This window comes from Periplaneta americana, chromosome 2, assembly GCF_040183065.1.
Source record: "Periplaneta americana isolate PAMFEO1 chromosome 2, P.americana_PAMFEO1_priV1, whole genome shotgun sequence".
Lineage (NCBI taxonomy): Eukaryota > Metazoa > Arthropoda > Insecta > Blattodea > Blattidae > Periplaneta > Periplaneta americana.
In genome coordinates, this window is record NC_091118.1 from 89,900,396 (window position 1) to 89,972,484 (window position 72,089).

At 34.6% G+C, this 72,089-nt stretch overlaps 1 protein-coding gene across 1 annotated transcript; it reads right to left on the reverse strand.

Annotated features, from left to right (window-relative positions):
* Positions 1 to 28,796: 28,796 nt before the first annotated feature.
* On the reverse strand, positions 28,797 to 56,762 carry LOC138694412 (endocuticle structural glycoprotein SgAbd-4-like). The gene is made up of 3 exons (XM_069818106.1): positions 56,604 to 56,762; positions 34,465 to 34,604; positions 28,797 to 30,066 (listed from the first exon to the last, which is right to left on the reverse strand). The coding sequence occupies exons 1-3, from the start codon at positions 56,613 to 56,615 to the stop codon at positions 29,694 to 29,696; spliced, it is 525 nt and encodes a 174-aa protein (XP_069674207.1). The 5' UTR covers positions 56,616 to 56,762; the 3' UTR covers positions 28,797 to 29,693.
* Positions 56,763 to 72,089: the final 15,327 nt, after the last annotated feature.

A 72,089-nucleotide genomic window follows, 5' to 3' on the forward strand; every position in this document is an offset into this window, starting at 1 on the left:
CAAGCTTTGGAAATTTCTTCCACGTAGGAAGCAGGCAGTGGTTTGATACAGATAGTAATCTGAATGCGCAATGTCAGGGCTGTATGTCGGGAATGGTAGCAGTTCGATTCTTCCAAATTTTTGTTTTTGCTTTTTTTTTTGTTTTGCTTTGTTTTTTGTTGTTGTTTTTTTTTTTTTGCAAGGTTGTTCCAGCGGTATGGGTGTCGCATTGTCCTGTTGTAAGATAATTCTATTTCAGTTAACTAATGCCAGGTACCTCTCACTCAAAACTAAATCGTTCTGAACAGAAGATTCGCATCGACTGTACAGCTGTCAAAAGAAAAAGTGGTCGCTCTCCTGAAACAAAGTTCCCTTCGAGTATCTTCGCTACAATTCGGAGACAGGCGATGTTACATGTTGTTGGACCACGTTGCCTGATATATACAGTTATAATTGAAGTATTCTGTGTGTTATTCGATAGCATAATGGTAGCGTTCCGGCCTCTTATTCATGAGGTCCTGCGTTCGACTACAACCTCGTGCTTTTTATGTTCTTTTTTGTTCTGTTTTTGAGAGAGACAAACTATACATAATGGCTCCTTTCTCTTTTACGATTATTTTAGTAATTAACATCAGGTTCATTAATATATTATCCCATGACTTTATCATTATGATATTGTAGCTGCAAATGGAAAGAAAAAAGATTTTATTCTCAATAAAAATATCTTTCGTGGCATAAACAAAACAAATTTACTGGCGTCGGCCTTAAAACATTCAAACAATTAAGCGTTCAAAAAACAAAACAAAAAGCCACAATTCAATATTTAGTCTATCTTCCTCTTATCTCGATCATCTTGCAGTCGAGTGGGCATGGAATCGACTAATCTTTGCAAATAGTGACTGTTCTTAGACACGATATTCCAGGCATTCTGAACATACATACATAAATGTTCTGCCCATGGGCAGGTCTTTCACTGCAAATCCAGCAATATCCAATCTTTCCTACTTTCTGCCTTCCTCTTAGTCTCCGCATATGATCCACATTTCCTAATGTCGTTTATTATTTTTTTCAACCAGAGACCCAACCAATTCCTTTTTTTCTTTCTAATCAGTTCCAGCATCATTCTTTCTTCACTCACTTCTTCAAACACAATTTTATTTCTTATTCTATCTGTCCACTTCACACGCACCGTTCTTCTCCACATGCACATTTCAAATGCTTCAATTCGTTGCTCTTCATTTCGTCGTAATGTCCATGTTCCTTCCCCAAACAATGCAACACTCCACACAAAGCACTTGACTAGTCTCTTCCTTAGTTCTTTTTCCAGAGGTCCGCAGAGGATCCTTCTTCTTCTATTAAAAGCTTCCTTTGTTCATGTTTGCAGTTTTTCTTGGGAAGGATAGGCCAAAATGCGGTAACATCCCGTTGCTTTCCGCACACCACTATCTCTTTCGCATCTTATTAGATTCCAGGGGGCCCAAGCGTGGAGATGAGGAGAGTGGATTTGACTAATTGGGCCCTCCGGACTTCATCGAAAGTCACGGCAAGGGTTAAATATTAGTTCTATCAGGATGTTTGACTCTGTCAGAGACCGGGAAATCCCAATTAGCCTTTGCTCCCCGCATCCTGGACTAGCTTCTACGAATCATCAGAAAATCTTAGAGTGTGATTGGGCCAATTTTTCCGAAAATGTTTCCACACTTCTGCCCTCGTAGCTCAGCGGACGAACGTCAGAATTTAGATGTCAACGTCTCAGGTTCAATTCCTCATTACTCCTTTTCATTTTATTGTGGTTCAAGATAGTATAATGTAATAATACAAAAAGAAAAACTAATACCAGTATTATGCAACTGGATTTTTCCAAACCTAATATTAAATGTATGTTATTTATATCGCTAAAGAACGATTACAATATAAATAACTTGAATATTATTTATACAGTATCACTAAAGAACGATAACACAATATAAATGATAAATATCGGTTTGTTTAATTAATATATTATATAATACGTATGCAATTATCTAAATACAATAACCTATTTTACAAAGAAAAATGGTTATTTGTGTTATAATAATTACTTACACAAAATACAGATTATTTATATTGCGAATGAACAATAACAATATAAATAACTAGAAAATTATTTTATAATGCTTATGAAGGAAAACAGAATATAAATGATAACTTGAATATTATTTATATCGCTAAAGAACAATAACAGAATATAAAAAACGTGAATATTATTCATATTGGAATTTCACAGATTTATTACAGATGTATTTAAGAAATTTGCGAAGAATAGTAATTAGTAACAGTGTCCTATTTATTCTTCTTGGAGCCAAATTTGTAACTTTTAAAAGTATGGTGACTGTGTTGAAGTGTATGTGTTGTAACGGATGCTTGATTTGTTATGTATATGAGTCAGTTATGGGATGCTTGATGTCGTCGCAATGTCGTAATTATAGTTTGAGTGTGTTTGTATGACTATTGTGTATTAATTTATGATGTGTGGTACGGAAAGCTGCATATTTGTGTTATAGAAGTGTTACGTATGTGTGTTAATGTTTTTGTATGTTTCAAATTGATAACTGATATTTGCTTTGCAATCGCAATGCCTAATTTACGGATTGTTTATGTTTTGTTTACAACGCGTAAGCTAATTTAATTTTCTTTTCCATTTCTCTTTATGCTTATCTTTTTTGTGTATAAAACTATAGCCCTAACATACATATGTAAATTAGGGCTAACCCCCATTGGAGATACAATAATAATAATTATTATTCATATCGTTATAAAGCGATAACAGAATACATATGATGACTTGAATTTTATTCATATCTCTAAATAACGATAACAAAATATAAATAACGTGATATCCATAAAGAACGATAACTGGATATAAATGATAATTTGAATATCATTTATATCGCTAAAGAACGATTAAAAAATAAAATGAAAACTTGAAGAAGGCGCGAACCCACAACCTTTGAATCATTAAACAAGCACTCTACCGCTGGTCTGCGAGGAGCAGATATGGAACACTTCCATAGTTCCGGAACTGCTTGTACAAGCACATGCATCGTGTAACATCGCCGCGACCCGAAGTGGACTTTGAAAATATTCGCTGTTCACGAGTGCGGCCACTTTTTTTTTTTTTTGACAACTGTACATTCGTTCGGATCAAACTCCTAGTGAAATACTCCTTGAAATTCCACCTGACACTTATATCCCACAAGGGAAGCTGCCATTCTGTAAGGGTTGCCAAAAGACACAGCATACTAAACAAATAAAAATATAAATAAACATTTGTGTTATCAGTATTTATGATTATTATTCTCAAATAGAAGCATAAAGACATTCATAAATATACCTGGATAAACCCTTCCCGGAATTTGAAGTCTATTATAGACTATGTTATAGTTAGACAGCAACGGTTAATTAAAGTACACGATGTTAGAGTACGAAGGAAGTTAGAATGTGGTTCGGATCATCATATTGCGTTTCCAAGAAAAGCTAAAACTACTAATGAAATTCAGACAAATAAAGAAATGAATACCGTTAATGATACCAGATATATGGTACATTTATTACAGGAGGACAGTGTAAGATATTTATATCATGAAAGGATAAACGATAGGCTAAAAGCAGTAGAAGAGGACTGGAATGCTGAAAATCTATATTCTTTTTTAAAACAATGTGTTAAAGGAGTAGCTGAGGAAGTTTTGGGAAGGGAGGAAAAGAGTGGACGAAGGACAGAATGGGTGACTATAGAAGCACTGGAAATTATTAAGGAAAAAAGGAGACTGTACCATCAGTGGTTAAACTCGAAGAGAGAAGAAGATTTAAAAAACTATAGAGAGTGTAAGAAACAAGTAAAGAAGGTTATAATAAAGTGTAAAGAAGAATCATGGGAAAAGGTGTGTGCTGAAATTGATAATTCATTAGGATACAAAAGATCTGCAGAGGCATGGAGAGCTATAAGGAGGATGAGGACAACTAATAATCCATCACCAGCCCTAAATCTTGTCAGTATGGAGCAATGGGAGAAACACTTTGAAAATCTATTAGTTGAGAGAAGAATGGAACAGCAAGTCTCTAGGTTTACTAATAATACATCGTCATATATGGAACCTTTTTTACAGGAAGAAGTGAATCAAGCATTAAAAAAAGCAAAGAATGGTAAAGCCAGTGGTCCCTGTGAAGTAATGACAGAATTGTGGAAATATGGACCCCCGTTACCGAAAAGACTCATTTGTAAATTGTTTAATCAGATTTTGGAAGGTGATGAGATACCAAAGGATTGGTGTATGTCATATATAACACCTATATATAAGAAAGGAAACCGTAAAGATCCTGGAAATTACAGAGGAATTAGTGTCATGTCGTCTATTAGTAGAGTTTTTAGTAGTATTATTACAACCAGGCTTGAACACATTATAGAAGGGAAAATGTCGGAGGATCCAGCAGGCTTCACTAAAGGAAAATCATGTATGGATCACATTTTTAGTCTAAGAAAAATCATATGCAAAGGGCCAAGAAATTCATTTAATATTTGTTGATTTAGAAAAGGCCTATGACTCAGTGCCTATTATCAAACTTTGGGATGCAATGGAGGGTATTGGTATTGATTTACCAATTATTTCTCTCATCCGACGGATGTACCAGCAGTGTCAGGCATCTATTAAAGTGGGGAAGAGATTGTCTATACCATTCAGAACGAATAAAGGACTGAGGCAAGGTTGTAACATGTCTCCTACTCTTTTTAAAATATATATACAACAAATATTAGAACAATGGAATCAGTCTTGTGGAGGAATGGGAATACCAGTTCAAGGTGGCACAATACATTCATTAATATTTGCAGATGATCAAGTGATAATGGCTCAATCTCGTGAGGATGTGAAATATATGATGAGAAAACTCCTGGATTTATTTGAAGCAGGTGGATTGCATGTAAATATGAAAAAAACTGAATATCTTGTAGTAGGTGGAAACGGAAGAGACATCTCCTTACACCAAGGAACTATTAGAGCTGTTCAAAAATTTAAATATTTGGGGTCATATATTGATGATTTAGGGAGTTGTAACTCCGAGATAGTAGATTGGTGCAAGCAAGAAAAGCCATAAGGATGCTGAATGGAGTACTGTGGAGTAGGACGATATTGGATGACACCAAGAAGAGGATTTTGACGGCGGTTGTGGAAAGTATAATGACATATGGCGCAGAGGGGTGGACATTGGTAGAAAGTAAAAAATCTAAGATTTTGGCAGTGGAAATGGATGGAATACGACGTGGTGCCAGAGTTTCCAGATTAGAAAGAAGGCGAAATGAAGAAGTGAGACGGATGATGGATATGGAGGAGACAGTGATGGACAGAATTGAGAGACGAACTCTTCAATGGTATGGACATGTCAGAAGAATGGAGGAAAGTAGGTGGCCTAAAACTCTTTTGGAATGGTCACCTCATGGTGGAAGGAAGCGGGTTAGGCCAAGAACAACCTGGAGAGGACAGATCCATAGATTGATGAGTGACAGGTCCCTGGAAGGAGATGAATGGCTTGACCGGGAAGATTGGCGAATGGGAATACAGGGTAACCGCTAAATAGTGGAGAAACCCTCAAAAGTAAAAGTAAAAGTAAGTAAATAGAAGCTACCCTTGGGAAAGTACGTTTATTCAATAATTATTAGTAATCAGATAGAATATAAAGAAATTTAGGTGTACAGGTGATTACGTAAAATCTGAACAGAATATTCCATTACGTCTATAGCAATAATTTTCAAAATTTTTAAAGGAATTCCAAAAGACTTAAAACATTCAACTGAGAATTTTGGAATTATTCCCCTTGCTCCGAACAACAGTCCAAATACCCAATCTGTCCTTGTATATGATAATAATCCCTAAAGTATTGAATTGTAGGTTCATAAATGGTCTTCTTTTCTTCATGTACTGCTACAGGTCGTTCAACTGCAGTTTCAAAGTACATGGTGGGATCGATGATAATTGCTCTGTCATTTCCTCTATCAATGGCGTTGAACTTGTTCAGCTGTAAATTTACGAAGTTGTAGATATAAACTTCTGTATGATTTTCTAAGCGTCTTAATATGGCGATGTATTGTATCTTTTGAAGCACAAAGTTCTTCTGAAAACCTACGAGTGTATTTTCGTGGATTTTCTTCCAAAAATTGTGTTTATTCTCAACATTCCATGTCTTAGGTCCTACAGGACGTTGTAAATCTTTGATGTCTCTTTTTCATTATTGAAACCCTGAAACTATCGTTGTACTCCACGCTCACTAACGACACCTTCGACCTCGACTTCACATATTCTTCGAGCCATCACTGCAGCTTTATAATATTTTTTTTTTTACTAGTGCTCTAGAAGAACTCTAATCTCAAACTTTATCACTTTCATTTTATCTATCATTATATTAGCGATAGAGTACTGTCACATGCTCACAATCGCAATAATAACCATAGTGTTCCCTAAATTGCATTGTCCAAGAAAATCATTAAAATCTTGCAAAACATTAAACTTAAAAAACGATATTACTTACGAGACGACCTACTACTTACAGGTTTTCGTTCCTACACAATTTGTCAATCGGTTCAAATGCAGCACATGAAATAACAGAGCTATTTCAATAATAGTATGATACTATTTTTGATTCTTAAGCTAAAAATGTAAAAATGGTTAATTCAGAATTGGAATCCAACGAGTTTATTCTTTTTAATTACATGAGTGGACATACTAACTGGAACATTTTGGTACTGATGTCGTTCTAAGTAGAATGTTCGGTTTGTTCAAGAGGAACAGAGTATTATGTCGTTATTGAAAAAGGATCTCGTTTCGTCATTGTCTTTTGGAGACCCTTTGATTAAGATGCAGAGCAAACAGTCGACAATCTCGTGTTTTGTCAGATGAAGGAATTTTAAAGAATGATATCGTGGGTAATTTGACAATACTTTTATTAAAGTACAGTATTTTTTGGAGCAACAGTAACAAATATAAATGATACTCGGGAGGAAATTAAACTCAGAATAAATATGGTAAATGTCTGTTATTATTCGGTTGAGAAACTTTTGTCTTCTAGTCTGCTGTCAAAAAATCTTAAAGTTAGAATTTATAAAACAGTTATATTACCGGTTGTTCTGTATGGTTGTGAAACTTGGACTCTCACTTTGAGAGAGGAACAGAGATTAAGGATGTTTGACAATAAGTTTCTTAGGAAAATATTTAGAGCTAAGAGGGATGAAGTTATAGGAGAATGGTGAAAGTTACACAACGCAGAACTGCACGCATTGTATTCCTCACCTGACATAATTAGGAACATTAAATCCAGACGTTTGAGGTGGGCAGGGCATGTAGCACGTATGGAAGAATCTAGAAATGCATATAGATTATTAGTTGGGAGACCGGAGGGAAAAAGACCTTTGGGGAGGCCGAGACGTAGATGGGAGGATAATTTAAAATGTATTTGAGGGAGGTGGGATATAATGATAGAGACTGGATTAATCTTGAACAGGATAGGGACCAATGGCGGGCCTATGTGAGAGCGGCAATGAACCCGCAGGTTCCTTAAAATCCATTTGTAATTATTATGAAAAAGTGTCTTTTAATGACCCAGTTCTTTCTTCATATAATAGGGTCTGCATGAGCGAACTTCAAAATTCACCGTGTACATCACTTTCTGTTGAATAAAATACATTATATTTATTTGAGAAGATAATTTTGTATAATGGCTTTTGGTTGTAAATATGAAACATTGGAAGGAAAATGTGTTTGAAGTCTACAATTCTTTCATCTTTTACACATACATAGGAAGATAATTAAAATGATGCACATTCGAAAAGGGCCGGAATTTTAAGTCGGGCATATCTTCCCGTAATTTTGGAGACAGGTGGCACATGATAAAAGAATGGAATTGTAAATGCTTTGAATTTTTAGTGTTGTTTAAAATTGTAATTTTGTGAAACGATGTAGTTAGTTTCTAAAACTTTAGAAGGTAAGGAATAATGGTCAGATTTCCAGTTATGAGAAATGGTTTTTTTCAGGCGCTGCTATAAGCTTTACGTCCCTCTTCTTCAAATTGTTACTGTCAGAAAGTCAAAACGTTGCTAGTTTCGGACGAATGATGGTGTGAAAGTGGTAGACTTAAGATTAATAATTACGTAATCATCCAATTACCGTCATGCATTATTCAGCCATACATACTTTGTATTGTTCTTCGTTATTTAAGTATATTCATGAATTGTAATTTCGACCAATGTCCAAGTTAATGTTAATAACCAAGTTTTGGTAATTGATGTTGTAATGAACATTACCTGAGATTGGACACGTTCTTTTTCTTGATCCAGTAGAATTCGAATTCATGGGCAACGTAATCTTTCCAATTCGCAATTATACATACATAGTTCGATTCAGATAAGAAGTTCTGTTAAAATCCCATGATGAAACAAGCTTAATGATTTCAAATTATGTACTATTTGCTTATTCATTTAATTACTTACTCAGTTATATATTTTTATTTATCTACTTTTTCCTATTTATTTATTTTTATTATTTATTTACTTATTTATTCAGGTCTAGTTAAGGCCATCCGACCTTGTCTTACACACCTCCAGAAATATGCACACAAAAACAGAAAAAATTAAACATATAAACATGGTATAATACATAGGACATTAAGAAATGAGAGAAGAAAAGGTAACAAAGTTATGCAAAATTATGGCCGCAGAAGTTCTGTCATACGAAAGCAATATAGGGTCTATGGGCTTACAGAAAATCAGGAGGCTGCATTTGTATCAAACCAGAATTGAAAAGTAAGGCACGGAACTAAACGTTTACTCAGTGATGATTACGAAATGACAGAGAAACGAATTTACCATATAGAATTTTGGAAGACAAAATGCTACTAAAATAGTTCCTGTATTACAAACCAACTGGAAAACGTCTTAGAGCAAGATGGCTGAAATGGAGGCACAAAAGGCTGCGAGTCGGAACCATGAAAAGAAGGAAACTACTATAACTGCTTACGTGATTACATCTAATTGTATTAAGAAACTTTTAAGTAACACTTTATTGGACACGTAATACGCCAGGTTCATGCCATGTTATGTAATAACCGAAATTCGAAGTCAAGTTCTCGGAGGAAGTGGCACATCTCGCGTTGCGTAATGTTAACTCGTGATGCAACAAGGAGTGAAAGTGATCCGGTTAGGCCGACATTAGCGTTGTGAAGGTTATCAACCTCTTCGGAATTCACCTTGAACCGTGTCTACACACAATTCCAATCTGTTCTAATCCAGGTAATTACCTCCGCGTTTACACCAACGCTACAGGAATGCTTAAGTTTCCTGAAAGCTCTATTTGTTGTTATAATAAAATTCAAAAGTGCTATGACATCAAGAAATACAGAACTATAATAGTAAGAATAAAAACATTCGAGATTTATATAAGGGTATAAAGAAATTTAAGAATGGATATCAGGCAGGGGTAGACGTGATGAAGGATGAGAATGGTGACTTGCTTGCAGACCTTCATTCAATCCTGAACAAATGTAAAAACTATTTTGGGCAACTTCTAAATGTAAATAGGCCAAATAGAAATGATCGGGACAATAGTCAAATGAAATTGCTGAGCCATTTATACTCGAACAGACACTTTTTGAAGTAGAAATTGCGAGAGATAAGCTGAAAAAGTATAAGTCTTCAGGTATTGATCAAATTACAGCAGTATTACAAGTAAAACAAGAGAGTGGAAACACATTATCTAGTGAAATTCATAAGCTTGTACTTGTCAATTGGGAAAAGGAAATTTTACTAGAATAATGGAGGGAGTCCATAATTGTAGCCTACCTATCTTTAAGAAGGAGAACAAGACTAACTGTAGTAACTTCCGAGGAGTATCACTTTTATTGAGGTCATAAAAATGTTTGTCCAACATTCTTTTGAGAAGATTAACTCCATACGTTGATTTAATTATTGAAGATCATCAATGTGATTTTAGGCGTAATAGATCGACTATTGATCAGATTTTTTGTATTTGACAGATATTGGAAAAATAGTGCTAGTATAAGGGCACAGTACATCAGTTATATATATATTTCAAAAAAACATATGACTCGGTTAAGAGAAACGTTTTTTGTAATACTCTTATTGAATTTGGTATTCCGAAGAAGCTAGTTCGATTAATTAAAATGTGTCTGACATGCAAACATTCTGATGGGGGCAGATAAAAAAGTTAATTTTTTCTGCCACCATGTTAATAATGTCAAAAGAAGTGGTTACACAAATTTTGGCCACTCGACCGCGATTACGAGAGCCGTAAAAAATAAGTTCGCCAGGTGGCGTTAACAGAAAGAGAACACGATTTCTTCGGACAAATTTATTGAAACAGACTCAGCAATTGTTGAGCTGTTTTCCCATCTGAATTGAGACACCTGTCATAGGTAACATGGGATCGACAGAAAAGTACAGGCGGCTGTCAAACGCTGGTTCCGATCCCAGGCGGCAGACTTCTACGACGCAAGAATACAAAAATTGATCCCATTGTATGACATATGTCTCAATTCCAGTGGGGGATATGTTGACAAATAGCGCAACAATTGCTGTATCTGTTTCAATAAATCTTTCCATGCAATTGTCCTTTTTTTCCTGTAAATGGTCTCAGGGAAAATCACTTTCTGGAAGGCCTCGTAATTGCGGTCGAATGGCCAAAATTTGTATAAGCGCTTCTTTTGATATTATTAGCATGGTGGAAGAAAATTTTTAATTCTTTTATCTGCCCCCATCAGAATGTTTGCTTGTGAGTGAAATATACAACAGAGTCCGTACAGGCCAATTTGTCTGATACTTTTTCAATTCACTGCGGGCTAAAACAAGGAGATGCATTATCACTTTTACTTTTTAACTTTTTTTATAGATATGCCGTTAGGAAAGTCCAGGAAAACAGAGAGGGTTTGGAGTTGAACGGGTTACATCAGCTGGTTGTTTATGCGGATGACGTGAATATGTTAGGAGAAAATCCACAAACTATCAGGGAAAACACGGAATTTTGCTTTAAGCAAGTAATGAGATAGGTTTGAAAGTAAATCCCGAAAAGACGAAATATAAGATTATATCTCGTGACCAGAACATTGTAGGCTACGAAATGTAAAATAAAAATTGGGAATTTATCCTTTGAAGAGATGGAAAAATTCAAATATCTTGGAGCAACAGTAACAAATATAAATTAAACTTGAGAGGAAATGAAACACTGAATATATATGGGAAATTACTTGCGACAATGAATCTCCAGGTTCCTTAAAAGCCATAGGTAAGTAACGGACGAGACACAATTTAGACATCCACCTCACTACTGCATATTTAAAGTGAAATTTCTGTGATGTTAATTGAAGTTAGTAAATACAATGTGAAGCATAATGTTCTTTAGTCTGTTATTTAGACATACCTGAAACTTCAAATTAAAATAATACATTTTTCATAATTTATTCCAGATGTAAGTGCAAGTTTGAACCAATAAATTATTGAGATTTGCAATAAAATAATGAGTCTAGGAAATTGTATATTTAGTATGTAGAACTACATTTGTTTATAGATCTTTTGTTATATTATTAAGTTTTGTACCTGTGAACTATATCAATAAATCAATATGTCAATATGTCATAATTTATTACTGTCTCTTGCATAAGTGAGGGAGAACTGTCGGGACAGTTTGGGTATTGAAGGATCATGAATTAGATAATACCAGATTACTTTTATTTAAACGTTTATGATATATTTTCTGTACTGGAACTCGGTTTTAGCAATATAATTTGTACTTTACTTTAAAAAATCATATATTTTATTTGTAATGGCTAACGTTAACTCGTTATTATTTTCTTAATTTTATCACTGTTCCCAGAATTTTTTGGAAAATTCATAGACATTTCTTCTTATAAACTGAATAAGTTGGTTTTCAGGAAGGCTACTTGGAATTTGGTTAAAGTGTACAAAGGACATATCTTGTTCATTAATTTGGAAACTTTTATACCAGGACTGGTAACAGGAATCATAAACATTAATTTCACTTCATCATCCTTAAAGCAGCCTTAAGATATTCCAACATTTTGATACTTTCTCTGGGTCTTAATTTCTCAAACAAACTGAACCAATAAGAATATAATCTTCTTTTATTTAACTTTTCTTTATCTTTAATAGGTTTTCCACATCTGCTTCGCCATTACTGTCCTCTGAAGAATACTTAATATTAATCATGGGATAAATCATCACTCAACATTACATAGGAAACAGTTATATCTTCTAGCCAAGCAACACACATGAAAACAGTCAATTTATCACATAATTTCGTCCTGACTCGCCGGAGATTAGTTTTGTCCATAGTAAAACTGTAGGACCAAGTCTCCAATGTCCAAGTTATCTTTCTTGTCTTTAAAATGTTTTCCTGCACTCACTTGACAAAGCAATTAATTTTAAGATTTGACAGTTGATCCTGAAGATGAAACACAGAATCCTCAATAAGTTCTTCACTCGGACATTAATTTAGACCTGCCATCTGGATCCACCCTAAGCTATTATTTAAGTCACACTTCTCAGGTACAAAATCAATAATATTTTCTTTGTATTCTTTACACATTCAAACCATACACCTTTCTGAAGCACACTTTCTTTAAGAGCTTTTTACTTCTACACAGAAAGCCAGGAACTACTTTTGCTAGAGCATCAATAGTGAATTGAAAATAAAATGCTAGCGACAAACGTATACATTGTGTAGCATTTCCGAGAATGTCAACATATAGGCCTATATTTTTTGGCATAACGCATAAAATATACTAAGCTTCATATTCTGGATTTTCATTGTTGAACACAGAACATGCTTCCTTTACTGTCATTATCACATGTAGTTTTTAAAACTTCTAACACTTTTCTTAACGTCCTTAATACTTTTGAAATCCACCTTCCCATGTGCCTGGAGACTAATATCATCTCAACAGTAGAATTTTACATACTTCCTTATCAGATAGTTAGTTCTTTCATGACATCATGTTACCTGTACTACACTCATTTGGTAGCGTTTCTTACATTAATTCTTTATTAGAGCTTTGTTTTTAAATTGGACTTTGCAGTAGAACATTTCTTCCACTATTTCTTGCTCTTCCCAAAGACCCAAACATTCAAGGAGTAATTTTCACATTGACGTTTTTGAAATTCGTTTTCTTCCTAGCTCTGTACTTCCTTTTTCTTTCTGTCTCTTTAAGTCTTTTCAGCTTCAGCTTCAGCTTCAGCTTCTTTTTGCTGTTTGCCAAAGCAATCTTCTCTTTGCTGCGGGCTTCTTTCTTCTGCTGATCATCTTTTTTCAAACAATATTGCCGTTCTTCTTTGTTTGCCTTCAGTATCTCTGTATTTTTTCATCCTCATTTTTGCTTTTTTATTCTGTTTCTATTTATCTAAAAACAATAAAAATTCTGTAATTTTTGTATTAACCCCCATAATAAAGTATTTAAAAGTCTTTAATATTTCTTCAGAAAAGTTTTGTGCCCATGTATCGTGTGAATAACGGGAATATGACGTATGGTATGTACGTTGTAACGGACGGGACATTTAAAAAGTGTGAATTTATTGAATTTTGGCAATGTCTAGCAACAAAATATTTTATGTTAGAATTTTGTAGTAAATTCTTTCAGATACTATAACAGTTATAATAACACTCTATTTATTATCAAAATGAAAAACTAACTTCTTTACCCTTTTTTGTAACGGATGTGACATGAAAAATTTCAGCAATAAGAGAATAATTTACGAAATAATTAAAAATTCTAAAACAAATTAATCTTATCAGCTGTTTGCTATACTCCCTTGTTGTCTTCTCTCCAAAAAAAAGCTGAAGTCAGTAATGAATGCTATAATAAATACAGAGCTACAAACTTAATGATACTTAGAATCAAAGATATGGGCCTTACCATCCTTCTCTTCTAGCATGTATAAAATATAAAAAGAAGTGAAGTTGGAGAGGGAAAATTCTTTTACCAATTCGATTTTAAGTTTATTATTTTATATTATTGCATTAAAATGCATTATTATTGAACTATAAAAATACTCTTTGGATAATAATAATAATAATAATAATAATAATAATAATAATAATAATAATAATAATAATAATAATAATAATAATATCATCACTATTAAATTTAGCTTTCCTAGTTTCAGGAATTCATTTATTCAAGGACAGGTCTTTCAGTGCAAACCCAGCTTTCTCCAGTCTTTCCTATTTAATGCCTTCCTCTAAGTCTTCGCATATAATTCATGTGTCATGTTATCTATCATCTGATATCTTCTTCTGACCCGAAAGTTTAATCCGTTCACCATTTCTTTCCTTCCTTCCTTTAGTAGCTAGTATATTTTTAGTCGGTGACCCAACTTACTTCTTTTTCTCTTCCTGATAAGTTTCAGCATCATTCTTTCTTCACCCACTCTTCCTAGCACAGCTTCATTTCTTATTCTGTCTGTCCATTTCACACGCTCCATTCTTCTTCATATCCACATTTCAAATACTTTTAGTTGTTTCTCCTCACTTCATTGTATTGTCTACGTTTCTGTCCATAAGATGGCACACTCCACACAAATCTCTAAGTTCTTTTTCCAGAGGTCCGCAGAAGATGCTCCTTTTTCTATTAAAAGCTTCCTTCGCCATTGCTATCCTCCTTTTGACTTCCTGGCAGCAGCTTATGATATTACTTATAATACACCCCAAGTATTTGAAGCTTTTCACTCGTTAAACTGCTTTATTTCGAATTCACAAGTTTACCTTCTTTAGTTTTCGTCCAATACCCATGACTTTAATCTTGTTTGCATTTATTCTCATCCCACGTATGGTATTGTTTTGCAATTCATTTCTTCAATATTATTTTTTTTTATCTCAACAGTTCTTCAGCATTTAATTTCCTTCTTCATTAACTTGTACTGATGCATTCAAGTACATAAAAACTAACGCACGAAAGACATTTTATATTTAAATATGACTGTACGTTTCAGAAATATGACATCGAAATACTTTATTATTACACATGTCTACAACATGAAAATAATTTTAATCGCCATAGATGAAACTAAACATTTCTAGGTCATTTTTCCATGGTGATTACGGAAATGTCTTCAGTTTTGTCTGTCACATACAGATTTTGAATTACAACTAGCACACAAAATTCATCTTCACATTCAATTTCTTGAAAAATGTCCATTTTATTTTCTGGAGAATTCGGAATTGGTAAGTTATCATCAAGGGAGGCTGATTTCATTGCAGATGCAAGGTGTAGATATACATTTTTATGTTTGTTCTTTGTTGAAAATTCCTTTATATTCACAGAACAAAAATGTCAATATCAAGAAAAAGTGCAAACAGCGATACAGTGTGCAGTGCAAAGGAGGGGCTGCAGCTAAGTGTAAGACTGATATCAGAATGTAGAGTACTTGGGTATAATAAATTAAGAACAAATAAAAAAAATATATACGTGATAGAAAATACTACAAGCAGATATGAACTCAACACACCAATCTCTATCATGTGAATCAATTAGTTTTTTCGGCGAGGATTCATTGTTGACCTGTATTATTAATTTCCATTGGAATATAATTAAAAATAATAACAAGGTGGTGATGTCGGTCAGTGTACATATTGTTCCCTTATTGGTTCAATATCCGGTAATACATCTTCTTTTAACCTACATTTACGAGATATAGGGCAATCGGCAAACAATCGATATACAAATTTATTAGAAAAGGTAGAACATCGAGCTAAGTCTTTCGTGCACTTAAAATTTATTCACTCATGATCAGTTAAGATTCTCATGATTTGTAATTTACATTTTATATTTACTCAGAGACGGAATTTCGGGAATAGAATACATGGAATAAAAACACAAATTTCAATAAGGAGAGGAGAGAACGACGTAAGTAAGACAAAGTGAAAGGAAGGAAGGAAGAAAGAAGGTAAAGGAAAGGAAGTAAATAAGCGATTAAAGTAGATAGAAAATAAACACAGAAAAATAAAAGAAGATGAGAAAAGAGAAAGAATATAAAAAGGAAAGAAGGAAATACATAAGGAAGGAAAGTAAGAAGACAGAGAAGAAAGTAAGAGTATCAGTAAAGAAAGAAATTACGATAAAAGCAAGAAATAATGTATAAGAAAAAAACAAATGGAGAGAAGGGATAGTTCAGCTGATAGCAAGTTTGCCTGCTGATCCGGGGTTGCCCTCGGGCCTGGCTTCGATTTCCGCTTGGACTAATTACCTGGTTGGGTTCTTGCCGAGGTTTCCCCAAACGAAAGGCGAATGCCAGATAATCTGTTGCGAATCCTTGGCCTCATGTCACCAAATAACATTTGGCTATCACCAATTCAATCGACACTAAATAACACAGTAGTTGATACGGTGTTGTTAAATAACCAAATAAAAAGAAAGAATCATTTCAATTAGGAAACAGGAAGAGATATGAAAAGGAAGAACAGGTAGAAGGAATAACATAAAATAAAAGAAATACAAGTTAAACTAAGAGAAACGGAATAAAAACAAAGGCATGACACAGTTTAACTGTCTATGTAGGCTATTCAAGCAACATTCTGTCGAGTATCATCCAACATATAGCTTCGAACTATCAATCTATTATGTGCTGTTCCCACCCTCGAGGACTACATCAATAACGTATCGCTGCGAGTGTTGTTCTATTTGCTCGAAGACATGGCTACATTTATTTACACAGCTTGATGTGAAGTTTATTTAAAGAACGCTTGTTAATATTTCTTGCACATCCAGGTCACAATCGATTTCAGTTGGTGAGGTCAGTCCTTAAGTAAACAAGATTACGTTGTAGTTTCAAGTATATCTTACAGTTTACTTTTCTACAAACAGTAACTAAAGCTAAAATCCTGAATGCAGATAGCGCATCCAATTTTTTTTCCAACAAACGTCTATTAATTAATTCTATCATTCATCCATCCTATCATTTATTTCAAAGTTTAAGTCAAAAGTATCTTTTGATTTTATTCCCTCCTTTACTTATACCTGGTTCTTACTCGAAAATTTTCAAATTTCTAATGCAAAAAGAACAACTCTAAAGAAAGTTTAACACTTAACTACCGATTTCCTACTATTTGAACGACAAAGAAACATAGCTTTTTGCAATATTATTTAAAACACATGGAAATGAACTTCGAAATGAGAGAAGAAAATAACACTTCCGCTTTCTGCATAGTACACAAAAAAATAAGTTATGGAAACCAAAAACTAAGAAACCTGAATTCAGTTATAAATTTTACAGTTTAAGTACAAATAGGCTACGTGTGGGCAATTTGTTTTGCATTAATTCCCAGGGTATATATATTCGTATTTTAGGGCCTGTATCGATTTAACATTTGATCTAAAGGTGGCTAACAAAAGTACAGGTATTGATTTAACATTTGATCTATAGGTGGCTAACAAAAGTACAGGTACAATTGTGGATAGAACAATATAGCGTAGCGCTCAGGTTCCTAATATCTGTTGAGAGTAAAGGAAAAAGGGAAGGAGTGAAAGAGATGAAGTGTATAGGATAAAAAGGACGGGGCTGTAATTATTTAGTTATGTTCCCCATGTACTACCTACATGATTCTGAGGATTCTTTATAATTAGTCCTGAATGAAATGAAATGCTATATTCCTTCATTACATGATATTTGTGGCACACTAATTTTGCGTTTCCCCGATGCGTCCAGTGGTATAAAATTCGGATTTAAAGTCATGAATGAAGATCATTTACATGAAAATATTGAAATATATTTTACAACATAAATATTCGCCCATAATTTTTACATTTCAGAATGTTACTTAATTCTTTTCGAGCGTTGTGAAGGAATGCAACCAAAATGATTCATTGTTCGTGTTGTCGCAGTCACTGTAAATCCTTCACTGTGAAATATATATCCATCTAATTAAATTGTAGACTTAAATTGCTTCGGCATGCTATTAAAAATGGAATGCTGATTTTTAAATTTTTTAATAATGTTCAAATAAAATAAACGTAACTTCTTTCACTTCCTGTCCACCATCGTCATGATGAAAAACATTAGGCCATAATCTCTCTGACGCCATATATTAACTCATCCGTTCGCATATTCGTATCATCGCCAACGTCTCTTCACCCTGTAAGTCTGTAGTTTTAAATATTCTTTGGAATTTTGACTCCAGACATCCGTACCACTTGTGAGATTTCTTTGTTACAGAGCCTAAGTTATTGACATTCTTACCGAGCGACGAGGTAATTTTTTTACGGGAAATTCGTTGAGTTTTTCCGATTAGTTTTGTGCACTAAGCCGGCGACACAAATCTGGTGGCACTTTGCATTGTCAATCTCTGTTAGTGATCTGTTTGATCTGTATTAAGGAAAATGTATTTTTAACCATAGCTAGAGTGAAAGTATATAACAACGCATTTTCCCAGTTGATATAGGGTCATTTTGGGATATCTCGACATTTTGTATATCTGGATACTTTTAAGAAAAGTAGCTATGCGAGCACTGTTTCTAGCTAAAAACGTAGAACTACATGAGATCCCTGTTGACTGTGTTTTTAGTCTCTGTGTAGGCCTAAGTGAATCTCTTGACTTCAACTTGTCATAAGTTCACAGAAGGCAATGAACACAATGAATATGAGTTACACTTTTCTTTTCGATCGTGAAATATAACATACTATCTTTAGTTAATTATTGTATTTTGATTGGATGTGTGTTATTAGAGATACACAATACATTTTACAGGTTTAGTAGGTCTAAAGGCGCCAAAGCGATTAACCTCAAACAATAAAATTGTCTTTGTTTCGAGTGTGCTGTTATCTTTTGAATGAAGGTTTATCTCGAGGAGATTTCGACACTGTGTTTTGGAAAGATTTCAGCATGTGTCGAGTTCTCCCTGATTTCGCTTGTGGTCCTTCTGGGGGAGGGGTTTGCCTCTATCAAAATGTTTGTGTTTTTGGTCTAAGGAGAGTTCACAATTCTTCGTAGAGCTTTTATAGTGCTACTTTGTCCGTCTATCTGCTTTTCTCTCTGTGTGTCTGTCTGCATGTAATGAAACTATTCATCTTCCATTCAACCAATCTTAATTAAATTTTACATTTTAATTTTCATTGATATCGGACAAATAGGAAAAGGCACAACTCTCGATACACACATGAAAATCAATTAGTTCGCCATATCCTTCGCCTTGATTCTAAAGGATATATGAATTAACAATTAACGACGTAAGAGAATTGACTTCCTGATGTACTGCAGGATAACATGTGTAAATACTATCTGGCTCTAGGCGAAAGTTGATGTGAAATTCGCGTTGAAGAAGACATTACCACTGCCTCAAAAACACCACAGACACCATCTACACAAGGACATTTAGGCTTAACTACTTACTGATTGATACTTTCTTTGAAGAAATGCCGCCATTTCAGCTGATATCACTTTCATCTGGTGACAAAAGAGTAAGAACACTGCAAGATTCAGACTAATAACGTCTGAAAACTATGGAAAACAGCTGAAGGTGACTAAACAAAAATAAGTTAGACTTTCCCACAGAAGGAAGCCATTTAATGCTCGGCGTATAGGGAGGGAGCTAGTTCATCAAACAATCTGGACAATTAAAAAAAAAAAAACATTGTGGCGCGTGTAGTGGGTATTACTACGATGATGATGCTAGCGAACTTTGTGTTCAATGTGTTGGAGAATAACAAAATGCTTTCACAAGACATGTGTGGTAAATGGCATAGGTAAAAAAAAATTAATATGTGGCCAATGCGAATAAGAATATTATAAAATATTTAGGTATATTTCAGAAACAAAATTTGTGTTGTAAATATTGCGTTTTAAAGTGTTTCCTATGGTTGTAATACTGTGTCGAAATCTGCCCCATTGTGGGAGAAGTGGACACCTCGGCACCAATTTGCATTTTTTTTTTAATACAGTGATACAAAATGATCACATTGGCACCAGATATATGAAATGTAAGGAAAACATGTCCATACATATTTGGAGAAAAATTAGAATAAAGTTAGACAAATTGGTCTCAAAATTAACATTTTTCCTTAGCGTGTCAAGATGTCCCTAAATGATCATACGAGTATATCTACTGCAGATATACGAGTTGTGTTTACGCTTCGGACAACATTTCTTATCTGGAATGAGCCCTGTTTCTCGCCACTTATTTTATAATTAATTTAACACGCTGCTTCAGTGGTCGTGTAGCCTGTAAAAATTTCTGGAGATACTTTCGTAAACACAACTTGTACAACCTCTTCAGTAAAACGTTTCAACGGTTGAAAAATACGTTGTTGCAATGTGTATCTAACTGTGGTTGAAATTATGTCTTTCGCAATGCAGTTCAGGCATCTCACTAACGGAGACTAGCAATGCATAGTGCCAGAGAAATTGTATCGTCGGCTTAGTCCATATAATTGAGAACGAAAACCCACGTATTTTATCCTACATCGAGTTTAGAGCAAAGTAACCGGGGAAACCCAACGCACTGCCCATCAAAAGGCAACTTGGTGGCTAGGTTAGAATTCCGGCAACTTAGGTTTGACTCGCTCTTTTATATTATTGTGTTACCACTCTGTAGTGTATGTGATATGCAATTCGATTCATTGTCTTAGAAAGAACATTAATTTTCATTTGTGATCGCTGATTTGATCCGTATAATAAAACAAGCACAATAATATGAAAACAGTTTCTTTCTTTACTTTTCAAAAAGTGTTCTCTCGATTGTAAAAATGAAGTTCAGTTACCTTATCAATGGAATGTAAACAAAAAATTATAGATCGCAATACAATTAAAAGTATTAATTTTCTAATAGTTTACTATTAATTTTGATGTTAACGACACACAATTCATTTCTATAAATCATTATAATAGAAACGTTGCTTGTATGGTTAATGAAGTTGTAGAGAGATATACAAAAACAAAACAAACAGAAATTAGGTTGGTACCAAACATGTATAAATAATCATCCTATGTTTTTCTAGGATGACCTATAGACTCTAATTACAGTAAATATTATTTTTATTTGAAATACCGATGTAAAATATAAAATTGTAATAAATATATCCATTATTTTGCTACTGCTTAGTAAATTACTATACTAAAATGTATACTATACACGCGAAAACATATCCTTTGCTACGTGAATATGTAAAATTCTTTTTGTGTTGTGATATATTACAGGATATTTACTTTGATATATTCCATCCTTATTGCTGTAATATTGTCATGGCAACCAAATGGGTATAAGTATATATTTGCCCGGCGCAGTAGTCATCGGTCCGCTATACAGATACTTTCGTACAGCCATATGTTACAGTAGTTTATCGACCGCATTTCAGTCAATTTGAATTTCTATAAACGGCTTGAAGTGACAGAACAGATCGCCGGATACCAACATTTTCCATCTATATATAGTAACAGCGAGACGGGTTGCATACAGAAACATAGCCGATTTGAGCAAGGAAACCTGATTCAAATTGTCAATTTGTATCAGTTCATAAAAATCTATTCTTTATATTGTGCTTGCAGTTGTTTGTGAACATTCTTGAAGAACTTGTGTTGTGAATTCTCGAATGTAAAAGAAAAATTGATAACTTGTCGAAAATTGAATTTTTGTGTAAAATTTAATTTTAAATTGATGTTGGCATGCCAAAAGAATATATACATTATCATAAATAGTTTACCTCGATAAAAATATTACTAGGTACTGTTTCTTAGTTTGAAATTAGAAAACTATAGCAGTATCGTGTTATTTCGAAGTTAAATTTTGTGTCTCTCAAATTTATAACTCAGTCATGACTATCTTACATGCATCTAATATTTACAGTGCTATAAAACCACTATACCGTTTGTCGAAAGTTCTTGGACTTATATCGCTTTCTTATACAACAAAGAATAGCGGAGGAAATGAAACAGAAGAAATAAGCAGAGTTTTGAAGAGATCTGACTTGATATGGACTTCAGTGATGATTTTTGTGATTTTAACTAGTTTCGTTTCCAGAATGGTTTGGAATTTCGTTCTGAATCCACCTGAACATTCATCCAATGTAATTGTCATAACCACATTGTCAAGATTACTTCTGTATGGTGCTTGTTTAATTTCTCTCTTACTTGGAGCCACTGTTAACAGGCGCAAAATAGTGGAGATCATAGCCAAAGTGGCGAAAGTTGATAAAGTGTTACTTAGGGGACTAGACGCAGGAAACATTTACAGGAAAATACGTGTGTTTCTGTTCGTAGAATTATTTGTTTTGATAAGTGTATTGGTAATGATTTGCTACTACGACGTCTATGTTTGGGGTAGCGGATTATCATTTATATTCGAGATAGCTGATGATTTTGCACATCTCATTAACGTTATGGTTGCAGTACAATTAATTAATCTGGTACAACTTTTGAAACATCGTTTCTCAGTTTTGAATGAAATGTTGTCAAAAGTAATGCCTTCAGTAAACACACCCGTGCATTCTGTAACAAAGAAGATAGTGGATGGCTCTTCAGAGAGAGACAATTCAACAAACAACAAGTTGTTTCATAGATCAACTGCCTCGATTATTGAAGAGGTGGTAGAAGTGGAGAACAAAATCTCTGGAACTCAAAAAGTGGGATCAGCATCAAGCATCAGATCGCTTCCAATATCTCCAATGCCAGCAGTCAGTAAGATTCACATAATGAGAGTCATTCATAGTGATCTCTTCGATGCTACTGAGTTAGTTAACGATAACTATGGGTTCTCTCTGCTGATGGAACTAACGTACAACTTCATAGACCTGGTGTCGAGTGTGTACTTCACGATGGATGTGGTGATGAACAGCATACAGAACGTCAATTCTACTTCGGATTCAGTGCATCATATGTTGTCATCTGCTGTATGGGCAATCGTATGCGTAACGAAAATTGTCTCAATCACTGCAACGTGTCACACTACTAGTGTAGAGGCTCAGAGGACGTCAGTGTTAGTCCACAAGTTGCTTCTCGAAGAGTCTCTCCCTTCAGAATTGAAGACAGAACTTCAGCTCTTCGCAGCACAGTTGTCCAACACCAAAGTGAATTTTACAGCCCACGGATTCTTTTCAGTAAACTTTGCCTTGCTGTATGGCATCATTGAGGCTGCTGCTACTTACATTATTATACTACTTCAATTCCGATCATAAAAATACTTCGTTGTGTTCAAGGAGAAACAAGTTTTCAGCAATCGTGATGACAAAATATTTGTGACATTTTCTTTTCTTCTGACCGTTTATGTAAGCCAGAGATGGGATCTGCTTAATATTCAGTACCTACTTCATGTGTCTTGAAATGATTTATTACTATTTGGATATTCGTATGAAAATAATCCTATACACTAACACTACACAAAATGTTGATTTTCTTGAAAATCATACTTCTAACTTTTACTTTCAACATGCAGACTGGAAAATTATAGTGTCAAATAAAGCGCGGTTAATTTTTTATGAAGTAGGCCTATTTAATTTAAAGAAATACCGAAAAGTTATGTCTGTAATCTAAAACGTTTTAAAACCAAATATAAAGAATTTGTATAAACTAATCGGCGAAATTAATGTGAAAGTAGTGGTAAAAGTTGTATGTCACCGATTGATTTCCACACACAGCACACTAGAGATACTTACAACCGAAAATCGTTTTAGGACATTGCTCCCAGGAATATTTGATAGATTGTCGTGAAATGATTCATCTTTTCAAATGAAGATGAACGACATATCCTATACTGCATTTGTGTTGTATATAACATGCTGCATTTCAATATTATCTTATCGCTTTACTCATTCACTCACTGTCTTTCAGTATAGTAACGTAGAGAAATGTTTGACAATATTACATCCATCTCGAAAGCATCGTTGTTCTATGTCATATCAGTTATGCTTTATATTGTGTTAAAATTAATGTGTGTATTACTGTAAATAGCCGTACTGCTGCTACTACTGCTTCTTCAGTTTCCACGACCAAGATCTGAGTTCAAATCCCAGCAAATCCAAATAAAATTTGTGCTCTACAAATGAATGTTTCCCTGATGCATTCCATCATTTTTCATCTCGCAATAATGATGTAATGTAAATTACCTTTCCTGGTGCAAAACGGGCAGAATGGAGTCTGTTTATTAAATTATGTCAGTTATGAACCTATTGTATTTTATTGAAATTTACAGTTTGGGAATATATTTCTCATTTAATGACGCAGTGAATGTACTCTTAGAGTATTATAGATATTTAAAATAAATTGAAAGAATATATCTGAATTCTACAAAACTTCAAGTACTAATTTGGAGTCTTTGTTCGATATTTTCTGCCAAATCAATCCTTTTTTTCATACGAAATATAAAGAAAGGTATATTGCTGTAGAAATGATTTTTCATATTTTACTGGAAATAAGGGGTGGAAGGGAACCGATGCACCAAAATTTAAGAGATGTTTCAACAGCTTAAATATAACAAAACTTTTATTATTCTTTTCCTTCGATGAAACACCGCTAAGCAGGAAAGAAATTGTCTTTGCCCAATGTTTGCAGCGCTCTATTGTGATAACGGCAGAGAGAAATAGTTGATTGCTGTACAAGCAGACAGGTAAAACTAGTATAAATAGTTAGGTGTCTTGAGTCTTTTTTTTTGCAAAGTAAACCGTTTAGCCATGAATTAAAGTTGAATAATTGCTAAAATAGTAAAAATCGCTAAAATAAATCTTGCAGCGCAGTGTCGCGAATCAGTGACAGTACAGCAGAGAAGAAACTTGTGCTTGAGGTTGCTCACGAAGTCACTCAAAATGTAGTGAGAAGAGTCAGCGGCAGTTTTCTGCGACGTTGCCGAGCATGTGTCACTGCCATTGTAATGGAGGGTGTTTTGAGCATCTCATGTAATTGCATGTAATGTTTTCGAGAAAGTTTTTTTTTTTTTTTTTTTTTTTTTTTTAGATGTAGAGCATTAACTTTGATTTCCAGTTTCCACGTTTTGTTTTCAGTTTGATACATCATTTAAACAGGAAACATTTACTTTAATTTAACCTTTTTAAGTCTAAAATTACATGTAAATAATATGTACCTTGTGCTGTAATGATTTATTTTCAAGAGTTTTAATTTAATGTAGGGCAATGTAGTAAAAATTGTTAGTTTCTTTTCTACTATCACAAGATGCATATTTCCGTTTAAATTGCAATCACTAAGCCAAGAGTACAGTACCTCATTCCCTTCCTACCCTAAAGAGAGAGGGAGACGATTGCTAGGAGTATTTTTTCTCTTGTACGGAGGAGGGACCCGAAGGCTGAGGCTTTTTGTGTTATTCTGTGAATGATCGGGTAGCCGAACGGCCGCGCTCTTGTACAAGTACAACACACTGCACCTTGAACTGAACCCGAGCTGTGGTATGGATGATGATTGTTGCTTTTGTTTACATCTGCTATGGATCTAGATACATCGTCTTGAACTACTCACTCTGCCTAGCCACAGTGCAGGCCACCCTGACTACAGTTATTGCAGTAGCCGTGATGTTGCCAAATGTTTCGCAGAAGCATAATGATTTCTTCTAAAACTGTGAATGTTGAAAAAATATTTCGATTTTTCAAATATCTTCTCTTGATCTATCTAATTACCAGTTTCATTTTGGTCCAGTGGTTACCTTCTACCTTGTAAGTGTTTATAGCAGTGCTCACGGACGGAAAGTGACTTAGGGCATTTTGTCTGTGTGTCTATCCAGTTCTCTTGCGCAGCGACTGCTCGTACACTACAGGTCGCATTATCTTCACATTTCAGTTCGTACGAATCAATTCATCCGAGAATGATGCACATAACATGTAACTATTTTAACAAATTCTTAAGGGCCATTCGTTTGAAAACATCACAAACTGGCTGTTAAAAAAACTCTTCTAGTGGTTTTAAAAGTTGTTTTTCATGAAATTTGGGTAAATTAAATGATATGAATATTATAATATCTTCAAGAGCAGTTATATAGAGAAATGTATTAAAAAGATTGTATGGGCCTATTTAGTGACAACAATTTTAGGGCTTAAATATATTGATACGAGGTGTTTAGAAAAACTGTTATAACCCTAGTCGTTACAGAAATAGAGCATTATTTTTTAATAAACTTTTAAAGGATTGTGTTCTGTGTTACTCAATACTCCATCAAACAAAATTATGAAACTTGCGCGCGCGCGCACACACACACACACGCACACGCACAAAAGTTACATTGTTGGAATTTTTCCGGGGTTTTCCTTCAACCAACTGAATCAGAATTGTTGGTAGACATTCGGCGTTGGACCTCGGACTCATTTCGTCGTCATTAGTTCACATATCATCATCATCATCATCATCATCATCATCATCCATTCCATAGCCCGGGTTAAGTTCACGATGCGGCGTGCTGTACTTGTACAAGAGTGTAGCCGTTCGGCTACCCAATCATTCATAGAATATGAGTGGTAAGTACAATAAGCCTCGGGCTGCAGTGCAAGCCTTCGGGTGTTAAAGCACGAAATCCATCAAAACCAGTTTCAACTAGTAAAAACTAGTTCAAGCAAATGGAGATAGGTAGAAAGCCAGTTTTCGTAAAATCTAGGATCAAGGACAGGTTAGATTTGGTTTGTTTAGGTTTTATTTGGTAAAAGCCTAAATAAACCAAAAACCTAAACAAACCAAACCTAACCTGTCATTGATTCTAGATCTCGCAAAAACTCGCTTTCTAAGTATCTACATTTTTAAAACTAGTTTTTACTATTTGAAACTGGTTTTGACGGATTTCGGGTTTTAACTGTAACATACATACATAGAAATTACTTTAAAAATCATCTTGGCGCTAGCATTTTATGGAAATACACCATAAAGGCACATTTTTGTCTGATAATCTTGTTTCCATGGAAGTTGATGAATGTTCATAGTAGTGCATTTTTACGTCTTCCACATCTACGATTTCCTTTCACAATTCTTTTGGTTATTTGACAATGTATTGTACAGGATGAATATTAAATGCTGTCTTCGAAGACCAGGGAAAGTATTATTTCCGTGGGAAACGTTTCTGTAACTCCCACATGTCCTCGTCGAACATCCTGTTCTTCCAAATTGCATTTTCATCACTCCAAGCATCGCGCACACAGTTTGCTGGGATTTAGTTCAACGCCGGACAAGGATATGTCGCTCAGAACGTTTAGGAAACCTGCACCTGCTTGAAGTTTGTAATGTAAACATCACGTGCTTACCTTACTTCACAATGCGAAAAGAATATTTATATTGTAACATCAGGTTGAACTGGGACACTGGACAGAGAATTCACGTTACATTACTTGAAGACAAACCAGATACAGTTTTTTTTTTTCGCAGTTCTTGCGCCGAAGCCAAGAAATTCGACCATTTCAAGGACAAGTAGGTACATGTCGCACATATCACATCATTGTAGTTTTCTTGATATTTTAACTTCATTTACTACGCGCTGTGGATCAAAAGTAACTATTACCCCATTTGACTTCTAGGTATTGCTCTAATATCTCCATAACTAATCATTATACCAAGATAGTTTTTATCTCGAATTTCATCGCCACATTATCTTATATCACACTCCAGTCTTTGAAGACGGCATTTAGTATTCACCCTGTATAACTATTGACAATATTATTATAAACAACTGGTAACTTTTAATATTCTCGCCATTTTTAAACACAGATTTCCGTAAACAGCAAGATCTACGATTGTATGTAAATTTCTGCAGAATTATTTATATTTATACGTATCTACTAAAGCAGTAAAATTTATAAATCAAGTCAGATATTTCAATTCATGAAATTAAAACTCTTTTCATGGAATACCGGAAATGAAATTTCATATTTTTATTTCCATACAGGATTAACCATTTAATGTAAATGTTTTTGAATATTAATTCGAAAAGCAACTATGAAGAAGATTATCATTGTAACATAATAAAATTACTGAAACTTAAAATAAAGGAATACTATGAAAAATTATCTGATAGGCCTATTCAACGTGAAAATTCTTGTTTAGTCGTTATTTTATACAGTATATCTACAGTGCCCTGGTTATGTCATCTCAATATATTTGCTGTTTATTTCTGTTGCTGAAAGAGAGATATCATCTGGCGGATTACGGGCGACATGAAAAGCGGTGAATTGTAACATCACGAATGTGTATGACACCTGAATTTGAACCCAGTCAAGCGTATTGGAAGTCATCAGTCTCTGTAGTTATGCAATATTGTACAGTACAGTATAATTCGCTATCATTTAGAATAGCGTGTATTTATTTGCGACTGTTATGTGAAAAGTAAAACTATAAAAAGTGTAAAAGAAAGTCCGAAAAGAAGAAACGTTCATTGTAGGCCTGTGTATTAAAATACATGTTAAATGAAGTGGGAATGGAGCCTGCTCGATTGCCTGATTTAAATCCATGTGATTTTTTTCTGTCACTGAAGGGGAAAGTATAGTCTATGAAACTAACCCGCATACAAAAGAACAATTGAAAGTATTTGGGCTACGATAGCTAGAATTATACCGGCTTAACTTTTCAAACAATATTTCAGAACTTATTCATGAGTTGCCAATTTGTGTCTGGACTGTAATGGACATTTTCACTTTCGTGTAAAGGCAGGAGTGAATTTATTGGATGAATTTCCTGTTGTTTATACGCCATCGTTCAATGGTTTCCGCTCGCGGAACTTAACTTACTTTCCGCTCAATGTTCCGTTGGCATATGACTAGCGTGGGTGACTTACAAATATAGGATCTTGTCAGTAGTAATAAGAACACAGACTTCAAATGTGTACAAATCTTTATTTTTATCAACTATTCGTATAATGAAATGTATAAAAACTCCAGCAATGTGGATACTAATTAAACGTATTACTAAATGCACCATGTGCAATACGTACAGCAGATACAAATAATACGCTAATCAATGACGATGAAGATTCGATGCAAAAGCAGAACTAGTCAAGTGTTAAGAAGCTAAGTTATTACATTTAAACTGTGTCTATATGTAACTTAAAATATTTGCACCTGAAATGCATTTGTACGTTACAGCGACAGCATCCGCCAGTAATACAATCACTATGAAGAAATAAAAAAAATATTGAATTACAATTGTTATGAATAATCATCGTCCTGTCGCTTTTGTATTATCAATTGTATCTGTGAAGGAATAAAAACCAATCTGTATATACGACATAATGATGTAAATATAGAAATGTGATGAGAAACACTTTGTGTGGAATCTCAGCCTAAATTTGTTAACAAATTTTGATTGTCAGTTCAAATTTATTACCAAGTTTTGATAATTTATAAATGCTGCTACATGTTCGAAATCTTCACCTAAAAAGAAATATAAATATATGCAAGAAAATCATGGAAGTTTGTTTCTCTGATCGAAGCTTTAGGTAGAAGTTTTCAGATTTTTTTTTTTTTTTTTTTTTAGAAAATTAGTCAATAAATACATATGAGTTTTCATGATAACGATTAGTTGTCGATATTTCATAACAAAAGCAACAATCAACGTCTGTTTAGAAAATTAGACAAACATTTCAGGACGCTACTCATCAACAAATGAGCTCCTGAAACAACTAATACTAGTCCATTCACCGCTCACAGAGTGCAGTGTATGCCGCCATTATATTTAGATGCCTGATATCACAGAGGGGTCGTCCGTTGGGGCTCACTTGCGCCCGTAGTTAGGTCTCCTGTTGAAGCCAGGCTGGTTGAAGGCTGGTTGTGGCTGGTTGAAACCGGGACGGTTGAATCCTGGCTGTGGTTGGTTGAAACCAGGCTGGGGCTCTCTGTACTCGGGCTGCGTGGCCAGGAAGTCGAGGGCGCGCTGGATCGCTGGAGGGATGGGTGGAGGAGTGGGCAAATGAGCGCCCCGAGCTACGAAGCCGTTCTCATCGGCAGTGTAGGTCAAGCTGATGGGGATGCCATCATCGCCCGTGTACGAAAACTGTCCCTGCGCCACCTGCGCCTCTGTCTCGGGGTTGCCAGCATTCTTCAGGAAGCCTTCCTCGCTTGCTGCGATGCCATTCCCGGTTTCATAGCTGAAATTCATTACCATATTGCGGTCAGTTTTGTGAAATAGTTGTTTCACCAATGATCACAATATAATCCAAGTTTAGATAGGATCGAAGATGCGCTTTTATAGGAGAATATGAAGACGTAGGTGAAGGGTGGTAAGAAATGAAAAAAAAAAAAAAAAAAACATAAGAACCAGAGGAATAGAGATATTGAGAGGAAGGGTATAAATCGAACGAGGAAGAGAAGACTGAAAGAAGAAAGAAGAGTGACATCATATTTAAAAGAAAGGGAAAAGAAGAAAAGGGGAGTCAAAGCGAATGAAGAAAATTAAAATGAAGATGAGGAAAGAGAATATAATGGAAGTAGAAATGGGGTAGAGAAAGAAATAGAAAATCAGCGAAGGACAGGGAGGAGAAATAGAAGAGGAAAAGAGGAAGGGAAGGGAAATGAAATGAAATAGGAAGGAAGAAAAGGAAAGAGAAAAGGGAAAGATAACGAAAAGGAGAAATGTGTAATAGTATTGTATAATTAAATACAGAGGCACTTCGAAATCATTGGCCTATATGAGATGCAATAGACCTAATAACAAAATGGCAAAAGAAAAATACATAAAAGGAGAAAAACACAGTGTAACTTCTAGACCCAAAGCATTAGGTTCCTGACTTCCAGTGCCTCCCAACTGTTAACTTTTTGCAATGCTGGACTGGATATTAAATGTTCAGTCTATATCAGAAAGCTTATACAGAGTACAATAGAAATTAGATACATATGTTTTCCAAAGCAGCCATTGCCTTTATACAGTCTAAATTTGATAACAGCCGTTCTTTTTGAACAGCGTGTGTGTGTTTTTTTTTTTTTTTTCATAAATTATAAGTGAATTCCATTTGCTGCTCTGTGATCTAGTGTGAGAAATTTGAAGGAGAATGGTTTGATAGGTTCCCTAATTTTTTTTGGTCACTTTACGACACTGTATCAACATCTCTGGTTATTTAACGTCTGAATGAAATGAAGGTGATAATGCCGGTGAAATAAGTCTGGGGTCCAGCACCGAAAGTTACCCAGCATTTGCTCGTATTGCATGGAGGGAAAACTCCGGAAAAAACCTCAACCAGGTAACTTGCCCCGACCGGGATTTGAACCCGGGCCACCTGGTTTCGCGGTCAGATCTCTGAATTAGATTTGATGTGGTAAGATAAGAAACTACACGTGCTGGCTCTTTCAGAATTTTAGAACACTTTTTCGCAAGATTGACAATCTTTTTGTTCCCTGTTAATCGACAGTGTAATGGAACTCATTACTATACAATGTTCTGTAAACTTCTTGTAATTGGAAAAAAAAATATATTTCTGCTATCGTTTATTCTTTTGTTGTAGATGTATACGGTTTTGTAAACTTTGTTGTGATCTGGGTAGCAGGTTTAGAATCAGATAGGATTACTGAATTTAAGAATGAACGTTGTGACTCAACACAACAACTGTTGTAGGGCAGTGAGGATAACTTGTATTTCTCCATAAAAGGTTGTGCTGTTTCTTCGGAGTGTTACGTAGGAAGAGAAGAGAGAGTAGTAAGTATAGATGAGAAGGCGAGACCTGGTATGTGAGCTGTGCGAGAGGGGAAAGAATGAGCTATCAGAAACAGAGTTTGTTTCATGATGGTTAATATTATATGAATCTACCGATACGGAAGTTCATTTAAAAATGAACCTATATTCCCCCATACCCATGGTCATTTAGCCACGGAACAAGATAAGATCACAAGATCAGTCTTGCCTCCTCTACTGTACCAGCCCCAACGAATTCATCGGTGTTAATTTTGAATCCATCGGTGTAGAAGTGGAGTAATTGATTCTTTGGATATTTTGTATTGATAATCTCCAATGCATAGGATAAGGAAAATTCTGATTGTATGTCACTCTTTTGTAACAGAGTGTAACTTATAAGATTTGAGTCTCATAGAATAACATTTCAAGAACATTTTGTGGGATTAAAATACAGAATAAATCGTTAGTCATGTATTAATTTCAGGGGAAAAGTTAAATACAATTCTGCTTGTTTTTTCTTACGTTTCGAGCAAAAAATATTTTGAATGAAGAATTTAATAGCGTATTTAGGAAAACTATTTTTTTCACTTAATTTCTAATATCCTAAGTCAATTTAAGAGAGCATTGTAGCATTGTATTCTGATTAGAAATAAGTGAACGAATTTCAGTTTTTTCTATTAAATTTTCAGAAATTTGATCCGAACAAATGTAAACTTCCGTTCCTCAGAGCAGTTTTAAATTGTACGGAACCGCGACAATTCTGTAAAAAATTATTGCCTGGAGCCAACAGATACTTACCTACCTCGCGTGTACATTAGAGCGATGCAGAAAAACAAAAAAATGTAAACAATTGCATTTGAAGGCAGCTTTGGAAATTTACTTTCTCTTATTTAAGTGTAAGAAATTGAAGTAGGCTGCAACTATTTTCAAGCAAACGCTGCATGTAGCTTCTCTAGAACTGCGTGTTTAAAAGAGAAAAATTGAACAATACGCATCTGCATATTTTTTTTTCTTACTACACTGAAAACAATGTACTTGGCAACGATCTCCCACCCTATTCAAACCACGTCCGGTGAAGGGGTTGTTCATCGTAACGTAAAAACTACTATGCATCTGGCCACTGATTACAACGTTACACGATGGCACGATTGACTGTTTAAAATTACACGTTTCTCTAGAAAACTGTCCAAAACGCAGAAAATTGATACTTGACTTTTTGTTGCTCTTAACTAAAGGAATGATCAACCAAAATGAATGACATGGAAAACAGTTCACCTGGTACAGTATGTTAGAGAATGAGAAAAGGGAATGAAGTTTAATATGATAAAAAGGAAAACAAAGAGAAGGGATAGGAAGAAGGAAAGGAGAAGGAAGAGGAAAAAGAAGTTGAAAGGAAAGGGAAGGAGGAGAAAAGGGAGCAGTGAAGAAAGAGACGTAAGAGAAGGAAACGAGGAAGTAAAGAAAAGGTAAAATAAAAACAGAAGAGGAAGCGAAGGGGAAAGAGACAAGAAAATAGTAGGAAGATAATTAGTGACTATGAAGTACTTCTAAGTCAGTTGTCTGTAGCTTTTACCCACAAGTAATTTGACACAGATCCTTGAATAATAGTACACGTAGTAATTAACTTGCTCATGCCAGAATGCGTTACATCACACAGCTGGAAGCGCTGAACTTTCAGACAGTGAACATGTAATAAATAACATGCGGGTCTTCCAAGATGCAGTGAACTGCAAGGACCACGAGGTCGCGACCCGCTAATTCAGGGCGTCTGTACTCACGCCGTTAGTTGCAAAGTTCAAGAAAGGGAAATGAAAGAGTTGAGGTCACTCCATTGATCTTCGTCACTAGACAGCTTCACACATTACGAATTTCTTTCCCCCACTCCCTCGAGTAACGGGTGTGTCCTGTGCAGAGAAAGCAAATGCGGTTAGCGATGGGAAAGGCAATACATCAGGCTATTCAGAAAGTTCGAATGAAAGAAATTTCTATATTATTATATATCTTTAAATAAATAATACTGTAAAATTTTGGTTTGAAATTATGCTTTCAACGTGAACGAAACATAAATTAATAATTTGTTTAAGGAAGAAAAAATTGCTAACGAAGTATGGTAATTCTTGGAATAAATTGTGCCGAATTAACTCTGTCTGTAGGGTGACATGTTACTCAGGGAAGAGTTGGAAATCAAGCTAAGATGATGACAGGACTTTTCGAAATCTTTAACATTTTCCAAAACTGTTTTCGGGCGCACTAAGCGATCTTTTTGTAACACGGTACCATTTCTCAATAATAAAATAGTGGACGGAGCGTGGTGCTCATAGCCACTTTCTAGTACCGAATTCAAGAAAGCAATGGAACTCTTTAACATTCTGATTTCTTAGTGCTTCAGTGGAGTGAATACGAACGTGTTTTTCTTTATTTTTTATTATTGTCGTTTGTAATAATATTATTATTACACTCATTTGTAAAGTAAAAATACGTAACATAACATTATTTCTTTCACGAAAAAAATATTGTATATTGTACCGTTTCAGAAGATTGTCTCCTAAGTAGTTAGAAAAGCATTAGATTTGAGCAACAATGTTTTTGGTCTCCATTATTTTAGTATAATGATAATTTTCTGAAAGGATTTTAAAACATTAAACAACGTAATTCAAAATTTCGAAAGACTTCTTTTCTATCGACTGAATATTTGGCCCTATATCTGCTGACTAATTTTTTACTGGAGCCTAACATTACACGCACATGAACCTATATGCTACACATATCAGTAAAGAAATTATTAAACACATACACGCAGTAGTACAGACAAGTACATAGAAGGTTCTGGTCGATCTCGTTATAATACATCCTTAATACTGTAAAAAAAATTAATACTTGCCTCCACTGATAAGATCCGTCAGGGTTAATGATAGAATTCTGGCTTAGAATTGGGACGGGCGTGGTGTACTGTCCTTGTATGTTTGGCTGGTACTGTGGGGCCGCACTGGCTGCTGCCAAAAATGCCAATAGTACTACAATCTGCAACAAAAAGAAAATGCCATTTAATCGATGTTTATGAATGAATGACAACTTAGTCTTTTCCGGTCAAGAAATGTGTACTTGGACCTGATGCTGATTCAGCTCGAGTGAGGAGAGGGCGAGTTAGTGAAAGGGAGAGTAGCATGTGATTGTTTCCTTTGCGCGACTTACTGTGCAGCGGGACGTCCTACACCATACAGATATCTGACCACACTGAATATTACTCCACAACTAACCCAATACTCCTCAAAGTGAACAGGCATAGCTCTTTTCGTCCCAGAATCGACTGACTCGTCTCGACGTAATTTTCGGTGCGTTAATGCAATAGTCCAACTCGTTCCCACCTAATTCCCGACGCGTTAATCCTATAGCCCAACTCGTCTCTGGTGTGTAAGAAGAGGTGAAACCAGATAAAGACAAAATATTCCCTCCCACTTTGTGCAGATTTGGGACTGCGCAACCATTTTGCAGGTTGGTGTATTTAAAAATTTTGTCTTTCATGAGTAAAATAGTGTCCATTTTATAAAAAAAAGCCATCAAGTAATTAAATTACTTAAAAATAAATAAGTCACATGCTTAAAAGTAAAAAAGGTATCATTTTAATTGTAATTATGCGATATTATCCGTACAAATTGCAGGCGTGAGTATTCCCCATTCTTATTCTTGACCAGGTACTCTGATAAATCCAATTTTTTGAGGATCTGAAGCAGATGTTTAAAATGATAATTTATGCTGTTACATTTAACATACTGTAGGTACTTGATTGAAAGACAAGTAGAGCTTTTATAAAAGTATCTATGGAAGGATGTGGAGAGTAGAAACCATTGGCAAGGTGTGAGTGAAAGGATTCACAAGCATTTGTAGTTTTGGTCAGTGCAGCAGAAAAATCAGCCCATATTGTCGGTGAGAATGAAGAATACGAAAACAAATACTGTAAGTATACGTCAAATATTCTTCAAATTTTGCCAATCGTTAATCGTTCGGCGCAATTAGCAGTATATCGAAGACGAAACATTCTTCGATCTCAGATGGACCTAAGTACACAAGACCAAAACTTATTTTTGCATAAGCCCATACTTTGTTGACAGCACTGTGAAAAGACTTTTCAAAATCTACTGTCACTGTGGTAGGCACGAAAGGCAAATTATGTTTACTACAAAAGTCTGTGATTGTCAGAAAGCACTTCTCGTAGATAAGTTATTTCTAGAGAACGGAATTTGGAGTAGTAAAAGCTAGTATTGGCATCTACACAGTCATTTGTTTACAACCCTTTATACCAAGTCCTCCCCTCCATGACATACTCGCAGGTCCCTACACGTCAACAACAGGTGAACGGGACAGTTGTCGCATAAGAACTTCAACGTGCAGGTTTGCAGTTCAGAGTAGTGAAGTGCAGGTACAATGCCGAAAGTGAAACCAACTAACAATACAAAATTGAAAGACTATATTTGTAAAAGCTCCAGATCGAGTATCAAAATTCAGGAAACAATTCCCTAAATTGTCGCTTCCCCCATGTCCAGTTCCTGCGAGATGGGGGTCATGGTTAGAAGCTTGCAATTATTACGCACGTCACCTCCAATCTGTGAAGAAAGTGGTCCAGTCTTTCGATACCGATGACGCGGCTGCGATTCAAATACGCCAGGAACTGCTAAATGATGAAACAATCGAGAAAGAAGTCACGGATATTAAGTCAAATTTTGGATATTTACCGGATGCCATTATTCAATTAGGAAAGTCAGGAGTAGAACTAGTTGAGCAAATAAATATTATGAGGACTATTGTAAATAAACTGAGTGCAGTAGAAGGTGAAATAGGAAAACGTGTTGGTGAAAAAATGAACAAAGTTTTGATTAAAATGATGGATACGATATTCTTAGTCGGATTTCAGATGTACTAACAAAGACGTTTCCCAATGACGTCATTCAACATGTGAATTTAATTGACGTATCTTGTTTCAAGTACTCTCTAATTGTCTCTGCAGATGGAGAGCGGAGTTTTTCCATGTTACAAAATTTCCTTCCTTGTAACAGAGCAAAGTTGTATTTTGAAAATTTGAAAATAATATTTACAATTTATTATAACAAGGCATAACAAGGCATAACATTAATTGAAAATGCCATTTCGTTTGGATCTACATATTCAGAGGCGAGTTCCATACAGAAGACAACTGTCTATCAACATCAATATGTCCACTGACACGCGAAGATGCAGAGGTTCATATTTTATTATGTATATTTGTAATGTTGTTTATTGGTGTCTTGTGCGTTGCGAAGAAAAGCACATGTAGTTCAAAAAGAAATGCAGATTATGTATGTAGGTCACTACATGTCATTAACTATTCCATTTGTTTATTCTGAAATATATTTACAGACGTTGCGTGTAAGTTTGTATGAAGTGGACTGTACTCTTCCATGCGCCGTGACGCAGCTCGCTTGACAGTCACTGAGCTACAAATATCTATACTACGTTTCACCATTCTTTATAATGCTCCAAATCCCTTTCCCTGGTTATTTCATACTTTAGTTTTAGTAGACAAAACACTAAAAGGATAAAGATCCATTAAAATGACCATGACTGATACATGTAATACAGAAACGCAGAATTGCTGTAACACTGACAACCACACATCATCTTTCGCAGGATTGCCAGTAGTCGGTGCATGAGAATTTGTTTACTCCGTGAACATTTTACTCAGTCGTGTATACGAGCTGTCGATGCATCAGAATTGGAATTAAAAATATATTTAAGCCGGAGACGAGACGGGTTTCTGGATTAATGAAACATATTTCAGCCGGGGACGAGACGGGTTATTTATTTACATAATAAGGGTGTATTAATAATTATTGATGATAAATAATTATTAGAAAATGTATATAATTCTTCAATTGACCGGGTACGAGAGGCGCTTCACTGAAGTGAACATATTATAATGGGCTTATCGAGATCACTGCGCATCAGGCTAAGCAGGATCAGGTCTAAATACAAGCAGTGTATTTTAAACTTTAAAAGATGGAAGAGAATGACATTTCTTACTTATGAAAAATACTAACATTAGTGAGTTATACTAATGTGTTTAAAATAGAAAAGACCGGTATTAAATGTATAATATAAAATATAGTTCTGTATTCAAATTTCGAATCTGTGAACTTTGCAGAAATTTGTAGCTTTGGTTTCTACGAAAGCAACTTCAACAATCCAGTGAATTAAGGCTGATTCACAATAAACCGGGAGCGGAAACGACAACGAGAACGGGAACAGAAATAATGTTAAAATAAATGTATTTAAATGTGAGCATTCACAATAGTTAATTGTGAATGTTCACATTTAAAAAACATGTATTTTAACAATATTTCCTTTCTCGTTCTCGTTGTAGTTTCCGTTCACGGTTTATTGTGAACCAGCTTTTACTTGAAAGGTTACCGCATCTATGTCTCTAATCGAAAATAATTTAATCAATATATCCGCCAAACGAAATGACAAATATAGTAAATACAAATTGGAGATATGTTCGAATATTGTAATAATTGAAGAGTCCACTGCAAGAATGATGGATGTCATTTGGAACACATTTTGCAGAAGACGCAATTGAAAGTTTGAAATGCTTAGCGCTCAAAGGTTAACTGAGGTTTTCCGATCATTACTGGACAATGACTATCAGTGTTAATGCCATATAACTCTCTATGTACATTCTATATGTCTTAAGCTATGCATTGACAGTCTTGGTTCATTTTCGACAAGAAAGTGACATCCATCATTCTTGCAGTGGACTCTTCAATTGTAATATATAAAATGTAAATACAAAATATAAATGTTAATATATTATTAGACGGCATTATATAAAAAGAAACTAATTCACAGAACTAAAAAAATACTCAGGGTCTCATTGTTTTTTATATTTATTTTATTGCTATCTAATATCGCTTTGCCGAATTAAGTTTAATCCATCAGAGTATTTCATCCGAAAAGTAATACTGACCATTTTGTAAAATTAGGATTTAAATTTGAATATTGAGTCTGTTCCAGTGATGCGTGGATTGGTTACATTCTGCAGAGTGGTAGCCAATGTTAGGGGATGATTCTTTATTGCTGACAGTGCCAAAAGAAGTTCCATAAACGATTATTGCCGATAATACTGGTATGGATTAAGGGAGTTTGGAAATTTGCATAATAGAGTTGAATAATTTAAACTTGCTTAATGGAATAATAAAGCAAGAAAACGACTATTGCTTTCCTGTGCTTGGTAGTTTTGCTTTTGCGTAGGAGTTATTTCAACCGTAAAACTTTACGACCTTTGAGACATGAGAATAATTTCATTTCAACTGTTCTCTGTGTGTTCGTAATTGTTATAGACCTGGACCATTCTTTGAAAGGGACGTGAAAAAAGAGAATATATTCGCTTCTACTTTGCAATTTTCTATACGTAATTTATTCGAGATCATCGTCATGCTTTAAGAATGTGTAACAGGATTAATTAATTCGTTATTCTTGCTAGTTGACTGTAAATTTCATTAGAGAACTGGTTTGATTAAGAATTTATAATTACAAAGGGAACATTGCCGAAGTGATGCAGTACCCCAGAAAGATTTGTTTCGAGAATTTCATAACGACGTATATTTTCTGCACTCTAGATATGGACAAGGCAGTTTTATGATTTTTCGTGAAGCTAGAGGAGGTAAATAGCTGCAACATCGAGAATTTTATAATTTATATGTTATAATTTCATAATCGTTAATTCATTATAGTACTTATTTATTTGCTATACAGTACGTAGGCCTATATAAAAGGAAAGTATGTTATTTCATTGTTCACTTTTCTTTGTTTTACATTTTTGGTGTTTTTGTTGATCTTCTAGTTTATAATATTACTCATGGTAATTATGTGTTTTAGTAAATACGTTTGTTTTTTCAATTATTACATTACTGAACTGTGTTCGTAAGAGGTATAGCTAGGTTTCCAATTGCGTTCACATTCAGCAGTAATAGGTTTTACTTTCAATTGAAGCTTCAAGTATTATTTTGTCATATGGATATCTTAGTTTTGTGTTTCACACCAAGAAATAAAATATTATCTATATCAAAGAAGAAGTTGTTTTTTTTCTTTTACCGAGAATCGTAAATCAGATCGCTTAATTAGCACAGTGTACAATTGCAATTGATACAAGTTCAGATAATTTTCCAATTGCTGTTGCTAGAAATGTCCTTTTCTTCAGTTAATGACGATGGCCGTTTTAAGGTAGACATTCGAAATATATCTTATTACATGTAATGTAATGTAAAGATGTCATTAATTTGTTAATAAAGTTATATTATGATACTGAAAGTTATCAGAACGCACATAGTCAGAATGGAATTTGTAGGGAGGATAAGGAGAATTTCTTCACTTCTGCGCCTACATATTTTCTGATGTAGGAGTGATTTTTCTCATTAAATTTTATTGGAAATGAATTTGTATACGTACATGTTAAATGCTTATGCATTATAGAGATATTACTATTACGTATATTTTATGATAGGAGGCCTACATTTTGAATTAATTACACTTAAATTTCATATATGTATTTGAAGAGAATTTCTCACGATTTAACGATGAAGTCATCCTCGTCGTTTCCAGTATTTAATAACATAATATTTAACAGTTAAAATTATAGCTGTCCTTCGAAGATTGGCAGAGAGAGAAAGAGAGAGTCATATCCAACCGTTTGCTGAGAAAATAAATAGCATGTACAGGTTTATCAATTTCAGTCACAGACAAAACTTTCTTTTGTTGAATATGCAGGCTTTATATTTTATACGATTATTTCCTGCAGAGCTGAACAACTTTATGTTGTCAATTTATTGGCACAATGTTCACTTCATTTTTAAGGCTTAATCGCGTATTGGAATTTCTATGTAAAATATGTTGTCTGTATAAGTATCGGTTTCTGTCATCATCTGTGATTTTGCACATAGAATCGTAACTAATAATGATGAGGTCAGTTTTATAGAATATTCCAAACAATTTAAAAACGTAACTTCACTTTGATTCATAGCTGTGAAGTAACGATTAGCATGTCTGACCATGAAACGAAGGGCCCGGATTCTAATCTTGGTTGAGTTTTTTTCCGGAGTTTCCCTCAATCTATTAAGAGCAAATGTTGGGTAACTTTCGGCTCTGGATCCTGGACTCATTTCGCCGACATTATTACCACAATCTCACTCAGAAGCTAGATAGCCATAAAGTTGATGTAGCGTCTCAAAATAACCAATAAAAGCTGCACTTTATTTTACTATTAAGTACAGAGAAAGTATACTGTCATACCGTAAAAATAATATTTGTAGACGTACACGAATAAATATTCTTATATAAAAAAGTGTTGCTCCGTATCATCCGTCAGTCTACATACGGCATTTTCTCCTAAACTTCTGGAGGAATCATTAACATGCGGTGGTTGATGGTCAGACCTTTAACCTCTCACGCAGACTGTCAGGGATTCGAGTCCGGTTAGGTCTAAGATTTTTAATTAAAAATCCATAGTGACATTTGTTATCGCAGTTGAGGTCTTTCTCCGGGTTCTTCCGTTTCCCATATCAGTCATCTACAACATTTCCATTAAGAATTTCATATCTCTACTATTTCACAGCATTCTGCGATCGCCGACTGGTGAATCAAAATGGAAGCGGATTCGAGAGCGACTGGGATTGTCTGCTCACAACCCGAATATACAGTACAACAATGCTTAACGTAGTCAGTCAGTGTGGACTGGGAATGCACCTGGCTGGGGGAATGGTACAATAGATCAGGGATGGTCTCCGTGCTGTATGACCTTACCATATACCAAAATAAAAATAAATTTAAAGGAACTGAACGAATTCTGTTGATGCTCAGTACTTACTCTGTGAAATATGAGCATATAACATAACAATTTAGCTAAATATAATTGATCAGCGTTCATGAAACAAATGCACTTTCACTTAACTTTGACTTCAACGACTGTCTTGATTTATTAACTACACAAGCAGTGGCGCTAAATGACACAATATACATTCTATGTACCAAAAGGACCTATGTGATTTAAATATGATTAATTAATGAGTAAAATTGTGTAACAGTGTCCACCTTTGTAAGACTTTCTTGGTTTATCTGGAGACAAAGACAGATCCAGCCTTCATAATTTTTTTTTTTATTTTCATATATTGTACATGTTTAGTAATGAAAAATTCTAAGTTAAAACTCTTCGGTAGGTTTTTCTGTCATCGAGCGAGGAAGGGAGCGTGAAGTGACTAAGGATGGCAGTCTGTCATTCTTATGTTTATGTGACATGTATCCTTGAACGGTGACTTGTCATTAATGGGAACTCAATGTGCCCATCTAATGTGACATCGAAAAAAGGAAGAGAAATTGAATGTGAACCTCGACAGGGTTATTGATAAATCTTGATGCATATGTCACCAGTGGGGATCAGAAGTAGTTCAGAACTTGGGCAGTGAGAATTGTGTGATTTTGTAAAGAAAGAAAAATCTACAATGATATAGACAAGGTTATGCCCCAGTTTTTAGATATAACAGTTCTGATTTTCGCGTGTGATGCCTTCATATGTAGTCGGTATGCGGTAGGATGAATGTGTGCCTTATGTTAAGAGTTAACGAACTTCATGGGAGATTCTGACATGAAGTAATACTGTACGTTCAAACATTGTTTCGTGGGATAGAAAGTGCACCAGATATATCTTGGAACTATCAGATAGAAGACTAACATTTCTGTGTTGTATGGACATGGTCTGTTACATAACTTGAATGCTGTTTCGCATACCTTGTTTCAGACTACTTATCTTCTTAACAAAATGTCGTTTGTCTACATCTACCTTGAGTTCTTAACATTAAATCTCATCCCTTGTCTTGACTACATGTTTTTTTTCGCGGAAAGAATATAAAAATACCGGCAGAACATGTAGTGTCTGGCATATAAAACCATCTTAAACATATCTCACGTGTTTAATGTTGACTTACAGGTCATTTGGGCAGTCAAGTCTTTCTTTTATTATGTTGCAAGTAAGGTTTGGACGCTTTCCAAAATGACAAATAAAACAGAATATGATGTCATGGACAGCAAATCTTGTTACATTAGGACGTTTCGTGTACACTGACTAAACTATTGAACACTATCTTTTGAAAGGACTGGGGGAAATACACTCAACATAATGGTACTAAAGCAGTGACTTGAACTCTTTATTGGAATTTGTTTAGCTTAATGTAATGGTGAGTTCAGTGATTCTACTTTACAAGCGCGTTGTGTTTGCAGTATTGATTTTGATTATTTGTCTGTGATTTTTAGTGGCTCAATAAATTTTGAGGCTATTAACAAGCCATCGGCGTAGCTCAGTCAGCGCTTGCATTTTGATACTGAGCTGTGCTTGGGAATAGGTTCGATTCCCCTTTGGACTAATTGTCTGGTTGACTTTTTTCCGAGGTTTCCGTAAGGGAATGTCAGGTAATCTAAGGCAAATCCTTGCCTCATGTCGCCAAATACCATCTCGCTATCACCAATTCCACCGGCGCTAAATAACCGTTGATATAGTGTCGTTAAATAACCGTTTAAAAACAATAGGCAAAGACGAAATAGAAGTAAATTTCACTTTTATTACAAGAGAAAAACGAAAACTTTCACTTTTAAACATGCATCTCAATAAATTAATATAATTTGCAATAGGGAAAGTGACACGGAAATGTTTTATGTTAACATTTGATTTCACTGTTATATCTTACGTTATTACATTGAAGAAAGTGAAAATTACGACTGTTATTCCTATAAGTTACAAAAAATATTTTTAATATAAAGTGTAAATGAGATATTAACGTAGGACTGTCGAGGAAATTATAGTTGTGGATTGGAAGCTAATCTAATCTTTGAAAGGTTCTTCTACCATCATTAACTTAGAAAGTACTAAATAATAATCTTAATACAAATTAAATGAAACAAAATTAAAGTATGTATATATACATACATTGAAATAAATATTAACAGTCTTGATATGATGATGATTAAAAACCGAATTGTTCATGACGTGTTCTATGTTGTCTTAGGTGGGGGGGGGCGGCGTCGTGATAACTCTTCTTCACGGGAATATCAACATTTACCGCACATTAGGCAAAAAAAAAAAAAGGGCTAAACACAAAATCTGGGAGGCTTTAATGGCATACATTGTGACTTCCCGATTAACTTCTAAGGCTACTTTTCTTTTTCTTTAAAGAAAGTTTATTAAAGGAAACGAAATTGTCAAATGTTATATAATAAACCTTTCACTCAAATATTATATCATGGCCTTGTATATAATCTCTACTATTGACAGATAAATGTAGATATTCGTTACTATTACAACAGAGAATTCCCATTTTGTTATCAGATTCATTCAAAGTATCCTTGAAACTGCAACTCGTTTCTGTTTAGTTAAGATTGATTTCTTGTCACTTTAATTTGTTCTGTCCTTTACTTGTCTTTTCCATGACAAGTTCAATTGTCAACATAATTTTATTTGTACATAATCAAAATGAACTTCACTTAACTAACTCTTCGTTTGAAGCTTGTTTAGTTTTGATTTATGCTAGTCTCATAACAATTATTACTACCTATTAAATCATAGTACATGTCACAGCTTTCTGTTTATTTTTGTTTGTAACAAGTTCAATGAAAAGATGGCTATCAGAACAGGTTAGATACCTTGTATATTTCTGAAGTGGTGAAGAAGATGATGAACAAATGAGTCTAATTTGAGTGTTGAGAATTATTTCTAGAGGCATTTATTTCGTAACATTAAGTCAAAACAGGTTTCTTTAAGTTGCTACAATGGAATAATAACACTTCGGCACCCCCGTGTTTCTTAGTGTTATTAAGTATTGTGAGAAGTATCGATGATATACTGGATTTTCCATTATTATTATGTATTGCAATAGGTCATGTGCTTTTACTGCACATTCTTAAATGTATTTCTAAGCTGCTTCTACCGTGGAGTTAATATTTTCAGTTTTTTGCAATATATTTTAATTTACTTTTTCAGTTCTTCCGAAAATGTTCTGTAATATTCAAAAAAATGATTTGTTGCCTTTCTTTTTCCAAGAGAGTGAAACTCCTGCATGATTTTTCTTCGTTTGCATTCTTCATTGTCCAGGAGTTAACTTCCTTATTTTAGGCCATAAAGTCACACTTCGAAATATATTTTGAAGATATACTTTTGTATACGAATGACCTCGAAAGCTAATTTACGTCTTCCCTTGTTTTATGTACATTATCTTTTGATTTTACTTTTTTATACAACAAATTACAATAAAATAATCGAATGCGATAATTTATTCTTGTATTTAATTGCTTAAGCAGGTTTTATCTCTGAGTCTTCTTCTAAAGAAACACAGTTTGACTTGTTTGGAGATAACAACAAATTATATCAGCATTTTGTAGATGTATATTGTAATAATAATAAATTTATGTGGTGGATGAGAAAATTATTAAAATATATTTCTTAAGGTACGTACACTAATGTTATACCTTTCGTTGCTTTTAAATTACAATATTTAAAAAGTGCAGAGAAATTCTAAAATATGATAAATAGAAATAAATCAGCTGCGTGACAGGTCATGGAGGAGCAAGACTGAGCAGGTGAACATTTCTGACGTTGAAAAAGTTTCTGCTTTTCCGTATAAAGCAGATAATATCGTATGAGTATTGAAACCATCAACTAAAAATGCTAAAAATAGTCAAATTGAACATATATTTGAACCTTTTTTTATTTTCGAACAGAGATTATGAAAATATTAATGATTTTAATATTTCGGTTTTAAGAAAAAGTCTAAATAATGTAAATGACAATAAAAATTATAAATTCAAACAGATTCCTCTAATTTCTTCACTATTTGGCCTCATGCCTATCCTACTACAGCATGGGGATAACCTGTGATTAGCACGATCATCTCCCCAGTCGTTATAGCTATCTTTTGAAACTAGATTTCACTGCTCGCTGTAGCTCCACAAATTATCACGTTTCTGGATAGGCACCAGCTCTATGCGCTGATCGAAATTTAATGAGACAATTTTTTCCCTTCATGAGGACTCGAACCAGTGCTCATTCCGTTACAGACGAAATCATTGTTATTTCTCGACCTTGCATCATAATATATGATCCATGGAATGCATACTACTGTCCGTCTACAATACAATTCTACGTTTTGCATGATACATAACTTGTTACGCAACACAACCAGCTTTATAATGTTAGCTTGGATGTTTTACACCCGCCTTAGACAAACTTATAATCTGTCTACATTTTTATTCATGATGGATACAGGTGTAATGAGTCGAGTTCTTCAACAACTTGCATATTCCATTAAAAAACCTTCACTCATTTATCATCAGCTAAGGAGTGTCAGGGTCCCGGAATTTGTATTAAAATATAACCTTATTCTGTGAACCGGAATTCTACAAGGTGAGTTCTTCCCTCCCTTGTTGCGAAATGATTTACAGGTAGTGATCTTTGTTGTAGTTTGATTTATCTCACTATTCTGTTGCCCATACGTTTTGAGGTGGAAAAACTTCGTGAATTTATAGCGGTATAAATAACAATATCAGTTGAGAATTTTTATCTTTAAAAGTATTTTGAGGCTCTAGTTAAAATATATTTTATTTCCCTGTGTACGACTAAATGCTGAAAATGGTGATGCGATTACAATGAACAAAATAAATTAAGGCCTTTAACATCGATAAAATAGAGATGAAATTTATGAGAGAAGTGGCTTTTCTGATATAAAGAGAAATGTGGATATCCGTACGCAATTTCATACATAAAATGTAGAATTATAAATTATAAACAAAATTTTAATTTAATTTTTGTACTGCTATTGAAGCTACGAAATAACAAACTATGGAATATAAAATAAGGAAGCTTCGGGTCAGTAGCTCAGTTGGTAGAGTTATTGGCTATGGATTAGGGGGTCCCTGGTTCAATCCCGGGTAGTGAAGGGATTATCGTTACCAAAGATTGACCCCAGGATGCACTCAGCCTATCAAATTGAGTATTGGGTTTTCCAGGAATAAAAGGCAGTTGAAGCGTGGTGCCGACCACATCACCTCATTTCATGGTCAAAGTATGGAGTCCCCCAAACACCTTCATGGCGTATAAAGGGGATATGTTTACTTAAAATATTAATTATTAGGCGCAACCATTGCTTCAGGGAGTAATTTATAGAACCTGCAGACAAAGTTTCAGATGGAGATTGTTTAAGAAAATACAGGATGAACTCAACCCACATTTTTACAAATAGGAAGTAAATCTGAACTTCATTGTCAGAAATTGAGCCTGGGACTTTCGAGTTGAGTTTGCTGCCATCAGAGTGTAATATCTGTCATTAAATAAGTGAAATTATCTGATAACAGTAATAATATTAATCTGCATAACTCAGAAAAAATAATCAAAGTTTTCCAAATTAAATTTATAATGCATCGACATGACTTTCCTTTCTGAATTTCATTCGATAAGAACTTTACTTGTAGTGTTTTCACCGCCCTTTCTACCATTTCCTGGATCTGATAAATCTCCCCTATCCGTTGCATTGTAACAATTATAATGCTTTATGGAACGTAATATTTTTCATTTCCGATAAATGGTCTGAGCATTTCCCGCGACATGCAAGGGGCTTGTAACGTTTGCAAAGACAATAAAACAAAACATGAAGCTTTACAAGATTGAGACGGACCGTCTCTCTTGCAAAAACAATGCTTGAAATCACGCATAATGCTGTTTTACCTAGTCCTAAGTGCGCCCGTATCTTTAAGATCGGATTTTACATGGCATTAGTAAATACGCAATGCAAAGAAAAGAAGCAGTAGTGGACGTCACAATCGATCGGCAAGCACAAATAAGACATTAATTAAAAGTGTCAAGATTATTGTTCATATAAATGCTAAAGTATTTGAGAAGATAACGAAAAGAGTAAAATAGACCTATAGTGGGTGAAAGAAGTATTGTGAAGTACGCGTGATACTTCAGTATTCATAAAGGCCTAGTTGATAGGTCGCTTGTAAACATAAAATTTTCTGCTTTACAATATCTGTAATGGAAATTTGCAGAGCCTCTTCTCAGGCATTTTTCGTAAAGTTTGTCTTGCGTTTCTCTTTTTGTTCATATGTACTTGCATGTTTCACTAACATTCCTGTTCTTTTTAATTGTATTAACAACACTGACATTTTAGATGACTACTACAGTTTGGAGACATTTTCGAACTGATAAATAAATAACTTACGAATTATAAAGTAACTTCTTGAATTCAACAGCATTTTTTTTTCTTTTCGCGAGCTGAATTGCCACAAACGTGTGCAAATAGTGTTCACACGGCACAGGTGATGGATGGATTACTTGTTAGTAATGATGGGGAAGACAAGCTGCCTGAAACGTTGCAATCTTTTCTAATCACTTGCTTTGTTCCACCACAAATAGTGTACTTTGCATGCTATTTGCTCATCTACTTTGTCTCCCAGAATAAGAAAAACTTCAGACGAAGTAGCTTGGGGCAAGTTACTTGCTCACTTCTCTTTTCCCTATTTGCACAGGGTAAACCTGGCTTAACCCTCGACAAGGTTGTGAGCTCCCTCGCATTATAAATATGTGCTGTAATTTTGTCGTCATATTGAGTTACACGATCGCCAAGTTATAATGAACTTGCAAATTGAAAAGTGATTACAATTAACAGAGTAGTCCGGACAGTTCTCTAGTTTGAGTTATGTTGATGGTCTGCGGGCGTGGCGCTGAAATGAGATGGGATTCGCTTCGTTAGGCGGGTCATTTAATGCAGACTTTTGGCCCGCGGCGAAGCTGTGTGTGGCTCATCTGATTGCAGATGCCAGGCATTATAATTTCTCTGTCCTCGGTAGGAGTGTCACGGACAAGTTGCCACTGGACCATAGAACTTAAAGCAATTGCATTTCAATTAGAATTCTTGTCAATTGAAGTCAGCTTCAATATAACATCACGTATTCCGTAGCCATTGTTTGAAACAAACTCATCTTGTCTTAACAATGAATATACACTGCAGATATAAAGTATCCATATAAAATGTTTTATAAATGTTGACAATATTATTGTAACTATTGTAATGCTTCTTTCCGTATCAAAATAATATTACAATAGGACCTTGTTGGCAAAAATGCAAAGCCTCGTGAGTCCTGAGAACATTCTCAGGATTTACGAGGTTTTGCACCTTTTAGAACGTTATTTTAAATGTAATTTATAATTCAGCGTAATGCACGAAAATCTAAAGAAGAAGAAGAAGAAGAAGAACAAGAACAAGAAAGTCTAAAAGTATGTATAACAGCATTTAAGTTATCGCATACAAATTTTGAATCTTGGACTTCCCAACAGCAATATTTGTATCGACTCTATGCGCTTCAGCTAGACATCATTTAGCAACAAACAGACGTCAAATAGTCTTAGTAGGAATTATATACCTAAATACTACAAAAATTATAGACACAAAAATACGAAATTATTACACTGACTTGTTTTCATTTCAAGAAATGATACGGGAAACAAACAAATATAAATGTAAACATGTGTATGTATGTGTGTGTGTGTGTGTGTGTGAGAGAGAAAGAGAGAGAGAGAAGTGAAACAACATGTGACTGAACTAACAATGTCGGGTAATTCGTAAAAATTAAATAGAAAAATAACGCACGGAATAATGGAAGAAGTAAAAATTAAAGAAAGTAAGAAATATAGGAAAGGGAAGGAGAAAGAAAGGAAAATGAGAAGAAAGGAAGAAAGAATTGGTAAAGAAAAGAGAGAGAGAGTGGGAAGGTAAATAAGAATGAGATGGAATAAAGAAGGAAGAGTAACGAAAAAAGAGAAAATAGTGGAAAGAAAGAATGAATAAAATATGGGAAGAATGGAAAGAAGAAATTAAGATAAAATGGATGATACCAATATAGCATGAAAAATTGGGGAATTAAGAAATGAAGACAGGGAGAAAAGTAGAAGAAACAGGAGTGAAAAGGAAGTCAAAGTATTAAGGGTAAGATCAAAGAAGAATGGAAGACGATAGCACAGAAATAATAGATATACGGTGAAAATAAAGAAAGAATGAAAGGTCGGCAGAAGGAAAGAAGTGTACAGAGGAGGAGGAGGAGGAGGAGGAGGAGGAAGAAGAAGAAGAAGAGATGGGAAGAAAGGCATTTTTAGGCAGTGGAAAGAAGAAGTAAATTTGGGATTAAACTTAAATTCCGGGAGTAGATTATATACGGAATAAGGTTTGCTGATGAACTAAAGAGTGAAAAAGATTTAAAACATTCAATATACTTGTATCGCGTAAGCCAGGATAAGCGAGAAATATTAACTTAACTGTTGTCTGCAGTACGTCCCGTATGACTGATATTCTGTTTGATAATTGTAACGTATATATAATATATTGTTATACAGAATGTCAGCCGTAACTATTGATCCTAAAAACAATAATTGAAGGACACCGTTCGCGTCGTGTTTCTCGAATCACACTACAGATGTTACGAAAAATAATTATTAGAGCTGTTGACATACTAAACTGTGAATAGAATAGAATGGTACACATAGTTTTGTTACAGACGTGAGCTATTTTTGAGAAGCTGTGATTTAACCATAATAATAAACAATAAAATAAATACCTCACCACAGTAATTGGATTAAATTTTATTTTCTTCACTAGGCTGTTGTTTAAGACTATACGAGTTAAGACCGGACTTGAAATGTGAAGAAAAGAATATTCTGTTACGTCAGGTAAGTTAAAGAGTGTTTAAAGAATTTTCCCATTAAAATGGAATTTTAGTATGTTTTGTAGCATTTTTAACGGTATATGAATATCCATACCGAGCATCAGATACATATAAACACTGTCGCGTTTTCATTGTTTAGTTGGGTAAAGAAAGTTTTGCGTCTAATTTTCAACAAAAAGTCACAAGGACATCACATCAAGCCGTGCGGAAGTGAAGGTTTAGATATAACTCCGATGACTAAGCAAGACTTAATAATCTCGCATTCCAATGCTAGTGTGGATTCATCCTAGACTTCAGGTGACAAGAGTTATGAAATGAGACTTGTATAAGCCATGTAATATTTCATACTCTCACGGAGATCCTGTTGTGAAGAAGGTACTAGAGTTTAAAACTGTCTTGAGGTTCAATTTTTTTAACTTTGCTTACCGCGTAATATCGCTCGAAATCACAAAATCGCTTACACCTACTGTTGGGATCACTATGTTTGGCTAGTCCAAAAAACTGAATTTGATCGATTTTCGAACGTTTTCACTTTGCGAGAAAGTAGTTTAGGTCTTTTTTTCTGTGTAATCCTTTCAGAAGTTTGTCCAGAGCTTCACACTAAGCAGCCTCCTTAGATTGAGGACTCATAAAATACGTTCTCGAAAGAAGCTGAGTTTTTGTAAACATTTGCTGAATGGATCCTTTCCTGTATTAATTTTCTCGATTACCTTTCCTTTTTATTTGTATCAAAGCTTTGGTCAGTCTTGCTGGGCATTTAACCAAGGATTTTTCTAATTTTTACTATTTTTTTAGACTACGCTTAAGCCCACCGACCTGAGTCTGGACCAATGAAAGGAGTACCAGCAACAGACTTTATGGGTTACGTTCTTTTATGGGGACAAATATCATTTCGAGGAACAACAGTTATTACAAACCTATTATCAGGAATTCCATATCTAGATATTGGTCTTGTACAATGAGTATGAGGTGGTTTTGCCTTAGACAACGCAATACTTAATCTATTCTTTACATTCCATTTTAATACCATTTATTGTTACAGTAGGTGTACTATTATAGCTGCTAGTTCATTATTTGTTTCGTCGTTGTCCTAACACCATGCTGTCTCTGCATCCATTACAACTCGACGTGAACATATGGTTACAAAATTTGTACACAGAAGTTTTAAAAAAACAAATTTGAAATTTAACGAAATGTGGACAGTGTGTAAAAGAACTGTTGTGTAAATAGCCTAATTAAATATAATATTAAAAAACTCTGAAACCTCTTGTTAAAAATAATTTGGCAAACATAAATTGTTGACACAAGGGAGGAAATTAAATGCAGAATGAATATGAAAAATGTCTGTTATTATTCGGTTGAGAAGCTTCTGTCATCCAGTCTGCTCTCAAAAAACCTGAAAGTTAGAATTTATAAGACAGTTAAATTACCAGTTGTTCAGTATGGTTGTGACATTTGGACTATCACTTTGAGAGAGGCACAAAGGTTAAGGGTATTCGAGAATAAGGTACTTAGGAAAATATTTGGGGCTAAGAGGGATGAATATATTCTATCTGCACGTATTATATTCTTCACCCGACATAATTAGGAACATTAAATCCAGACGTTTGAGATGGGCAGGGCATGTAGCACGTATGGAAAAAATGCATAAATGCATATAGAGTGTTAGTTGGGAGACCGGAGGGAAAAAGATCTTTGGGGAGGCGGAGATGTAGATGGGAGAATAATATAAAAATGGATTTGAGGGAGGTGGGATATGATGATAAAGATTGGATTAATCTTGCTGTGGATAGGGACCGATGGCGGGCTTATGTGAGGGCGGGAATGAACATCCCGGTTCCTTAAAAGCCATTTTAAGTAAGTAAACACAAATTGTGATTGTATGTATACTCACTAGCTTAAACTGTGCTTCGAATATAATAATTATATCTTTCTCTCTGACTCAACAAAAATATTATGCAGCTATGTATTGTGATGGTTAATACACTGCTTACAGACAGGCGGTTATTACCGAAGTGAAATGATTCCCGAAACACGAAATGGAAAGGATGGAATTTAATACTATATAGTTTTTATTAACATTACTTATTCGTCTCAATAATTTCTTCCACTTTCCTATTTTCTGTAACAGATGGCCAAATTATGACCTATTACTTTATTTGGATTCATTTAATCTTGTCAGTTGTGCAGATTTTCTCATTCCTCATAAGCGAATCAGTTTAATACATAACAGTATTAAAGGTTGAGATATGAAAATTTCTAGTGATACAAGACTTCGGTTCAAAACTCTTGCATCCATCATGACATGTACTTAAAGAGCCTTTCGAATTATTTATTGTTACTTGTAGTTACTCTGATGGTAATAAATTAACAATTTAATTAGAATAGAACGGGATGCCGTTGTTATGAAATGTGATAACATTTCGAAAAACTTCGATTTTAAAGGTCAAGTACAATTTTTGAGCTAATTTGAATGTGATATATATTATAATTACAGAAAATACTTAAAAGGCCTGTACTGTAATTCCAATAATGAAAAGTCGTTATTTAACCACACTGCATCAACTACTAAGTTAGTGTCTATAGAACGGATGATAGCAATGTTGTATTTGGCGAGATGACACCGAGAATTCGCCATGTGATTACCTGATATTCACTTTACAATTGGGAAAACCTCGGAAAAATATTAAGAATATAATCAGTTGAAGAGAGAATCGAACCTAAACCTGAACGTACCTTCGAATGAGCAGGCAAACGAGCTTACCATCTGAGCTACGCCGGCAGCTTTTTCAAATTCTATAATGTCTGTGACAGTATTGGTGTATGGCTCTAAGAACTAGGTAATGAGTGTGAGTGATATAAGAATAGTTGAAGCAGTGGATATTATTTCCTTTTTAAGCTTTATAACTGGTTGTACTCTCAAGAATCAAATACACAGAGAAACAGTCCAAGAAAAATTGCACATTTTTATTATTACTTTACGACCCTGTTTAAAATGCTGTGGTTATATCGTCTCTGAATGAGATGCCAGCGAAATGAGTCCAGAGTCCAGCGTTGAAAGTTACCCAGCATTTGCTCTTAATAAGTTGAGGGAAAAACCCCGGAATAAACCTCAACCAGATAACTTGTCCCAACCAGGATTTGAACTCGGGCCTGCTCGTTGCACGGTGAGGCATGCTAACCGTTACTCCACTGCGGTAGAGTGCACGTTTTTAATTCAGATAGAATATATTACCTAAGAATAGCTATCTTAACTGGCTATTGCAATGTAAACCAGAAATACTACGAGATATTGAAGACTCAGTGGTGGAGGTAAAAAAAATCATTACATCTAAGCAACAGGACCATAGTTTTACTTTATCTTAAATTGTACGTAATTTTCCGAAGGTTGACCCCAATTCATTAGGTGAAAAGCTATTAATTGATTGAGTGACGATCGGATGAAAATCTGTCAGTTCATTGAGCTACAATTTGAAGACATGAATTGACAAATATCCCAAGTCCATTGAAGTAACGTTTCCAAGAGAGCATAGAAACTTTATAGGCTTGCATATGAAAGTATTGAAATAAATATTTGTATGATTCAGAAACACAGGCTTAGAGTCGGACTTAGGATATTCTTTTTTTACAGGATGGATGCCTATGTAAAACACAACATAATTATTATGCCAGGTAAAAAGTCAGATTTGGTAAATATTGGACTTTGAATGTTTGTCAATGCAAGTCATCACTGGACCTCAATAAATTAAAATTCTGGAGAAGGAAGTGCAACAAAATAATACTATTGCAACAGAGTAGACATTGTATTCTATGTATTAGATAGTCGCCAGAAATGATCCACCTTTTCTCTGATGACGAGCTGTAGTGCAGTTGAATGATATTTTATGGAAAGAACTAAATCAAAACTAACAATGTATGTTAGAAATTTGAACTGTAATGTTATGTCTTAGTGTACAAAAATGCATAACGATAATATTTCAAAGAGTTAATGTAATTTAACTACAGAATTTCTTTGCAGATAAACACGGTGACAAATTGACGAAGCCTGGATTATCTACGGTCTGCAGCCAGGGAATTGTAAGTACAAAGGTCAATTTAAAATTTGAGTGAAGACATGACATTAGTATAATATTCTATTATTGTGTTTCCATATGTTACTACATCATTGTTGTTTATTTATTTTTCGGAAATGTGCTGTTTTACGAGCGAATTTCGTTTAAAATTTTAGTATTATATTATTCTATATAATAATTACGGAACTTACTATAATATTTTTATCTCGATTCATTAGTTTATTTACAGTGTCTATTCTTTCTACCATTTTATGGTAAGAAAAGCATTTGAGGAAGGAGAGCAATAACTATAATATAAGGATTTCTGAAGTGTTTTTATAAGCGACTGGAAGTTGAATAAGTAGGCAGTAGAATTTGTTTATTACTCCGGTTGTTATCTGTTAATATGTTATTTAATTTCGTTAAAGAATATCTAGAGCAGTGGTTTTCAACCTTTTTCACCAAGTGGCACGCTAAAGATGTAATTTAAAATCCCGCGGCACACTCATATAATTATGGTTTATTTAACGATGCTCGCAATTACCGAGGTTATATCAGCGTCGGCGTGCCGAAATTTTGTCCCGCAGGAGTTCTTTTACATGCTACTAAATCTAGTGACATGAGCCTGTCGCATTTAAACATACTTAAATGCCATCGAACTGGGCCGGGATCGAACCCGCAACCTCGGGCACAGAAGGCCAGCGCTATACCAACTGCGCTACTCAGGGCGACAATCTAAACCAGTGTCTCCCAACCAGATGGGAATTTTAAGACCTCTAGGAGGGAATGAGGACTATAAAATTCAAATAAATGCGAGGAATTAATATACAGAATTAAATATTTTCAATTTTATTCAACATGGGGGAATGATAGTGCGATGAATGGTGAATGGGTGCATGGGGCAAAAAAAGGTCGAGAAGCATTGAAGTAAAATACATAGGTCTATTATTCACAAACAGAACTAATACACTTTTTCTATCTATATTTGAAGTTTACTATAATAATGTAGAATTTAATTACATAAAATTAATTCATTGCAATATTAGCGTGATAACGATGGTATCATGTATGTTTTCTTAATTTGTTATTTAGTAAATATGGCAATATTACAATATTATTACATATTTTGCCGAGGTATTAAGATGTACGTTGTAATGTGCTAAAATTTATTATAACTGTTTCTAAAAAAATCTTTTTCTTGTGGGATAAATCCCTTTACCTGAACATCATCGACAAACTAATATTCATCCAAATTTTCAAAACTCATAAATTCATACCTAAAGACAGGAAAGAAATTTTATAATAATAATAATAATAATAATAATAATAATAATAATAATAATAATAATAATAATAATAATAATAATGTAATAGTTACGAAGAAATTGTAAAATTTATGTTCGTGTTTATATTGACGTACTTAACCTGTATGTCTGTTTTCTTTTTGTTCTATAAAATTTTTAAGTTCCAGTAACGAAATTTGATGTTTCGCGAAAACAGGTAATAATATTATTGTGAACTTAATGAAAATGATTAATAAAATTATAAAGGGAAGCAAGAATTTGGAAAATGCAACTGTTTGTATTATTTGGGGCTGCTTATAAATCCAGTCTGCGAAAAATGTCCTGGAAGTTGATCACGTAAATATAATAATAATAATAATAATAATAATAATAATAATAATTATAATAATAATAATAATACTAATCTCTTCGAAGCTATAAAGAGAAAAATTTGGAAAATACAAAAGTTGAATATAATCATGAGTTATCTCTTGTCTATAGTGCACAAACTTCATTCGCACTTGTGATCGAAAATAACAAACTAATAATAATAATAATAATAATAATAATAATAATAATAATAATAATAATAATAATAACAAACTAATAATAATAATAATAATAAGTGATAAAATACTAATAATGATAATGACAAATATTACAATAAGATAACACAACGTAACCGTTCCTATTATAATTGTTCATTTGAAAATACTAGTGTTATTATGGTAATAAAAAATAACATTAAAATGTCGTAATAAAAATTTGAATTGATAGTGTAAAACTGATGGTTTCTTTTGAAGAAGTTTTGCTTTTCAAAACACAAGCTTCAAATTCGCGTAAGTGGTCAATTTTCGCAGACTCGTACGAAATTAGCACTCGGCAAGTGTATATGGAGCACTTACCATTGCGTGCATGACGAGAGGTCCGGGCTGCTCACACTGTGGGACTGCTGTGTGTTCTTCAACCTGGTCAAGTTCTTATATATCCCAACGCCGGGTGTGGAGGATATCATCCCTGCACATGGCGAAAGCAATAATTTTCTGACCTCATTTTTCTAATAGAAAGAAAAAAACCTTCTTCGACAAAGGAGGAGTTTAAGGTGAGATACAGTGGAGGGGAGGTATGATCTGTGTCCACGCGGCGGGAAGGAGGGAGGGGAAAGAATGGGAGGGGCTACTCCCGGCTCAGGGTTAAGTCGTACCCTTAAGTGATATCTTTTATAATGCGCCGAGAATCTGGTTTCGTTATCCGGCTGTCCAGGCCCTTCACCGCACTTCGAAAGTAGTTTGTGAATCCGCATTTGCCATTCATAGCAGGTACTGCTCGTCTCTTGGTCTGAAATTTACAACTAGATACAGTACTTGTCGGCTGAAATTAAAGCAGAAAATTTGGAACTGAAGGGACATTTCTCATGAACAGTTCACTTAACATAGTTTATCAGCAAGTTGTGATATATATTGCAGTACTGAAGTACACGGAATCCAAATGAATACAATAAAAACTAAACGGTGCAATATCAATGGCACAATTTTTCATTATATCATTCCTTTGGAATTAATAGGCCTTTCTTTGGCTTAAATAGATAGTTGCATATTTTGATACAAATTCAAAAGATTCGTATTCTGTTCCTAATAAAGTTAATGGAGATTAATATTCCTTAAATAGATACTGGACGTGTATTCTCCTATGTTGTCTCAAGCGATATTCTTGCGGCTTCTAGCCAGTTACGAGATATTTGTGACTGTCTAGATTTTTAGTTAATTTGAACAAGTTTTTTAGTAGGTTATTTTACGACACTTTATCAACAACTTAGGTTATTTAGCGTCTGAATGAAATGAAGGTGATAAAGCCGGTGAAATGAATCCGGGGTCCAGCACCGATAGTTACCCAGCATTTGCTCATATTGGACTGAGGGAAAACCTGGAAAGAACCTCAACCAACCCAACTTGCCCCAATCGGGACTCGAACTCGGGCCACTTGGTTTCGCGGCCAGACGCGCTAACCGTTACTCCACAGGTGTGGACTCTGAACAAATTTGTTCGGCAGCAAAATCCTTGTTTACTTAAAAGATAGGATATTTGAGGAAACCCATATCATTGCGTGTAACATTTACAAAGGTATTAGGGTAATGGATTTAGGATAAATGAATACGAGTTGCAGTAAGATTTAAGAGTGCATAATAAACGGAATGAAATAAGTAATGATTTTAACAATCAATGTTCCAATGATGATGAAATAATAATAATAATAATAATAATAATAATAATAATAATAATAATAATAATAGTAATAATAATAATATAATAATAATAATAGTAATAATAATAATAATAATAATAATAATAATAATAATAATAATAATAATAATAATAATGCATTGAAACAAGCAAGGAGATGCACTATCATCTTTACTTTTTAACTTTGCTCTAAAATATGCTATTAGGAAAGTCCAGAATAACGAAGAGAATTTAGAATTGAACGGGTTACATCATCTACTTCTTTATGCGGATCACATGAATATGTTAGGGGAAAATCTACAAACGATTAGTGAAAACACGGGATTTTTACTTGAAGCAAATAAAAATATAGGTTTGAAAGTAAATCCCGAGGAAACAAATAGTATGTTCATGTCTCGTGACCAGGACATAATACGAAATGGAAATTGGAAATATCACTTGGAAAGGTGGAAAAATTAAAGTACCTTGGAGCAACAGTAGCAAGTATAAATGACACTCGAGAGGAAATTAAACGCAGAATAAATATGGGAAATGCCTGTTATTCGGTTGAGAAGCTTTTATCATCCAGTCTGCTCTCGAAAAAGCTGAAAGTTAAAATTTACAAAATAACTATATTAACTGTTGTTCTGTATGGTTGTCAAACTTGGACTGTCACTTTCAGAGAAGAATAGAGGTTAATAATAAGGTGTTTAGGGAAATGTTTGAGACTAAGAGGGATGAAGTTACAGGAGAATGGAGAAAGTTACACAACACAGAACTGCACGCATTATTTTCTTCACCTAACATAATTACGAACATTAAATCTAGACGTTTGAGATGGGCAGGGTATGTAGCACGTATGGGTGAATCTAGGAATATATATAGAGTGTTAGTTGGATGACATGAGGGGAAAAGACCTTTGGAGATGCCGAGACGTAGATGGGAGGATAATATTAGAATAGATTTGAGGGAGGTACGATATAATGGTAGGGACTGGATTAATCTTGCTCAGGATAGGGACCGCTGGCGTGCTTATTCGAGGGCGGTAATGAACTTTCGGTTTCCTTAAAAGTCATTTGTAAGTAAGTAAGTATGCATTGAAACAGAATATACTTTTAGGAGGACAAGTAAAGACATATTTTTTAGCCACAGATAATTAACAAATAGGCCTATTGTTGTTATTTAGCCATCTGTATGTAATGCCATGATTATATTAATTTTCTATAGTTATACGTATGTAGGCTATTATGCAAGCGTCTGTTTTGCGTCCATGTCAAAGCACAACTAAATAACTAACTTTTAAAAATATAAGCTATTGCAACCCTACCCTAAAAACTCTTTTAAGTAGATTATGCGCATATGCGGACTCCCCTTGTATAACAGAGTGAACAAATCTTAGCTATATCACCACATGGCAATCTTTCTATCGATGGATGCACTACTACAAGAAATGTACAACCGTACGTTTCATTTATTCAAAAAGTGCGAGGAGTGAATTACGTAAATTGGAATGACTCGTTGCCATTGTTATGTTTATCGGAAATAATGTAAGGATTTCCATAATAACCGAAGTTTAAATTTTGTTCTACAATATCCTTCATCTTTCTATTGCTGTATGTCGCATATAGACGTTACACAACAAAATAATAACATTACACATATCCACGCGCTAATTGACCACTCATGTGGTCCCATATTACTGCCTCAAATTTTGGCTTAAGCGAGGAATGACTGTTGAATGTTTCTTGCAGCTCTCTCAAAGGATTTTTCTTTTACGTCCTATAATTTTACTATAGCCACACTAAAGCTTTTTATGGCTGTTGAAAATTCCATCGACCTGAATCCGTGGGTATAGATAGTAAGCTTCCCACTATGCACTGATTTAAAGGAACCAAACATTCGAAGTAAGTTACTGTCACGTCGCGTGTTTTAGTTATCACTCTTTATGACACAAGATACATTTTTCTTCAATAAACAGCTCAGTTCTGAAATGTTTAAGAAACATTTGAAGTAATTTATGCAGCCATGAGTTGAAAATAAAATAAATATATATAGTTCGATTATGAACACCCTAAGTCATTTTAACAGAAACACAGTCCTTAAACTAAAATAATAATAAAAAAAATTGAAGTTTCACTTTGACAATGCAGAGTTTTGTAGCTTTGTTCTTGTGTGATGATCCCATTTCTCTCCATATAAGGACCAAAATAGTCTCCAGTCATGTCTGGATCACATGTATTTGATTCCTTGGTAACTTTTTTATAGTAGCAATGTCGTGATGGAAGCATTCTCCTGTCCGCCATTGACAGATCTCAACATTTCGGTAAGGAAGTCTGGGTATGAGTGCATAAACTAAGATTTAGAAGCCTTGCGGCAACTTTGACTTTGTAGCTTTTTGATATGATTATTTATCAAACCTACATATTTGAGGTTCTTTCTTTTCCCGAGAAAACATGAGGTTAAAGCTTTAAAAGGTTCACAAACAGAGAATTTCATTTAATAGTCTATAATTTTGTGTAGAAGACATCGCGTTATAGCAACTTCCTAATTCATTGGGCTATAGAAAATCTCCCATTTTAACTTTATCTCAGTTTCGGAAATTTTTCGTAAGACTGTTTAAATGCATTGTCATTTTTACCTAAAGCATAAAAAATCTCTTATACAAGAGTGCAGTACAAATTAAGCTTTAATTTCTTTAATTTTCGAGCAATGTCGTGCAATTGAAGAGTGGAAATCGTAATGGTTCTAAGTGCCATTGTGTGGCATTTTTATTTTTCTGACTCGTGTTCCATCGCCGATAAACCGTGGAAGTTCTCTCATTCAAAGAATTTTTCTTTTATGTCCTATAATTTTACGATAGCCACACTAAATCTTTGTGTGGTACGTGTCATACTTATAATTATGACAGTTGCTTACGTTGATGTATACTTTTATGAACCTAAGGCCTTTAGAAGTAGTTCGAAATTCACCCCGAATTGTCGAATGTTCTAACTCCAGATGCCTTTGCAATGGTCCATGTGACCCGATAGATATTACTGATTCCAAACCTTAACCACAGCAACATGTTTTATAATAGACAATTGAATTGTTACAATAATTAGGCATATTGTATGTTGCAGATTCGGAAGATGGTATTATGCGTATGTAGGATGACAGCATTGCCCCTAGTATTACAAATGAAATTGCGTCATGCATATTGAAGATGACAAATGAAAGCAGGGTACATGAAGTAGAGGAAACTAGTCATTTGGTCCTATAATTGCTCAGGCCAAATCGTGTAGGCCTAATGATTTTCCTTATTATGTTTTTGATATATCACGGCCACTTTGCTTAGGTGACACAGAATTATCTTGTGAGCAGCCACAGATTTTTGAGTTGTGACCGTGATTTGGGCACAATTGATAATAGCCTACAGAGTTCGCAAGTCATATATTCTCAGAAATTTAAATAACGCTTTGGAAACTGCTTGAAATTTGAAACCTTTCAAGGTTGTGGAGTTCGAGGTAGATTTCTTGCGCCTGAAATATGCCAGATATTGTGATCACTACCACAAATTTGAGACTTCGAAACTAAGCATGATTTGTGTATCCAAGAATTCCCCGTAAAACGTCGTACCAAGAAAACATTTAGTAATCTAGAACGATGGAATGCGATGAACATTATGAAAAAAAGTAAAACACCCATCTAATGTAAGAGACATTCCACAACCAATGCTACCTAGCAGCAGACCTCCTTAACATGATACATTTTCTATCGGATTATGCAAAGTTTTTTTTATGAAGAACTTTGCAGACACTGAGAATCTGGACATAATTATGAACTACATTATGATATTTTAATGTTTTTGAGTTTACAAAACCATGTATCACAACACCTTTTTTGTTTGAATTTTATAATGCCTCTTAAGTGCGGCACTTGGAACACTATAAGTAAAAGGCATAAGGCACTTGATACTTTCTATAATCTTTGCTGTGTAAGTAGAAATTATTCATATAGCACGCTTACGTTCAAGACTGATATGTATCCTTTATAAATATGTCAATAGTTTGAAAAATAAACATTAACAACAGGACTGGAAAAGTTTTTACTGTCTCCTGTAAAATTTTCTGAATGGCACTTAGAACCTTTCCATTTCCACTCTTCAACTGTGATTTCACCATTCACTGCGACGAAGTTTTCTAGTTATAAAGTTTGTCCATTTTACAGGGTCATTCACAACAATACTTACAACAGCATTATTAGAAATCAAATTCTATTAATTATTTTTAGCACACAATGACGTATGAATACGGTTTTTTTCTCAGTATTTAAGAGGATACTGTACAACTGTAATCTGGTAAACAGAACGAAAGGAAATTAATGACAAATGCAAGCAAAATTATTTATAAACTACTTATTACTGAACACTCCAATGGACCACAGTTTTTAAAGCAGATCTCCTTACACTTCAATGCACTTTGCTTGCGTAGCATTTCCTATGTAGCTTTGTTTGTGCATTTATAAATAAACAAGCCTTTTTCACAGTATGACGGAATACAACTTTACTAATAAATAGCATAGGCCTACTATTGAAAGTTGAATCCGTGTTCATGTAATTATTTTCCTCCATGGACAGTTTATATATAAGGAATCTTAAGTGATGCTTAATCTTGGTGAATCATCCTGTATATAATATACTAAATGGCGCAAATAGCCTTTGCTGATTCAACAGACCTTCATTTTAAACCTAAGCGATTCATTCATTGATATTAAAATGATGCCAAGAACTCGAACCCAGATAAATTGACAGTTGTCGCCAGCTCAGAATTAACATTCCTTCACACAACATCGATTCTGTAGTTACTGACGTTCTATCGAAAAAATTCTTTATATTGAAGGACAGTCAGTGACGTCAGCATTCATTTCCAAGTTCAGGGAAACATGTTCCGTGACTATTCTTGACATTTCTTGATTTTAATTTAATGTGCTATGCCAAGCCAAAATGTTACATATTCTTGCGAGAATACATTTGATAAGAATGTATAATAGTAGTTTCTTTTTATTTTGTGTCTACAACTTGCCTAAAAATTGATCTGATGATTACATGCATTTTAATGAAAGACATAATGGCTTTTAGTAGTTTAAAAACAAATTTGAAATTAATTCTGACGACAGTATAGTATTTAGACAAATTTAGTACGAAGATATTTTATATCAAAGATGGCTAGGATCAAGGCCGAATAAAAGCTAATATCTCGTACATTTTCGCATAGACTTGACAATCTTCCAAACTCCGCCTGTTCTTCTACCTTTTCTTCTTCCTATCAAAGGTGAGGGTGATCCCATTCAGAGACCAATGAAATTGTTGCGATCATCTTGTTTGCGAACTACCGATATCTCGTCTGCCCTAGGGTTAATAAAATAAAGCTTACCACGGTAGACGTTCGGGAGATACGGAATTAAAATTTGGAGCGAGTATTGATGGGAGTCCACCTGTATGTATTGTTGACGCCAGCGTTTCGGGCGCGTGTCCTTGAGTACAATGCACAGTGTGCGAGCATCTGTTGATATTGTAGCTGAGAATGGTACCACCTCCTATACACGCACGTCAGAAATCTGCCAAGTACAGTTGTCAGTCTTGCTGTCCAGACTGTGACAAAAGTAAGATACTCGCACTTAACTTTGCCTACGCTAGCGATCCTGCGGTATGTCCTTGAGTACAGTGTCCAATCAGTGAGTTTCTATTACCATTACAGCTGAGATCGGTACCTTCTTCTAAATACACGTCACATCAACAATCTGCCAATCACAATTGTCATCTTTATCGCTCATAGACTGATACAAAAGTAAGACATTCGCACTCCCATTACTTATTTCACATGCCAAAAACGGTGACGCGGCCTATAAGCAACAATTTCACACGACTGTCCACAAATAGCATATATACAGGGGCTCTTGTTTGCTGCACATGCGCAGTGTGTTATAAGCGAAACACGTTCCCACGGTGCTTGTTTCGTTGCTTGTTTCCTTGTTGGCCAGCAAGCTTGGTGCTGTGATGGGTACACCAATGGCTCCCATGTTTGCTACTATGCTGGTTGTTTTTCACACAAAGCTGGCGCTTTTCGTAGTTCGAATTGGAAAATCAACTGCTGTTTCATCTGTTGTCAACACTCATGAACAAAAAGAAGCTAAACCGTGAGTGGAAAACAACTAAAGTCCTACATTAACAATAGTAAATGTCGTCATAAGGTAATTAAACCAGAAGTGTAAAACGACTAAAGTCCGATATTTAATTGTTATTTCTTAGAAACCAAGAAATACAAAACAAAAACATATTTAGTTGGAAAACAACGAACATGGCGACATGGTTTCAACGGTGATAGCCTACTATACCATTTTTGGTTCCAGCCTGCAAGCCAACACGAAAAATAGCAAGCAACCTAATCTCAAAATCCAGCAAGCAGCCACCAGAGCGGATTATTTCCAGCGAGCAAGCACGCAGAGCAGCCACCAGCGCTGCCAGCTTGGAATCCATCACACAAACAAGCCCGTGGGAACCGGGCTTTTATACAATAAAGGAGCTCCAAATCTTATTTTCGTATCTGTACATGTGATAGCTACTTCTCTGATAGTCCTCGTCTTCGTAGCATTAAGTCCCATGTGCGTGTATTCATTCCTACTGTTTCACAGGAACCTCATGTCTGAAGTCTCAATTCCTCTTTTATCTTCCTGTCTCAATATCCAGATCTTACTTGTCAAATGTCCCATAAGAATTTTTCCATTGTCTTTTTGCATAGTCGCTAGGCTTATCCATATTATCTCTCCGGCTATTTCCATTAGTTTTTAGAGTAATAGTTTACCCCTGTAAACACTACCAGTGCTTAATAGCGTTGGCCACCAGTGGAGCAGTCACCTTAATGCTGAATGACGCAGCTTCCTGGTAGGCCTAAATACATTCTGTCAGGAAGGGTGCCCCATTGAGAACTTTACCCTTGTTACCCCTTGCAGGGGTCTTCACACTATCTCCTGAATATTGGGTACTCCTTTCGCCTGTCTTGCCGTACATGTCATTAATCAATTCGCCAATCTAGCCATTAGGATGTTCTTGCGTATCCTTGGATAGTGGCTCCTGTTACACTCGAGAGAGATTGGATTCTTGACATAACTTAGTCCAGGCATGTCAAAACCCTGCACATTGTGCACTGGTCTGCGTGCAACGTGCAGTTCCTATTCCCCTACCTGGAGGGAATGAATCGGCTTGGAGGGGAACGCGACAGGGCTGTACAGTACCTATAGTAGCAGATCAGCTTTTGTTTCAGTAACACAGATCAGTACGGGTGCTCATTGAGCTGTGATTGTGAATGCGTTGTGGAAAATAAAGTGAGGAGTCCACAGATATAACAAAGAAGAGAAATCACGAATCATATAACATAACTGTTATGATGTTTTCCTCAGCCAATAGTAATTATTTTAAAATGAAAGACTTTCATCATATCATGTGGAACTAATAGTGATATGAGAATTTAAATCATATTAGTAAAGTTCTCAAAATATGATATTCGCCTGCTCTTATTTCTTAATTAGTACTCTCACGGCAAGACAAACATGAAAATGATGTTATTTTGGAGTCTGTACTAACACAGCCATCAATGGTTAGACGACTTACAACTTTTATTTGATAAGCTGATAAGTGATAAGAATATAGTGAGTAATACATGTGAGGCTCTTGAGGTTGTAAGGGAAGGAAGAAAGCAACTATTTGTAAGGCGGAAAAATTTTCTGGAAAAATAATACATAATGGCGGATTTTCCACCTCACGTTACTATATTATCTTAATATGCTTACGTTAATAAATCTTTAAACCTGACATAAAGAAAATGTCCTCACTTCACAGCTTGTGAAGTACTCTTTTAACTCAATTCAGTAACGCTCCCAACTTGCTAATACTTGCTCTCAACGTTTTCCAAATAAACTATATATAAATTTAAATTCAAGCTTAATTTATCCAATTTATTAATAATAATGTGAATTTATATTAATATACAGCAAGGAAATGATTCCAGTGTAAAAACCTTACAATGTCCTATTGCATGTAATTGGGAGTAAAATATTTTCTTTCTTAGCATTTGTGCACCAATGGTCCCAATAATGCTTGAGGAACAATGAAAGAGTATTACTATGAAATAATCAGTACCTACTACGTAAAATGAAATATTGTGTTCGCTTTTTGTTGTTCCGAAATTACTGCAATATTTATATTTTCTTCAAATACTGTCTACAAATCATGTAAATAAATTATTCTTTACAAACGACTGCATTGTAAATTGTAACTGAGTAAGTCTATTGTTTCTTGTGTTACAATTATTGTCAAATATAGACACTGACAATAATTGTGTTTTTTCCTTCTGCTAAGTATGTTTATAATGTCCAAATGCCAATTTAATTGAACACTAGAAGCGCAGAATAGATTCTTGTACATCCCTCCCGCTAAGAACTGGTAAGAGCAACACGTGAATGACGCAATCTGCACAGACCGGCGTTCCGCGCACATACCCTGCACTTTCAGTGTCTGATTTTTGACATGCCTGACTTAGTCACTAATAAAATTACTAGCGTTTACCCCGCAACGAAACTCGCCTGTCGAGAGATGCCCAACTGCAAACAGTTGCGGCTTTACTCCTGTATATGTTGGGCCTGGTTAATAGCAGAGTACAATACCAAGTCTGAAGGTTATGTCTGTTTTAAAATTATAGTATAAGAATATTACACACTGGTAGATTTGTTTTGAAATAAAATACAGAAATATGAAACTAATTCCTGGCAATGAGATAAATTCAAGTTATTTTCACATTCCCAAACTAAACGCTATTTATTTTATTTGAAATTCTGCAGACTAGTGTGTCTTTATACATATAGTAGGCCTATACTAATTTAGATGTACCGATGCTGGACTACAAAGATTTTATATTATATTATAGTATATTTTATATATCCATACATATACAAATATAAATATATTATATATCTTTAAATGTGAATCATTACGGCCAAGAGGAGAGCATGCAGGGAAGCAGAGGATGAAGGTAAAGCTAATGATTATATGAGGAAGGAATGAAGTCAGAGCTGTAATCAAATGATACTGAGTCACGTCCATTGTACAATGTCATAAGGACAAGTAATTATTTTAAATGCCTACGAGATTTTAGAATCATGAGATAACCTTGTAACTAAGAAATAATTTTTCTCTTTTCGCTGTGTATGATAGATGTCTGTTGTCAATTCAGATAAATGCATTCCATTCTTTTCTCCTCTCTATACATTGCCGTTTTCGTTGTCATTGCCTTATTCAACTCAACTTTTTCTACTCATACAGTATCCTTATAAGTTTTGGAGCGACTTACATCCCAACAGTTCTTTAGGCCTATATATTGAGCCCGTGTGTGTGTTTGTGTATTGTATTTTATACAATACAATATGATTTATCAAAGATCTTATATATTTTGGAAATGGTGTTTAATTAAAGTTTATAAGGAAATTTAAAGAGTCATTTTTGAGTTCCTCATTCAAATGTAACGCCACACAGTCTTTCCGCTTTCATTTCTCCTTTAACATTTCACGATTTCTTGACTAGTGTGTCTTTACCTAAGAATACTCAACAACGAAATACGCACATTTCTAAAGAACAAAATTTCATTGTATAAAAGATCAGATGAAAATGTAAAAATTCACACTTTTTTAAATTAATAACCACTAAAACACAACATTTTAATTTATATTTTATTCTGTTAATCTCTGTTAACTTTTTTTTTAATTTAGCCTATCTCGCCTTCTGCCATTAGGAATATTTTTATAATTAAATCTACATTACTTTATACATTTTAATATGCTAAGTTTCTGCATCATCTAAAGTCATTAAAATATGTAGCTTCCGCATATTACAGCACATGCTTCCTGAGGAAGTTACATTGCATTGGCCTATAGTCGCGTTACGTATTCTTCCCTACTCTGTTCCCCTTCCTTTCTTTCTACATTTCTTATTTCATTATCTCATCTTTTGTTTCTTCGTTTTTCCTTAGTGATTCCTTTCTTTTTCCATTTCTTTTTTTCTTTTCTCATTTCTCCTATCTTGCTTCATTTCTTCATTTCCATATTTCATTTATTTTTTGGTGTTTTTTTCTTTCTAATTTTTGACTGCTCTACTTCTTCTTTTCTCTTTCATTTCTCCTTTCTTTCTCCATTTCTTCATTTCCATTTTCCTTCTTTTATTTTTTGTTGTTTTCTTTTCTTCCCCATTTCTTGATTCCTCTATTTCTTCTTTTCTCAACTCATTTTTCCATCTTTTTCTATTCCTTGATTTCTCTATTTCTTCTTTTCTTTTTTGGTGTTTTCTTTCTTTCTCCATTTCTTGATTGTTCTAGTTCTCTGGTTTCTTTTCTCACTTTTGCTTTCTTTCCACATTTTCTGATTTCTCTATTTCTTTTCTTTTTTTGGTGTTGTCTTTCTTTCTCCATTTCTATTTTCTTTCTTTCTCCGTTTCTTGATTGTTCTATTTCTTTGGTTTCTTTTCTCACGTTTGTTTTCTTTCCATATTTTATGATTTCTCTATTTCTTTTCTTTTTTGGTGTTTCCTTTCTTTCTCCATTTCTTGATTTCTCTATTTCTTTCTTTTTTGGTGTTTCCTTTCTTTCTCCATTTCTTGATTTCTCTATTTGTTCTTTTCTCTTCATTTTTGTTTCCTTACTACATTTCCAGCTTTCTATATTCTTCTCTTATTTTTTTTTTTTTCATTTTTACTTTCTTTCTACATATCCTAGTTCCTCTAGACTTATCTATTTTCATTTTTCTTTCTTTCTACTTTTCTGGATTTCTTTATTTCTTTTCTTTTTCCTTTCTTTCTTCAATTATGATCTCTCTATTGATGTAGTAGTTTCAAAGACAACGTGTTTCGTACGAATCCGCACACATTAGAGAAACCCCAGGCTAATATTGAGCATTAAAAAAGAATTTTAGTTGATGAGCTTAGACAAGTGAGTGACAACATATTCTCACTAAAAAAAAGTCTTGTATACGAGTGGAAGGACAACACTTTCAACATCTGCTGCAAGGTAGATTTCATGATCTATTTCTGATTCCGCAGTTGTAGACAGCATTTTACCGGCCGATGCTCGACCTATCACTCGAGTCATATACAGAGTGGAAGTGAAATAACCCTGCGCATTGAAAGGGACGATAGGGTATACTTAAATGAATAGAAAATCTTTATTGCACTTTGTGATTAAATGCACGGTTAATTAGAAAATTGAGTTGGAAGTTTCAGCAAACTGGCAACATCTCCGCTAACACACTTCTCTTTCTTCTGGTAATACAGATGTAAAAGGTCAACTAACTCAGGTCTGTCCCCCTACCTTCCACCTTCCTGGCTACAACTTTGCAATCTGTTCGCATCGTTCTGTGGCTTGAAATTAATTGTTTTAAAATTAAATTAACACGAAAACCGTCCACGCTATTGAAATACGTCAGAGGAATAAATGATTCTCTATTAAATTTTCTATCGATATGGACAAGTCCACACCTGTGGAGTAACGGTTAGCGCGTCTGGCTGTCCGGGTTCGAATCCCGGTCGGGGCAAGCTACCTGATTGAGGTTTTTTCCGGGGTTTTCTCTCAACCAAATATGAGTAAATGCTGGGTAATTATCGGTGCTGGACCCCGGACTCATTTCACCGGCATTATCACCTTCATTTCATTCAGACGCTAAATAACCTGAGATGTTGATACAGCGTCGTAAAGTAACCTACTAAAAATATAATATATAATATCGACAAAAAATCACGATTCTACTCTGAATAGTTACCGAATAAGTGTGTTAATCTTTTTCTGAGAAAACTTCTTCCCAATTTAATTACAGTCTTTTATAAAATAAAATACCTGATCTTTTCCGAAAATTGAAGGTGATAAAAACGTGGTGGCGACCAATACCATCATCTCCTAGTTAGATTCAGAGAACATGGGAACCCTACATGCATGTACAGTACATGCCTGCATTTTTTATATCTTCATGGCGTGTGTATAAAAATTGTATATTGTTAATGATATAAAGATTGTAATGCTATTGTTTCATTAATATACCTACTGTAAATGTGTTAGTTAAAACTTAATGAAATAAGTATTTTGTTATTTATTTGGAAAAATGAAAAATATATGTATTAAATACTGCATATTAAACACTGTTATGGAATATATCTATTACGTAGGAACTTTGAGCTCTAGTTACTGAACAAAATTCCTTGTAGAAGAAAGAAATTAATTTTAAAATAAATTAAAGGACATGATAGATTATTAACTATTTCAATGGCTTCGCCACTGATCACTGAATACTTATTTCTTCTAATGAGTATAGTTTTGATGTCATAAACTGGAATTGACTGTTACTAAAAATGCAATTCCCACTCTCCACTGTAAGTATAACAAGGAGAAGACGAGGCGAACAAGGGGAGGACGAGGCGAACAAGGGGAAGAAAAGGAGAAAAGAAGATGGGGAGAACAAGGGAACGACAGGAGCATAAGGGAACGACAGGAAGAACAAGAGGACGACAGAGAGAACAAGGGAATACAAAGCGACGCTGAGACATCTGTGCGCCCGAGGTGATCATCGGCACGAGACAGTGTCTGCTATCCACCTTTAGACAGGTGATCGCACCCACTCATAGTTCTAAGTAAAAATATGCAACATAGTAAAACTATAAAGCCATGCACTTATCGATTGTTTTTATGAACAAATTCCTCCTTCATTAAATTTCAGAATTTGAAACTTATTCAACATACCTATTGAAAAAATCAGTGAAACGGGTTTTACCTTGACAAATTGAACCTAAATGGTTTACGGAAAATAAGGCATCCTCCCAATAATTCGATTCCTTCCTTTATGCTCATTCTCCCACGTCTCCATTATTGTCATAGCATTTCTTAAAACCGTCTATAGTTACAAAATAAAGTTAAGTAATATTTATACTGCCATATTTTGAAAACATTTGAAGCTATTTGGAAACATACGTACTGAAAGGTGTATGGTACATAACCTTCTGCATGTGTTTAAAAGATATAAAATGTTGGGTCATCTGAACTTCGATATTTATTCTCGCATTTCATACTAATGTCGCAACATCGTGAAACAAATATTCCAGACAAGAGGTACTTTTATTTCCGATATTATTTGGTACGCTCACCTTTGCGAGAAAGTGTCAAGTAATGAGCGCTTTGCACTTTGCTGTGCACGTCCGTGTACCTGTTCGATGAAGGTGACGAGACACAACTGAAAGATAATTGCAGGCCTGTAATGCTGCCAAACTGGCACCTGGCTCTGTGAAGAATACGAGAAGTCTGGAAATACCAGCTTATTGTAAGAGAGAAAAATTGGAGTTACTGCACCTGTGAAATGTGAAATATTCAAAACGAGATTTAGTGTACCCCTATAATATTAAATATTTAAAGTAAAGAACTTATTATTTACACTATTTATCATTTTTTAAAATAATTAAATGTTCTGGGGAAGTTTTGATATGCTGTTATTGGCGGCATTTATTATTTTAATTATTATTGTTACACATCTAAATATAATTAATTTGTGTGTGTGTTCTTTTATTAAGTCGCCCTCGGTAGCGTAGTTGGTATAGCGTTGGCCTTCTTTGCTCGAGGTTGCGGGTTCGATCCAGGCTGAGGTCAATGGCATTTAAGTGTGTTTAAATGCGACAGGCTCATGTCAGTAGATTTATTAGCATGTAAAAGAACTCCTGCGGGACAAAATTCCGGCACACCGGCGACGCTGATATAACCTCTGCAGTTAAATAAACACTAATTTAATTTTTTATGAATATTATTAGCTATAATTTAATTTTATACTTTCGTTCCTAAATTTTATTATTGTAGTGGATACTTTAAAACGAAATACTTACTTACAAATGGCTTTTAAGGAACCCGAAGTTTCATTACCACCCTCACATAAGCCCGCCATCGGTCCCTATCCTGAGCAAGATTAATCCATTTTCTACCATCATATCCCACCTCCCCCAAATCCTTTTCTATATTATCCTCTCATCTACGTCTCGGCGTCCCCAAAGATATTTCCCTCAGGCCTCCCAACTAACACTCTGTATGCATTTCTGGATTCGCCCATACGTGCTACATGCCGTGTCCA

Excerpts from the sequence above, each read along its gene's own strand:
- LOC138694412 (XM_069818106.1), bottom strand. Across the intron at positions 30,067-34,464 it reads GACGGATCTTATCAGTGGAG|CTATGAAACCGGGAATGGCA; the intron begins GCAAGTATTAAT and ends AATGAATTTCAG.